The sequence below is a fragment of the Nelumbo lutea genome, chromosome 1 (assembly GCF_056320005.1).
Source record: "Nelumbo lutea isolate HS-2025 chromosome 1, American lotus-T2T, whole genome shotgun sequence".
Classification (NCBI taxonomy): domain Eukaryota; kingdom Viridiplantae; phylum Streptophyta; class Magnoliopsida; order Proteales; family Nelumbonaceae; genus Nelumbo; species Nelumbo lutea.
Window position 1 is genome coordinate 103,989,246 of NC_142684.1, and position 72,089 is coordinate 104,061,334.

General features: G+C 38.6%; 1 protein-coding gene and 5 long non-coding RNA genes across 6 annotated transcripts; 3 read left to right on the forward strand and 3 right to left on the reverse strand.

Moving 5' to 3' along the window:
- Nucleotides 1–11,809: 11,809 nt before the first annotated feature.
- Nucleotides 11,810–22,076, forward strand: LOC148876530 (oligopeptide transporter 4-like). The gene is made up of 6 exons (XM_088972447.1): nucleotides 11,810–12,689; nucleotides 15,044–15,141; nucleotides 16,983–17,546; nucleotides 17,781–18,030; nucleotides 19,861–20,043; nucleotides 21,325–22,076. The coding sequence occupies exons 1-6, from the start codon at nucleotides 12,171–12,173 to the stop codon at nucleotides 21,937–21,939; spliced, it is 2,229 nt and encodes a 742-aa protein (XP_088828573.1). The 5' UTR covers nucleotides 11,810–12,170; the 3' UTR covers nucleotides 21,940–22,076.
- A 1,832-nt stretch (nucleotides 22,077–23,908) lies between these two features.
- Nucleotides 23,909–26,100, reverse strand: LOC148876531 (uncharacterized). The gene is made up of 3 exons (XR_016112328.1): nucleotides 25,226–26,100; nucleotides 24,357–25,145; nucleotides 23,909–24,266 (listed from the first exon to the last, which is right to left on the reverse strand). It is a non-coding gene; the product is annotated as an uncharacterized LOC148876531 (long non-coding RNA).
- On the forward strand, nucleotides 25,375–27,856 carry LOC148876532 (uncharacterized). Its single transcript, XR_016112324.1, has 2 exons — nucleotides 25,375–26,192; nucleotides 27,626–27,856. It is a non-coding gene; the product is annotated as an uncharacterized LOC148876532 (long non-coding RNA).
- An 8,461-nt stretch (nucleotides 27,857–36,317) lies between these two features.
- Nucleotides 36,318–37,689, forward strand: LOC148876533 (uncharacterized). The gene is made up of 2 exons (XR_016101155.1): nucleotides 36,318–37,198; nucleotides 37,309–37,689. It is a non-coding gene; the product is annotated as an uncharacterized LOC148876533 (long non-coding RNA).
- A 524-nt stretch (nucleotides 37,690–38,213) lies between these two features.
- On the reverse strand, nucleotides 38,214–39,360 carry LOC148876534 (uncharacterized). Its single transcript, XR_016101153.1, has 2 exons — nucleotides 38,887–39,360; nucleotides 38,214–38,776 (listed from the first exon to the last, which is right to left on the reverse strand). It is a non-coding gene; the product is annotated as an uncharacterized LOC148876534 (long non-coding RNA).
- Nucleotides 39,361–70,339: 30,979 nt separating this feature from the next.
- Nucleotides 70,340–71,607, reverse strand: LOC148876535 (uncharacterized). Its single transcript, XR_016099608.1, has 2 exons — nucleotides 71,341–71,607; nucleotides 70,340–70,672 (listed from the first exon to the last, which is right to left on the reverse strand). It is a non-coding gene; the product is annotated as an uncharacterized LOC148876535 (long non-coding RNA).
- Nucleotides 71,608–72,089: the final 482 nt, after the last annotated feature.

Below are 72,089 nucleotides of genomic sequence, written 5' to 3' on the forward strand. Positions count from 1 at the left end.
CTAGCTCCACCATGGAGTTCTCAATTGTTTCCACATTCAAGTGGATTTCTTCTACATGGTCACACATCTCCCCAACAATCACTTCATAGCGAAGGATGCGTGTGTCGAAGGCAGCAAGCATATCAGCTGACTTGTCAGGCTTGCTTGTCTTGGATGTGCGACCCTTTGGGGCCTTCTCTGCAGTGGCTTCATCGCCTAGAGACTCATCAATCTCCCTTGCATGGGCAAGGCCATGCCTAATCTCATCGGTGAGTTCCTTGTTGTGCTTCATTGCGCCACCACTAGTGTTGCTATGCAAGGGTCACGAGCATTGAGGAGCAACCTGCTCTGATACCAACTGTCACGGGGTTAATCAGCAAGGCCCCGTGTGGCGCTCGATGGGGTCGAGAAAGCCTATGAAAGCAAGCAACAACACACACCAGGCAGCAACAAAAATGCACACAGATTAGACAAAAGGTAACTTGTATTGCATTAATCAATGGTAAGCACAAGCACACAGTACAGTGTCGAGGGGATCTCGTGCTTAACCTTTACATGCTCATGAACTCACTCGACCTTGGTTAATGACTAGCATGGCTACCATGGTTCCTCATGGGCGTACACATGCTCATGGGGACAATGCATGGATCGACACTACGCCACCAAAACTGAGGGTAGGCTTGGCATGTGGGTCTGGTCTAAGAATGTCCCTTCACTACGCCAGCCCCATGTCTAAGCTAAATGAGTTACCCCGTTGCCTATAGAGCATGGGTGTGTTCCGGTCTAGTGGTTGCCTATCATCATCGGTACAACATGTGACTAGCATCATCGGCATACAGGAGTCTCTTCTCATCGGCGCCAAGTCACCTCTCATCATAACCATCCTCCTTTGGCACGTAAGTGGCACTTGCCATGGACTGACAAGAGCTAGCATAGAGCCCCAGCCATGAGCCTTGAGGTCATGATCCAGTGCCGTTGACCTTGGTTGAGTCCTCTCATTAGGTAACTCCTAGCCTTAAGCACACATCAGACTTGTCTTGGCCTCCCTTGGCTTGGACACAGTACGGGTTTCTTCCACTATAGAAATACCCCCATAACATATTGTATTAGAGCGAATTAGCCAACTGTTGCCGTAGTTGGTATCAGAGCGAGTTAGCCAACTACTGTCGTAGTTGGTATCAGAGTGAGTTAGCCAACTGCTGCCACAGTTGGTATCAAAGCAGATTAGCACACAAAGCCAATTGAAGCGGTTATCTCGACAAGCAGCACATCATGGGGTGTAGTCCCTCGGCACTTCTACTTGGGTACAAGCAAGAACTCACATCAGGCTTGGCACGAGGCTATTAATCATGTCCCCATTCCAATGACCCTAAAGTAGCACTCATGTGGGGGCAGATGCATGGGCCATTTCACGAAAGGCATATTGTGGTAATTTGAGTGGGGGAGTGCCATGCTTCCTCACATATATTAGTCTCTATTCATTTTAGTGAGGTGTTGGTGGTGCACCTACATCTTGGTTTCATGACGGATGAGCGATTGTTACGTAGCTTGTTTGAGGCACCACTAAGGTAGGGACAACAGTGCACCTAAATGGGTCCTCGGTTGAAGCCACAATATTGGAATGTTAGGAATGTGGGTACACTGGCTGTTGCAGCATGGTGGCCCTACATCGGTAATGCTAGGACATGCTCAACTCATCACAAGGTTCTTCTGCTGCTCCCGAACCTGCTGTCGTCCAAGGTCGAGGTGTATAATCTTGTAGCAAGATTGGGTTGGCCTACTCTGTTGGGGTTTCCTAGGGCTAAGTCCTTTCCTGGCAGCCTCAAAGTATGTTAATGGCTGATTCGTCTTGGTTATTGGGTAGGTTTGGGCCAGGTAAGGGTCAAAATGATGGTTTGGATTGTTGGGGTGTTGGTTCCCATGAATATTTCCCCAAGGGTGATTCACAAGGCTCCTACATGATTCAGTCTGAGGGATGGTGCGAAAGTGGTCCCTAGGCAGCTTGGGTGGCACTCGCTTTCCCCTGTGGTTGTGGTGATAGGCGATGTTGAACTTGGACATGGCCTTGGGTCTTCTACTTTGCTTGATGGTTGTTGACACGCACGAACTCTGTTGCTGGAGAGGTGTAGACGGCTAGATGGCCTGCTGTTTCCTATTGCTGCTGTAGTTGTTGGTTCGAGGTGCAGCTTCTTCAGCTTGTAGAGTGGGGAACTTCTTTGCTTCCTTCATGTTGGCGTTGAACAAGACTTCTCCATGAAAAAGTTGTAGTGCAAAAACTTGCTTCCCATGAACTCGGGTAGAAGTCACAACTGGTACTATGCAAGGGGAGTGCTAGTCCAAGATGCACAGAGAGTTGATGTGAGGCAGGAGCGCGGCTTCTGCTTGTTTCATGAAGTCCATTCCCAAGACAACTCGGAAGTCATCCAGGGGTACAACTGAAAGATTAATCTTGTCTGTCCATGGCCCAACTTGGAGGTCAACACCACGAGCCGTGCCTTTAATCGTCTTTGCCCCGGAGTTCACGGCCTTGATCCACCCTATCTCTTTCACGGTGTTCAGCTTGAGTCGCTTGGCCTCGGCAACTGAAATGAAGTTGTGGGAGGCCACTGTATCAACAAGGGCTTGAGTCAGCTTCCCGCCGAGGAGGATGTCTACATACTTCAGCCCCCTTTGGGCTCTCTTTGGCCTTCCATGATTGGCCTCTTTCTTCACCATGGCATTGAAGAGTTGAAGGGTGCCCACTCTTGGCACCTACATAGACTTTTCCTCATCACTTTGCTCATCATCATTGAGCTTGGCAACAAGGGCATTGATCTTCTTCTTGGTTGGGCAGTTGCGAACCAAGTGATTTCCCCCACAAAGGAAGCAAGAAATTGGGGACCCAGTGGTTCTGGGCTTGTAATGGTGCTGAGGGCCTTGCTCTCCTTGTGGCTTCTTCCCGTAGTCTTGTGTTGCTGGCTTGTTGAAGCTAGAGTTGTCGTACGGAGGGCGTGAGCGACTTGCTCCCCCACTCAAATTAGGGGAACGCGGGCTTTCTGGCTTAGGAGCTTCTTCGTCTGACAAGCTGGTCTCATTGAGTTGCTCTGCCACTGCCATTGCTGTGGCGAGGTCCTGTACGTTTCGGCGTTGGAGTTCTAGCTCGGCCCATGGCTTCAATCCATCCATGAAGTTGAACAGTAGATCCTTGTCGGACATGTCTGTGATCTCCAAGGTAAGGGCTGAAAACTCTTTAACGTAATCGTGGAGTGAGTCCCCATGTCAGAGTGCTTTCAACTTCTTCCGCACCAAGTACTCCACGTTCTCTGGGTAGAATTGCCACTTTAGTTCTCGTTTGAAATCAGCCCAAGTCTCAATGGTGCACGTACCCCATTCAATGTCTTGGCATTGCCTGCGCCACCATAGCATAGCAATGTCAGTCAAATACATGATCACTGTACGAATTTGTGTTAAGTCATCATCAATGCCAGCGGCATGGAAATATTGTTCCATCTGCCACAAGAAGTTGTCAAGTTCCCTAGCATCTCGGGAGTCGGCATAAGGTGTGGGCTCCCGAATCTTCACACGAGCAGGGGCCAACGTTGTGGAGGGGCTTGGAGTGCTGGCCACCAGTCTCTTGAGGAGCGACATGTCTCCTCTTAGTTCATCCACTTGAGACTGGATGTCGGAAGGAGAGGCCATGGCTACTTTCATGGCCATCCATTCAGCTTTCATCTCATCCACCTGGTCTTGGATGTCGGATCGAGATGAGCTCCCTTCTTGTCGAGATTTTGTTCCAAGGACTTCCTTAAGGGTTCTATTCAGGATGTCTTGGACCTCATTCATAATGCCATTTAAACAGGCTTCTAGCTCCACCATGGAGTTCTCAATTGTTTCCACATTCAAGTGGATTTCTTCTACATGGTCACACATCTCCCCAACAATCACTTCATAGCGAAGGATGCGTGTGTCGAAGGCAGCAAGCGTATCAATTGACTTGTCAGGCTTGCTTGTCTTGGATGTGCGACCCTTTGGGGCCTTCTCTGCAGTGGCTTCATCGCCTAGAGACTCATCAATCTCCCTTGCATGGGCAAGGCCATGCCTAATCTCATCGGTGAGTTCCTTGTTGTGCTTCATTGCGCCACCACTAGTGTTGCTATGCAAGGGTCACGAGCATTGAGGAGCAACCTGCTCTGATACCAACTGTCACGGGGTTAATCAGCGAGGCCCCGTGTGGCGCTCGATGGGGTCGAGAAAGCCTATGAAAGCAAGCAACAACACACACCAGGCAACAAAAATGCACACAGATTAGACAAAAGGTAACTTGTATTGCATTAATCAATGGTAAGCACAAGCACACAGTACAGTGTCGAGGGGATCTCGTGCTTAACCTTTACACGCTCATGAACTCACTCGACTACCTACCTCCCCTCAAAGAGTACGTTACGCTTTTGGGGGAGTGACAGTAAAAAACATCAAAAGAATGAAAATTCATACTATGTGTTTACAATAACGCCATTGGCGGTCCCCCCTTACAAAATACATGCGTAGCCCACCCATGACACACATGCTGACACCTTGAAGGCATGCGGTTGGCACTCTGATGGCTCATGGTAGGTGCTTGATGGCGCGGCAAAGGAGTCACTCGTGACACAGGGGCACCACGCTGTCATGGTTTGACACAGGCTTAGCCTTGCCTACTTTTGGTGGGCTTACATTGAGTGGCCCTATCATAAATTTTTCCAGTATGAATATTGGGAGAAGTTATGTTTCATTATGGTAGACCACCAAAAGCTTAACGTACTCTTTGGGGAGGGGTGGTCGACCTCCTTGGGTGCCTAACCTTAGCACTCTTAGACCAACTTCCCTTGTAGAGCGACCTTGGTTAATGACTAGCATGGCTACCATGGTTCCTCATGGGCGTACACATGCTCATGGGGACAATGCATGGATCGACACTACGCCACCAAAACTGAGGGTAGGCTTGGCATGTGGGTCTGGCCTAAGAATGTCCCTTCACTACGCCAGCCCCATGTCTAAGCTAAATGAGTTACCCCGTTGCCTATAGAGCATGGGTGTGTTCCGGTCTAGTGGTTGCCTATCATCATCGGTACAACATGTGACTAGCATCATCGGCATACAGGAGTCCCTTCTCAGCGGTGCCAAGTCACCTCTCATCATAACCATCCTCCTTTGGCACGTAAGTGGCACTTGCCATGGACTGACAAGAGCTAGCATAGAGCCCCAGCCATGAGCCTTGAGGTCATGATCCAGTGCCGTTGACCTTGGTTGAGTCATCTCATTAGGTAACTCCTAGCCTTAAGCACACATCAGGCTTGTCTTGGCCTCCCTTGGCTTGGACACAGTACGGGTTTCTTCCACTATAGAAATACCCCCATAACATATTGTATTAGAGCGAATTAGCCAACTATTGCCGTAGTTGGTATCAGAGCGAGTTAGCCAACTACTGTCGTAGTTGGTATCAGAGTGAGTTAGCCAACTGCTACCACAGTTGGTATCAAAGCAGATTAGCACACAAAGCCAATTGAAGCGGTTATCTCGACATGCAGCACATCATGGGGTGTAGTCCCTCGGCACTTCTACTTGGGTACAAGCAAGAACTCACATCAGGCTTGGCACGAGGCTATTAATCATGTCCCCATTCCAATGACCCTAAAGTAGCACTCATGTGGGGGCAGATGCATGGGCCATTTCACGAAAGGCATATTGTGGTAATTTGAGTGGGGGAGTGCCATGCTTCCTCACATATATTAGTCTCTATTCATTTTAGTGAGGTGTGGGTGGTGCACCTACATCTTGGTTTCATGACGGATGAGCGATTGTTACGTAGCTTGTTTGAGGCACCACTAAGGTAGGGACAACAGTGCACCTAAATGGGTCCTCGGTTGAAGCCACAATATTGGAATGTTAGGAATGTGGGTACACTGGCTGTTGCAGCATGGTGGCCCTACACCGGTAATGCTAGGACATGCTCAACTCATCACAAGGTGGAACATTCGCAGCAACAATCACACATCACAAAGGCAAGTGCATGTTTAGCAACATCATGTGTAAAAGTTTCCATCACTCGCACACATTGCGGTTGGATTCTTGAGGCAGCACACATTGGGGCCCCTTCAGAGTGAAGAGGTAGCTTGAGTTGACAAGGTGAAGTGTAGTTTCAAGGGCTAAGAGAGCATAAGCCATGGCTAGGTTTGAGTAACCTGAACACAGTGAGGTGTAGTCTACAGGCCAGCATGGTGAAAGGGTTCCCAACACACTACGCCAACAGCAGGAGAAGACCTATCACATCGTGTTTGGTAGTACTACTAAAAAGCTACCAAGAAGGCAGTTAAGCTATGAGGTAAAGAATACATGGGGCAGAACTCCGTGAAAAATCACACATCTCAATTTCTTCGAGGGCCCTTCTCACACACATTTCAATGGCATATAGCTATTGTGCGGTTTGAGTAACCTCAACATAGTGGGTAAAGTCTAGGCAAGCCATCATGGTGAAATGATTCCATCCCCATCATGGACACCAACATAGGCAAGACCCGGGTTGACTAGGCAGCACTTAATTGGAGAACATGTGGATGGAGTGGGACACAAACACCCATTCACAAAGTAATCATTGTCGATGACGACAATGGATTGAGTGGGGGAGCCTGTCATGGTCTAACATACGCTTAGCCTTGCCTATGCTTGGCGGGCTTACATTGAGTGGCACTATCATAAATTTTGCTAGTATGAATAATGGGAGAAATCATGTTTCCTATTGGCAGACCACTAAAAGCTTAACATACTCTTTGAGGAAGGGTGGTCGACCTCCTTGGGTGCTTGACCTTGACACACTTAGACCATTTCCCTTGCGGGGCGGCCCTAGTTAATGGCTAGCATGGCTACCAGGGTTCCTCATGGGCGCACACATGCTCATTGGGACAATGCATGGACTGGCACTATGCCACCAACACTGAGGGGAGCTTGGCATGTGGATCTAGCCTAAGTATGTCCCTTCACCACGCCAACCCCATGTCTAAGCTGAATGAGCTACCCCATTGCCCATAGTGCATGAGTGTGTTCCAGTCTAGCGGTTGCCTATCATCATCGATACAACATGTGCCTAGCATCATTGGCATACAGGAGTCCGTTTTCATCGGTGCCAAGTCGCCTCTCATCATGGCCATGCCTCTTTGGCAAATGAGTGGCACCTCCCAGGACTGGCAAGAGCCAGTAGAGAGCTTTGGCCATGAGCCTTGAAGTCATGATCCAGTGTCAATGACCTTGGTGGAGCCATCTCATCGAGCAATTCCTACCCCTAAGCACACAACGGGCTTGTCCTGGCCTCCCTTGTCCTAGATGCTGCACGGGTTTCTTTCGTTGTAGAACTACCCTCGTGACAATGTGGCAAATTTATTGGTGACCCTATTCAAACCACGTTAGCATCGTCACCCAAAACCACGTGACGGAATAGCATGACCAAGGAGTGACCCACATGGACAAGATAGTGGAATCCGCCAGGGTAAAGAGAACTCCTCGAAGACCTCGGCAGATAACCTCATCCCGACAATCCTGGAAGCCCAATCCAATCAGAACATAGATGTTTAGCTATAAATAGGTGTTCCCCACTTGAGGTAAAGGACTTTTGGCTCTACTCGTTCAGCACCCCTTTCATCTCTTTGGCTCAGAACTAGCATCATTGATCTGCTCATCCTGGCCAGCCTAGATTCCTTACTAACTTGAGCGTCGGAGTGCTTACCCGAGAAATAACTCCTCGAGTCTCTAACTTCTTGTGGTTGCAAATCTCAGTGTGCAACTTCATCCTTTCACCTTTCACCTCGGCTTCGTCTAGTTGGCAAGACTACCTGAATGTGTCCTCAGTTTGAAACACTTTGGATTAGACAACACCAAAATCCTTCCTTTTCTTGCATCTAGGAGGCATGCATGTGCCAACCACACCTCTTCTTACAAATTGTTGTAGCATTTTCTTTGTTATTCTTCAACTAATTGAATTGGACACAACTAACAAATGAGATCAAAACTTCCTTAAATGTTGAGGGATTGGGGAATGTCAATCCCGTTAACAACTTTGGTGCATTCATTTGCTTTTCTAGTGCAAAAGACTCAAAGTATGATGCATGCTCATCATCTAAAGAATGTGCACTATGAAAATCATTCGGTTGCTCACAGTTATCCAATAAATATGGTCCAACTACATTCAGTTCATCTGGTGGACCACCAACCCCATGATGCGCTTCATTGTCAACATGATGTGATTCATTGTGTAGGGCATAAGTTTATGTTTGCCCTTCACATTTACTACGTCCCTCTTCATCACATCAAGTAGGTTCAACACCCATGTCCTCTAGTGATGTGGATTGTTCATCTTGTTCATCATCACCACTCATTACATAGTTGATATTATCACTGTCATCCTGACTACTTCCATGTCCTTCAACAAAGCAATAATCATCTTGATCCTTATCACCCACCATTTTTTGTGATGAACTGGCCTCTTGGGTGCCAAGGTCTGTATTCTCCATTTTGATCACTTTGCACAAGTACCAAGCCATCTTCAAAATCATATCTGGACTTTCAATAGAACACTTTCCATTGACTTACATACCCCAACACCCTCATTATTGCCTATATTTCAATAAATGATAACAAGTCCCCATCCACATTATTTCTGAAACCTCACCACTACAGTATATTAATGGTGGTAAATCAATGAGGGTGCCCCTATGGTGGATGAAAATAGTAAGCATTTGCAACAAGAAACATTAATTCAATAAGAAGGATTGGCTCGTGAGCCTAATCAAGCTTCTACATACATACATACACACAACATACATACATACATACACACATACATACATACATACATACACACATACATACATACATACATAGGTACATACATACATACATACATACATACACGCATACATACATACATACATACATACATACATACATACTATTTTTATTTTTATATATAACAATAACTAATTATTAGAACTATTAATTTTTTAAATATCAAATAAAAAATAAATTTTTTATATATAATACTTTTACTTTTATAAAGCATTTGACTCAAGTCAAACTCGAGCTCAAGTCTCTAGCTTGAACTGAGCTTGAGGGCTCGAGCCTCATACTGTCTTGGCAAGCCGATTTCAAATAGCTAACTATTCGGCTCAGCTCGATTCCACCCCTAGATGTGAGTAGTCATCATATGGGAAAATCGAACACACTATCGAATGTATTTTGTGCTATAATGCTATAGGAAATAAAAACAGGAAAAAATGAGATGGTCCCCTTTTTATCTTCCATTTAAATGAACAAATCGGGTAGGGGTCTTGCTTTAGAAAGGGCAATTACTTTCTGTTCCTCCCCCCTCCCCCCTCACTGCCACATGTAAAGAGATAATCTGCTATGCACATGGTGGGGAAAAAAGGTAGGGGACAACCATAGACAATGATAGCATGACCCTGGGTAAACAAAAACTGTTGGTGGTGATGTTAGTTGTTGCTAGGGGTGCAAGTTGGGCGAGTTGGGCTGGGTTTATGGTCAACCTAGGCCCGATCCTAAAGTTTGAGCTTAAGGCCCGAGCCTAAGGTCAACCTCGATTTTCCCAACCCGAGCACAACCTGCCCTGTAATTTGATGTACCTGGAGTTGGACTCGGGCCCAGCCCAGGCTTGGGTGTGTCAATGAACCCACTCTAGAATTATACATATATAAATGTATTTATGTAAATATATATACATATATTTTATATATGTATATAAATATATATGCAAATATCTATACAATTGTTATATATACAAATATGTATATATATATATATATATATATATATATATATATATATATATATATATATATTGTGTGTGTGTGTAAATATGTATGTGACATTTATATATATACACATATATGTATAAATGTATCCGGGCTCGGGTTGGGTTCGGGCTACCTTAGGCCTGGGCCCGAGCCAGGCCCAAAAAATAAAAAACCCGACTTCTTGGGCCCAAGCCCAACTCGTGTAAAATTCCAAGTTGGGCCGGTTCAGGATCGGGTTGGGCCCGCCCAAGTTGCACCCGTAGTTGTTGCAACAATCTCATGGCAACGATTTCCCATGTAAATGTACCGACAACAACCATTGGAACTTCGACGGAATACCAAGGGCATGGAATTAATATTGGTGCCCAATCGAAGCATAAAGGGGTTTTAACTAAGGGTATTTTTTTCCATTTGAAAAAAACCACTCACTTTCTTATTTAAAATACAAAGGGTATTTCTATCATTTCACATGCCATCTAATGTTGTTTAAGGGTTTTGAACTATATTGATGATTTTGTACTATCCCTAAAGTACAAGGTATTAATTTAGAATTTATCCCATCCTTGCCCCATCCCCATTTAAGATCAAGGAAAACCTATCCATTCAGGGTAGGGTGGGGGCCCAATTTTATGGGGAACATTGCCATCCCTAACTAAGTTGTAACCAAATAGAATGACATGAGTAAGAGGATGACATTGTATGTATAAATTTGTATTTCATCCTCACAAGATCTGTGCATCCTCACAACCCTTACATTGCATTGGGAATATCTCCCCATAAATAAAAAATACAATTAGGGGGATGTTCCTAATGCAAGGTTGAATATTACTTGTAATATATTTCTTTGTAAGGAGATGACAGGGCCCCAATTTTTTGGTTAACACTAGTATATTAATTATAATATATTTCTTTATATATATCATTAAAATATACATTTTCTATGTATTTATATACCACTTGTGACTATTTTTATCTTAAATTTAGTGTTATTAAAGTATTTATGGAATTTGTATGTATTTCCCTAGCATAACCACGTGTTTCCATATTTTTTGTCCATATGTATTTGCAAAGTGTATTCGCATCTATCTATATTTGAGTTGTCCAATAAGATACCCGATATTGATACTTTAATCCTTTTAATTAATGTTGAAAAGGATTCATACATTTTCAGAGGCAATGAGTGCATCTAGTACCATTTTTACACTTCAGCCTTAAATGCTTCATTATCCTTTGTTTTCCATTAACTACACTTTTTTTTGTCCAAAAATTACTCCCAAAAGCTTCTTCCTTTTACATATGCTACAATTTGAAAATCCTATATAATCATAATAATAATAATAATAATAATAATAACGTAATATTTAGAAATTAATATTATTATTTCATTAATTATCCATGTCTTATTTAATTACCTATTTAATTCTTGTCTAGTAATATTTATTTATTTCTCATTAAATTATTTAATAATTTATTATAGTAATTAATTAAAAATTACTTAATTATGAAATACATAATTTTTAAATGTTAATTAATTATTTATACATATTAAGTTATGGAATTAACCATTTTAATTATATTAATTAATTAATGGTCAATATCTTAAGAAATATGTAATTAATTATAAAAGTAATTATTAATAATTATATTAAAGTCATAATAAATTTAATTAATAAAATAGTTACTTAATTTTTAAAAATATTTAATTATTTATAAATTTGGGTTTGACTATGATATGGGAAATATATGATATTGGAAAAGCGTCTAACCAATAAATTGGAATCATAAACATGATAGCCAATCATGTGTTATTTATCAAAATTCATGGATGGGTTTTAATTGATCAAAACTCTTTGAAACCATGTCCTTCCTTCATCATTTTGCCTCAAAATTTTTATCAATTCCATTATTTATAAATTGTTTTTATATTCATTTTATTAATTCTTAGTTAATTTATTAAATAATTAATTAAACTTTCTCATATACAAGGTTAAAATGGACAATTGTCATTAAAAGAATTCATAACTCAGCATTCAAATTTCATAAGAACTTTCTATATATACATTCAAACTTCATAACCAGAAAAGTTTGATCAACTCGATTACACCTCTAAAATAATTATTACTATTCAGAATTCGGCGTGCAAACTAACATGCCATTAATTGAATTATCTCGCAATTTATTTCTTCAAAAAATCACTCAATCGTTACCTCAAAATAAATTATATATCAGGCTCCACCCACTCACACAGTGTCACACTTCCTCTCCACATCTCTACTCTCTATATGCAGTTGCAAAAAGCTACTTGATATCTTCTCTGTTTTTTTCTTTTTTTTTTTTTTTGATAAAAATATCTTCTCTCTTTCACCAATCGCCATGGCGACATCAGAAATAGAACTCTTGACAACGAGGAAGAAAGCGGAGATTGAATATGAGATAGATGAAGAGGAACTGTCCCCGATTGAAGAAGTGCGACTGACGGTGATGAACACCGACGATCCATCGCTGCCCATATGGACTTTCCGAATGTGGTTTATGGGATTGATATCATGTGCACTGCTGTCGTTCCTCAACCAGTTTTTCTCCTACCAGACGGAGCCCATCATCATAACCCAGATCACCGTTCAGGTCGCTACGCTCCCCATCGGCCGCTTCATGGCCTCCGTTCTCCCACGGACGAAGTTCCGTCTGCCGTGTTTTGGGTCCACGGAATTCTCCTTGAATCCTGGACCTTTTAACATGAAGGAGCACGTACTCGTCTCTATGTTCGCCAATGCCGGCAGTGCTTTCGGTGGCGGATCGCCATACGCGGTAGAAATCATCAACATCATTAAGGTTTTTTATCACCGGAATATCTCCTTCTTTGCTGGTTGGATGCTTGTCATCACAACCCAGGTTCTCTCTCTCTCTCGCTCTACTGTGTGTATATGTGGGGACCGGATCCAGTAGCTATTATAGTTAAAGTACTTTCAATGAACCCTAATAAATATTCTGACAATAACCGCCAAGTGCCAAAATGGTTTTTAACCTCTTTCAAAAGTAGGTTGGTTATATTTTGACAATTTTCCAAGTGATCGGTGAAGTTGCTTACAACGTTTGGCCTACCTGATTCGGACTAGTACGTGAAGCTAAGGCAATAACACGTTGTTTTGGCTGCCTGCTACAACTACTAACTAGGGCCAGGGTGGGCCGTGCTAATGATGCTGAGGCAATAGCACGTTGTTGGGCTGCGGGCTATAACTACTAACTAGGGCCAGGGTGGGCCGTTCTAATGATGCTGAGGCAATAGCACGTTGTTTGGGCTGCGGGCTATAACTACTAACTAGGGCCAGGGTGGGCCGTCTGAGGCATCGTTTCTTGTTGTTATGAAACCTCTCCTGAATTTTGATAAATGCAATCAAGTTTGGATTGAGGCGTCAGATAGCTCAACCCTAACTCGAGCTTGCCCAACATTTTATGATTATATACACTTTTACATATTTATATATTGTGTTATGTATTTATACTATATATATTTATATGTATAATATGTATTTTTACTATTACAGACACCATAAACTATATTTAGTTATTTACAGTATGTATATGATTATTTTAAACTCACACCCATGCACATGCATATACAAAAACACACATGTTATGTATTTTATTTATGTAAAAACATTTTTTGCTTATATATCTATACGTATAAGTTATGCATATATACATTTATTAATGGCATTTGTTCATATTTTTCAACCTATTCTATTGGTATTTGAGCTACAAATCCCAATAAAAATTTTTATTAAAAACATGTTCAAACTGGGCCCACCCGTTCAAGCCTAGCTTGAGCCCAAGCCCAACTCAAGATGCATTGGATTGAAATCAGGTTGGACTTGGGTTGGTAAACTCGGACTTGAGCTTGGGATGGACTAGACTTGAGCTTGATGTTTGAGACTTAGGTTTGGGGCTAGGTTGAGCTTGACCATAAACCTGACCCTACCCCCAACCCACCCAAGTTGCACTTACACCTATCTCTTTCCACCTTCTTAATACATTAATTTAATTTTCTATCAAACATATTAAAATATTAATATTTAAGTTCAACATTTTTTTTGGTAAACAAGTTAAACTGTGATACCAGAAAAAACTTCTAACCAATCACACGGAATTAGAAAAGTTGAAACCACTTAGGTGGCATTCCTCGAAATTTATGGAGGAGGTTGGTCAAAGCACTTCTAGTTTCGGTAAAATACTTTTTTGACATCATAGATTTTTGCTGATATTTAAGTTAATTTAAATATTAAAATAAGATAAGTAATTATGGTAAAATTATAATAATTAAAAAATATTATTATAGTTATAATTAATATATTATCTTAAAACAATTATTAATTGTTATTGCTAATAAAAATTATAATTTTAAATCCATTTAAATTAATTACATTAATCAAGTTATAAAACTATACTAACTTTTATTAATAAAAAATCATAAAAACAAAATTATTAATAAAGTTAATAATTAATAAAATTAATAATAATGTATTAGTTTTAAATTTAATTTTTTAATGTCCACTTAAATTTCATTTAACAGCAATAAAAAATTAATATAAAATTTGCCCACTCTCACCAATTAAGATTGCAATTACACTGTCATAAGAATGTTATAAGGCTACTTCTAGTTGTTAACAAATTAAGTCGTGCATACAATATTGGTCGTAACTAGTTATTATATAAAGCAATAAACTCATTGTTAGGGCTGCAAGGATATTATACATGCCTAGACCCAAACATGATTTATAAAGATTCCAATTGGAATAGCTAGAATCTTATTCACCCAATTTATCAAGATGCAGCTACCATGGTCACATCAAATGTTGACTCTATTTAACAAAATGATTTCAATTAAGTATAAAAGGGTTAAATGATCTTTTACTTTTGCAAATTAGTTGGGTGGTGTGAAACCATGATTTTTAAAACTAATTGGGAGACTAAATCGGTCAGGGGTCCGGTTATTAGGTCGAACGGTCCAATCATTCGAATCGAACGATTGGCCTGTTCTAACAAAAAATAAAAAATGGTCAAAATGATTTGAATAGTTAATCACCCGGGTTAATGGTTTATTGACTAAAAATCAACAACTTAAAAAAAATTCGATTTTGAAAAAAAACAGAATCGATCACCTGATCGATTTCCAGTTTTTTTGATTCCAACCATCAGGTCCAGTTTTGAAAACCACGTGTACTAAAGTATATATGCCTATGGATCAGGTATTAGGCTATGGTTGGGCGGGACTACTGAGGAAGTACGTGGTGGAACCTGCACATATGTGGTGGCCTTATACACTTGCTCAAGTCTCTATGTTCCGGTGAGTACATTAGAAAATGTTTGTACAATATGATATTATTGTTATTACTGGCTTAGTAGTACTAAATGATTGTGTTAATAATGAAATTGGTTGAACAAGGCAACTTTGCCTTTCCGTTCTATACTTCTCTATGTATGGAAAGGAAATATATTCAACATGCAACCCCTCTCCCGTAAGGCCATGATCATTACTTTGCCTTCCCCATTCAACAATTAAGAGGGTATTGGCCAAGGTGAATGATTTTGTTTTCTTAAATCAAAGCAACTGTTATTATGGCTTCATTTTGAAGGAATATAAATATAAATATATAGAGTGCAAAATCTTGTATTTTGCATTATTTTGTATGTATTTGTATAATATATATTTTTATTTGTATTTTTTTTTTAAATTCAACCTATTGAAGGAATATAAATATAAATATAAGTATTTTTTTCTTTTTCTTTTGTTTTTTTGAAATGCTTCTCATTGTTTTCTCAAGGTGGTTGAAGTCGTTGATAGATTGTTCTTGATCCTTTCATTTTGTGGTTTATTGTTTCAACCTAGCAACGAGTTATGATTTTTCTTTTTTCCTCCGTCTCTATCTCTATTTTGGGTTTGAAATTAATGTTTTTATGTAGAGAAATGAGATTGTTTTTTTTTTTTTTTTAATGGTGAATAATGACTTTATTTTTTTTAAAATATTAGCTTAATACCTGTATTTGTAAGGCCATTACTCATGATGACTCTTGCTATCTAAGATTAAACGTAGACGCAACTGGCCTGAGAGAAAAGGCGAGATTATTCTATTAGTAAGGCCATTGTCCTAAGTCTGCACACTCCTAGCTTCCATTATTATAATGATGTTTTGTTCTCTAAACTAGCGGGGGCCGTGCGATAATTAACCTTTATGTATAACCAATTCTATCTATTTTACTTTATTAATGATTAAATCTTACAACTTTTGTAAATGCTGCTTAAATATTTAAAATATTTAAATATTAGTAAATATATAAAGTTAGATTGTAGTCATAATTAATTTAATCTATAAATTAACTATTTTAGTCATAATTAAATTAGTCTAAGCCCGAGCTCAAAGTTTAAGACTTCGGGTTGGGCTTGGGTTGATCATCAACCTGACCCAACCCTTAAGTTGCACTTTTAAGAAAAATGTGACATTTGTCATGAGACTGAACCAAACTGAGCACAACCCATGCATGCATTATCTTTTGATTTTTAACTATTTTTGGATGAAAATTATTAATATTGAAACGAAAGGAGCTATGGGGGATCGACTACCCCCGTTGTATAGCCTAATGAGCAAAAATAAATAAATAAAAGATCACAAGCCTGATTTTGATAGTCTATTAACAGTTTTTAAAGTTGCTTGGCTTAACATGGCCCACACCCTAAGCGCAATAATATTTATCTGCGCTTGGGATAGGGACAAACTTGCCTATATTAATTATAAAACTATGATTTTTTTATAAATTAAATTTTTATTGAATTTTAGTTGATTACAAAAAATATATAAAGATTTATATATATACTCTCGTAACTAATTATGATATTTTTATTAACAAAAATTTAAAATTTTATTTGGTAATGGGTTGGGTTGGCCCTATTCTAAATCCTAATAGAGCATCTTCCTGATTTCTTGGGGCCGAAAAGGGGAGATTGTGATATTGGTGACAAATCAAAAGGCTTAAAAAGTGAATAATCAAGACCCTCTTACAATTGCTTGATTGGGATAGTGGAGCAAGGAGAGACAAGTTGACGTGACCATCCTTGTTTTAATATAATTTTAATTATGATTATGTAATAGTAGCTGTGGTAATAACTGATTCAAGGTTTGAACTTTGTAGGGCACTACATGAAAAAGATGATCAAGGCATGTCAAGAGGGAAGTTCTTCTTGATTGCACTCATTTGCAGTTTCTGCTGGTGTATTGTTCCAGGCTACCTCTTCCCTACTCTGTCAAGCATTTCATGGATTTGTTGGGCATTCTCCAAGTCAGTCACAGCCCACCAGATCGGCTCAGGAATGCAGGGTCTGGGGATCGGAGCATTTTCACTAGATTGGACTGTTGTATCTTCCTTTCTGTACAGCCCCCTCCTGAGCCCTTTCTTTGCCACAGTTAACGTCTATATCGGCTATGTCGTATTCATCTACATTATCATCCCTATATCATACTGGGGATTAAACCTGTACAATGCCAAAACATTTCCCATCTTCTCCTCTCACTTGTTCACATCCCATGGTCAAATGTATAATGTTTCAGCCATCGTGAATGATAAGTTTGAGATAGATATCGCAAATTATGAGAAACAAGGGCGGGTCCATGTGAGCATGTTATTCGCTCTGTCGTATGGCTTTGCCTTTGCCACTGTTGCAGCCACCCTAACGCATGTTGCCTTGTTTCATGGAAGGTACGTGATGTATTCCTCAGGCCTCAAGTTGTACCGATCATTTTTCTTTGAGTATATGCATTAATTCTTCTAAAGCTTAATTTGGAAGGAGTATAAGTATAAATATATACAGTACAAATTCATATAAAATAATACAAAATATAAGGTTTTGTACTCTACATATTTATATATTGTATTTGTACTCCTTCCAAATGGAGCCTAAATTCCTTTTCATGTACTGGAATTGATGCACAGGGAAATCTATGAACGATATTGTTCATACAATGGCAAGGAGGACATTCACACAAGATTGATGAAGAAGTACAGTGACATACCTGGATGGTGGTTCTACCTATTGCTTGTAGTGACTCTCGTAGTCTCTCTTTTGCTTTGCATCTTCCTGAAAAGTCAGGTCCAGATGCCCTGGTGGGGATTCCTCTTCGCGTCTGTCATTGCCTTCGTCTTTACTCTTCCCATCACCGTCATTGTTGCTACAACAAATCAGGTAATAGAGTTGAGCTTTTCCCTCCAACCCCCAACTCTTTTTGGCATGGGGCAATGGAGTTCAAATCATTCCCCCACAAAATTGCCTTCCACGACATCCCACAACATATCTCCGCCGTGTATTGAAAACATCTCCGGATGATAATATCAGGAATGATGATGTCATCATCAGGGGATGATTCTAACACACAGTGGAGATGTGCTGTGGGACGTTGTGGGGGGCACTCTTGTGGGGAGCTGATTCAGTCTCTAGGGTAATGGCCTTTTTTAAGTTTCATATTCAGTTAACGGCATTATTCTGGCCTTATCTATGAAATTAGAAGTTGATTGTGGTAGAAGAGATTATAGTTAAAGTACTTTAGTCTTTCTTCTCTTTTGATAGCAGTGATAAAAACAGTTTCCTACTTTTATAAACTTTTATCACTTAAATTTTTTACAGTTGTTTTATGATTCAACTTCAATACCGTCTTTTAGCTAGGTTTATGCCTGACAGCCTAATTAAGTAAAAGCTTGGGGGGGGGGGTGAAAAAGGAGAAAGTTTTGTCAATACTTCAGAGTAATATTGTAAACTGAATATCTATATTATTAGTGAAAATATGAATAAGAGTGTGCAGTTTTTGATTGACTTAAGTATTCATATTTTTGAATTTGGTCCTTACTAATTTTAAGGACAGAAATATAATTTGAACCACTTTTCTCCTCACTCAAATCCCTGTCATTAAGTCTTATCTTTAAGTTATTAACTCCCAATAACATTCATTGAATGATATTCTTGATTAAAATACCCTTAATTTTAAATTTAGTTTCTCTGATTACGAAGGCACAAAATGTAATTTGAATTATTACATTTATGCTCGCTCAATTCCCTGTCATTAAGCTTAATATTTAGGGTATTAACTCTCGTTATTTCATTAAATCCTATATTAATTAACCATATTAAAGAAAAATAAGTACGACAAAGAATAATTGTTTTTATTCAAGATAGAAATAAAATATAGATTTAAAAAGAACCTAAAATGGAATTGTTTTCCTTTTAGGTGTCAAATCAATAATTCTAACCTTTGGGTCAAATATATCAAACCTGATGTCATAATTAAATAATGGTAAAAATTAAAAAATGAATACACAAAATGGTATACAAATACAAATAAAATTATAAAAAATAAATTGTGCATATCTCTAATATGTATATTCATCATATTAAATAAAAATAAGAGTAAAAGATAAAAATAATTTTTATAGACAAAAATATAAAAATAAAAAATTTTGAAAATATATTATTTATTATCATCATCATCATCATAAAAAATTACCACTGCACATGCACACTATATATTGATACAAAAATTCCATTACCCAATATGCTGGTCCCTGCCTGAGATTTTATCATGTCTTAGCAAAAATTACGGGATATAACCTATCATTAGTTAACAACCAGGGTTGCTTGTACAAGCTTGATTTCGGCCCCTTTTAGCTCGTCTTTTGCGCAGATCTTTTGGGCTTCTTAAAGACTCAAAGTTCAAAAATCAAGTCTTTTTCCATTTGGTTGCCTGTAGCTCGGTAGCTCAAAAGATCCCCTTTGAAAAACCTCAATTTTAGGAGCTTCAAATGTAGCTTCCGGACTTTAGAAAATAGATAAGTTGGAATCACAAAACAAAAATGTTTTCACTACTTCCACCCAAATTAGATATTTATAGCTATGAATATGTGCTATTTTGCATTTTAAAGATATCAAAAGCAAATTTTTCGTTTTCTCTTTACTCTTGCTTGTCAGGAATTGTTTAATATCTTTCAAAGTTTTTAAGCAGACCATCTTTTAATTTGTTTACAGGTACCACCGCTAAACAAGCTCACAGAGTATATCATGGGTATCATATTACCAGGAAAACCTATAGCTAATGCGTGCCTCAAAACCTATGGGTCTATCAGCGCGATGCAGGCTGTTGCTTTTCTCGGTGATTTCAAGCTAGGCCATTATATGAAGATTCCACCAAAATCAATGTTCTTAGTTCAGGTATGCTTCTCTTTTAGCATTCTAAACTTTATTAACTATGCTTGTTGTAAAGGTAAATATATAATTATACTATTATGCTTTCGTTGGTTGCACATGAAAGAGAAAGAAATTGAACATTTGGGCTTCAAGTGTAAATAAGTACAGGCTCATTCATACCTTGTGTTTTGAGACTACTTGATCAGAGTGGCTTTAATACCATCTCAAAGAACCATTCAAGAAAAAAACTTAAGCTGATAGGTGAGATTAACACTAGACCACTTGGTCAAAATGGCTTTTATGCCATCTTAAAGCAGGGGCGGAGCCAGGGGGGACCTAGGGGAGTCATGCGCCCCCCCCCCCCCCCGCTATGGTCCCAAAAATCCTCACTTGGGATATATTGTTTCATGTACATTGCCCCCTCTCCCACTCTCCACCAAGGGGTTGCAGTTTTCCCCATTCCCGAGGGGTACCCGGGCTCCTTGACCCGATGGGGTCGGGGATGGGAGGTACCCATGAATCCCCGATTGTGGATGTCCCCACTTAATATTATATTATATTATAGATAATATACTATATATGATATAATATTATATATTATATAAGTATAATAATTATTAATTTATTTATAAAACAGTAAAAACTAAAAGTCAAAAACATAATTCGAAGAAATCAAGAAAACTTGAAAAGTTGGAAAACCCTTAACCCTCGGCTAAACCAGTTACTAGTCTTCATTCTCCTGTCTTCGACAGAGAAGACTCAAGAGAGGCGACTAAACCACAAAACCAGTAAACCCTATCTTTATCTTCGTCGCCAATTCGTTGACTGCCAACCGCCGTCGCTGACTGTTGCCACTAGCCACTCGCCCGTCGGACATCGAACAGAGGAGAGGCCAGAGAACTGAGGAAGAGACTTCGTCTTCGTCGTCGATTCGCAGACTGCCGGCCTTCATCATCATCGCTGACCGTCGTCGCCGTCGCTGTCACCCTTTAGATTCTCTCTCATCAGTCATCATTGACATAAACTCTTCCAAGTCCCAATGGTCCTCTCTCTCTCTCTTAGTTTCGGGGATTCGGGTCTCCGACGATGAATTCATCCCCGTCGAAGTCGGGGATGGAGGGGGATTCCTTTCCCCGTTGGGGATCGGGAACGGGGACGGTGTTAACACGATGACGCATCATTAATTAATTTCTATCTTAATTGTGCTGGTTGTTTACTACATTCTACTTTGTATTGATTCAATTTGCTTATCATGTTCTTATTGTTTTTTCTGTTGGAATTTACATATTTGGGCCACCAAACTAGTTCATCGGAACCATCCTGGCTGGAACGGTCAACGTTGCTGTGGCCATGTGGATGCTGAAATCTATTCCAAATATCTGTGAAGATCAGATACTCCCTCCGGGCAGTCCTTGGACTTGCCCAAATGATCGTGTCTTCTTCGATGCATCTGTGATCTGGGGCCTTGTGGGACCCAAACGAATCGTTGGAAGTCTTGGAAACTACGGGGCACTGAACTGGTTCTTCGTTGGCGGTGCCTTGGCGCCACTTCTGGTCTGGCTTTTACACAAGACGTTTCCCAAGAAAACTTGGATTTCACTGATTAACTTCCCCGTCCTCTTAGGAGCAACAGTTACGATGCCAGCAGCAACAACAGTGAACTTCAATTCTTGGGCTTTGGTGGGCACGATTTTCAATTTCTTCATCTTCCGGTACCGAAAGAGCTGGTGGCAGAGGTATAACTATGTGCTTTCGGGAGCTCTGGATGCTGGGGTTGCTGTCATGGGGGTTTTTCTCTACTTCTCACTCCACATGGAAGGTAAACACTTGGACTGGTGGGGTACAGGTGGCGAGCATTGTGATTTAGCTTCTTGTCCTACGGCTAAGGGTATAGTGGTTGATGGGTGTCCCATCTATTGATTCTCTTCTTTTACAACATTTACTGTCCATATGCATTGGGCTTCTCAACCTCGAATTAGTTAACTGTTTATTTTACATGAAATGCCAAGTTGTAATTCATGGGCAAATTTTAAAACGTTATATAAAGCTTTTCTATACCCGTTGTGTGCTTATACAAGGGGTAAAAAATATTCCTATTAACAGGAGCTAATGGTAAAAGAAGTATTAATCAGTTGTCAGAAACGGTAAAAATAGTGTTAGTCAATTTTTAAACAGTAAAGAAACACTTAATCAAATAATTAAATCATAAGTATAGTTTAAGGAATTTATCCATGGAAGAATGATTCTCAAGCGATAGAATTAATTTAGTAATTATATATTTTTGAGACTTGGGTAAAAAATTTCTTATCATCTGAAAATTTGTTATAACTTTATTTTGGACATAAAATAGCACTGTTAAATGCAATCATCCGGCCTTTAGGGTGTAAACCGGATAGGTTGGGATGGGTTTGTGGTTAATCCAAGCTCGATCCTAAAATTTGGGTTTAAAAAATCTTGGTACACTCAGGATGCGTTGTCAAAACCCGATACATCAGTTTAATGATTTATATTTTTCCAATCCTCAAAACTAAATAAAGAAGGTAGTTTAGTGGTGAGGAAGGGGTTGAATCCTCAGGGAAATATGGTTAAAAATTAGTATTTTGTTTCAAACAAATAAGAAAAAGAAAACAAATTTGGGATTTGCATAAAATAAGAAAACAAAATTTATTAAAATTGAGATTAAATATTTAGAATTATATATTTATATATATGAATGTATATAATTGAATCAGATTGGTCCAGCCCAAAAATATAAAATTCTAATTTTTTTAATCCAAACCCAATCCAATGACCGAAAATCCAAATCTAATCCATATAAAATTTGAGGTCGAGCCCGCCCACCTCTGCCGGCCACAAAACAATTCGCCGGATAAGTGAATTTAACAAGGTAAATGAATGCATGCAACCTCGGTATTTTCAAAACCAAACTAGGAATGGTGTGAAGAAGCTATCCGAGTGGCAGGTTTGATGATGGTTCAACCTGACGGTGAGCTCAGCGAGGCAATCGAAGCAATCAAAACCCAGCAGGCCGGCGCCCAATCATCAGTTGCTTAGTAAAATAGTTTCCCAAACCGCCTAGGTCAAGGACGATCGAGTTGATATCATTGGCAACGCTTTAAGGTTTAAAGCAAAATGAGTTAAGCGAATCATACGTAACGTTCAAAGTTGGAACACTTTGGCCCGGCCGGTTAAAGCAAATCATACGACGTAATGTTCGAAGTTGGAAACTTGGAACACTTTGGGTGTGTACGATTTAACGGGTTTGGTTCAAGGCAAATTATACGATTTAACTGGACAATTCATGAACTGCTGGCAGTGGGTGTGTGATATGTAGGTACTGGATGGAAAGTTTCTCTTCCCTGGTCTTTGATCCAGTAATGATAGCACCAATCCGTAAGGAAGCCAAATATGCTGTGTGTAAAGGATAATGTTAGTAAGCTCTTTCTGAAAAGAAAGGGAATGATGCATGTGAGCTATTGTTTTGTGTATTCCAAATCCATAGAAATAGTAGTAAAAACAGTGGAATTCCATTACCATCGACAAATCATTCAAAGTTCATGCATGGGGTGGTGAGCTGCACTTCGGGAGCTGCCAGTGCTGGAACATCCGCTAACTGTTTACAGAAATGCTTGAACATCCAAATGTGAATGAGGTGGTGGTGATGGCGGCCCCACTTCCGGAAGCGACATAATAATAATAAAAAAAAGGAGCCTCACCACATCGGCTTTTCTGGGCTACATAATTGTGGATAGTGAAGAACATTTCTGAACCACATGAGTTGGAAACAGGAAAATGCAGAACATAGACATGATTACATCTATACTATCAAGAACGCAAGCAATCAAAGGCAGTATAACAAGAAAATAAACAAACACGTGAAGAGAGAGGATTGATCGGAAGAATACTACAGGGAGAGAGTCAAGTCTGTTGAGCCACTCCGCTCGTCATCTATATATATGATCGTTACAGTAACAATAACAGCTTTTAAAGAAGCTAGCATACTTGTGATAAATTGTATATATATCCAATTTCTCTATATAGACTACAAATCAGATAGTTGGTATTAATTAACAGTACACGAACCAACATCTCCAACTCCAATTCCAAGCCCACCCACCTAACCTGATGCTCTGGGTCTGGGCGTTCATCAACTCCATGAAAGACCATCTTATGAAACCATGGAGTTCAAGATACAAATAGCTCTTCACTGATGTCCAAGCCCCTTAGACGCAGGGGCAGCAGCAAACCTAGAGGAAAACGCACGATGGAATGAATCCTCATCATCTTCATCCCAGCAACCTTCATCGAAGTTCTGGGCGTAGCTCAAAGGATCATACCTGAAACCACCACCTCGATTCGGTTGCCTGGTTCTGAAAACCGCTCTGAAGCTGCAACCCTCACTTCGATGGAGCCCAACTCTTTTTGGCCATGAGAGCTTATGCTTGAGACGACCCCAGCATGAAAGCAACCCAACTTCGTCATGATTCTCCTCCTTGAAAGATGAAGAAGACTTCTCCATTGTTTTAGCTTTTGGAGAAGACCTTAGACCTCCCTCTTTTGGGGAAAAGGAGAAATTATTCCCTGCTCTTTGCAGTCTCCTTTCCTTTTATTTCCCATCATTTATTTATTTCTTTTAAGGTAAATTTCTTAAACTACCTTACTGTTCAACTAATTGATTAAGTGTACTTTTACTGTCTATAAATTAACTAATACAACCTCTACTATTTCTATTTTTGACAATTGATTAATCATTCTTAGTCATTAACATAAAATATAAAAAAAGCTATTTTACCCTCCTATTTGGTTCTCTTCATCTTCCTCTCATTCCCTTCGCCAGAATTGTCAAGATCGGGGTGAGGACATTTGCTTACTTGCTCCAACAGACACTGGTGGATGTAAGTATCTCCTGCTGCAAGAAACTTGACGCTACCTCGTCACTACGAGCTCTGGAACCTATCTGGGACAGGATCCTACAACTGCATATTGATTGTGTGTGGGACAGCCTCCACCAGGTCACTGGCGACAGGCCATCTGCCAACATGGTTTTGAACCCAACAAATCCAGGGATGATGCAAGCACATCAGATTGGCCTACTGAATTCATGATCTTCTTGGGTGATGATATTCCTGTGAAGTGGATTACTCGTGTTCAAATAGGCATTAATTGCAGCAGGTTCTAGAGGAAAACTTGGGACCGACTACGATACCTCTCCCTCTGGATTGCCGTTGGTGAGCTGTTGAACCCTCTAGCTTCATCTGGATTGGACAATTGCTCTGTTCTAGAGGAGATCAGGATTAGGGTGGAAGGCGACTGCAGGATGGGGCCAAAACCAACAGAACAACCATTTGGATTGAGCTCCCTTGCACGGTATCACAGGCTTTCAAAGATGCAGTTAGACTGTGGAGATACAATAGGTTATGCATTAACAGCTCCAACCGGACACATGGATCTGAGCTTGTGGGAGAGGGTTTACCAGATTGGAATTGAGAATCTGAAGTTAACTGAGCTCGACTACTGGCTACCAAAGGACAGGGATGTTAACCAGAGGAGCTTGTCATTCTCTCCCTATCTGTCATTCTTTCTTCCCGCTCTTTCTCTCTCTCCTCCTCTTTCACTTCCGTGTTTCACCACCGCCGTTGCAGCGGCGAATTTGGTACTTCTCTCTCTCGCCACTTCTCCTCTCCTTATCTCTCTCACTCTCTCTCTTCTTGCGATTTCTCTCTTTCTCTCTTTCTCTCCTCTTTCACTTCCTCTATTTCACCATCCCTGCTGCAAGTTGCAGAGACAGATCTGGTATTCTCTCGCCACCTTTTTGTCTCCCTATATCTCATTCTCTCTCTCTCTCCATTCTCAACCTCTCATCTCTCTCTCCCCTCCGCCCCTCTGTTTTCATTCAAAGAGGCTCATCGCCGCCGCCAAAGCGAGAAGGGGGTGCCGCTGGTTCGCCGCCGTGTGCAGCTGCGTCTTCACCTCCGCCTGTCTCTCTTTGGTCTCTCTCTCTATTCTCAACCTATCGTCTCTCTCTCCCCTCTGCCCCTCTGATTTCACTCAAAGAGGGCTCATCACTGCCGCCAGAGCGAGAAGGGGGTTCCGCCACCGCCGTTGCATCTTCTAGCGGCAGATTTGGTATAGGTTTCTCATCTGCGTTTTGAAGATGGACACCTAGAAAGCAGGTTGACGGCATGTAACGTAAAACGTTACATTTGCATCAATTAATAACATTATTATAGTGCAACAGTCAAAACGTTACATAATCGTGGCGCAAATGATAATGCAAAATAATGGGAATAATATAAAATTAAGTTTCAGTTTCTTATTTTTAAACCTGTTTTGATGGTAGATGGTAATATAAGCCCATTATTTTGGTCCTCTCACTACTCTCTTCTGTTCACTTACATCACCTAAAATGAGAGAAAAGTTATCTTGCTAAGTTGGGACATCAAGGTGATGGGAGTGGGTTCAGCTTTGAGACAAAAATTATCTTGCCAAGCAACAAAGACAATGGCCGGAGGGAAGTCAAATTTGTGTTTTGCATGCTTAGAAACATGTTTTGGGTTTATCGTATCAACTAACATTTGGTATGAGAGCCTTGCTTTTGCCTCTACCTTGTCATGTTAGATTGGCTCATAAATAAAATTATTACATTTCGGTGCCTATGTATTTTGAATATGAGTTCTTTGATTTTGAATTTTTTGTGCAAAATATACTGGGATTTCTGTGAATTTTATGATTGATTTCATAGATAATTGATCAAAAAATGACCCGGCTAAAGGTAGGAAACGATACTAAATGATGTGGATCCATATTTTAGGTGCTGATCGTTTTTAACTCCCTGAAGAGCTAAACTAAAGACACGTTGCTTGCTTTGGGCATTAAGAAAAAAAAAAAGTTTGTAGTATGCACCTTGTTTATATGCTAACAACTATATTTTGTGCATGTATAATTTTAATTTGTCATTATGCATGCTATTTTTAGTGCATAAATAATTTTACTTTTGGGCTACAATATGTTGGTAGTTGCCTGAAAATAACACTTTTAGTGTTTAGTTTTATATATGTGCCTAAATTTTGTGAATATGCATGTATAATTTTATTTTATGCACACAATTTTAGTTTAAATTATTTCAACACATAAACAATTATTTTTGGGCACTTTTTTTATTATATTGCTCAAATTAAGTTTATGCATGAATTATGTGATTATTCTTGGTAAATGCTTATCACTTGAGGATGAATAGTTCTTATGCATTAAGTAGAGCCTGAAACACTAAAAGAAATTTAGTTATATCTATATAATTGGAGAGTAGCCACAACATCTTCAGTTAATCAAAAATTATATATTAAGTTAATATCACATAAATTGTGATTAATTATACTTGATATAATAAAATTTATCCCACAGGAAATTTTGTTATATCTATATAATTAATTAGGATAAAATACCAAATTATTTTCATAATTTACCCACAAGGATTATGAACTGGAATATAGTTTGGTGGTTTTATCATTGAGAATAGAAAATAATTTTCCATTCTTCAATTTCTAGTTTTTATTTTATTTCTGCAATTTATTTTTATCAAATTTAATTTTTGTCTTCCTTTTTGTAGATTTGAAATTCGGTTAGGTAAGACGGAAGGCCCAACTTAAGGAGTTTGAGGGTCAAAGGATAGATCTAGAGACTGTTACCTTTGACCGAGTTGTAGATTTTTCATTTAGTTTTTTTTTCTATTTCTGTTATTTATTTATTTTTCTGCAATTTTTGCTTTCAGCATTGTTAGAATTTTATTTTAATGTATTCCAGTTCAGTTAATTAAATTTTGTGTTTTTGCAATATCAAATCTTGTTATTTGTCTGGATTGAAGTATGTAACAATTTTTCCCCCGCTTCCCTGTGGATACGGCCCCTTTCTCACCACTAACTGCATTTTGTAGTTATTTTGAGAATCAAAAAATTTATAAATATTGAAATTGGTGTTTCAAAGTGGTTAACAACATGCTTCCGGACACACCACCTCGCCAGACCTGAATGGCTAGGCACCTCAGGACCATATAGAGAATGGTTAGCCCCCAACATGAGCACACTAGTTGGTGGCCGAGCTAAGCCCAAAGGACTAACACCTTAATTATGTGACCCGACTGACTTGAAACGGCCAAGGCTCTAAGCCAAATCGGCCCAATAGGGCATGACAAGAATGACACCCCTATCCAACTGTGAAAGAGGGTGGTAGCCGAACTCCGAAAAATCACCTTGCCTCAAGCCAGAGAAGAGATGGCTGAGTACCACGGTGAACCCCCTCAAGGAGTGCGAGCTCTATGAGAACGAGCACCACCAAGCTCCCCAACAACGTTGAGGACACAGAGGAACTCCAGCCAATCAAGACCCTAAGTAGATCAGTTCGAGCAAAGAGCCTCTAAGGCCCGATCGGTGTTGTGCCCCAATGGACGTGTAGTCTGAGAAGCACACCTACCAGTCGAACTCCCAAGTGGGGTAACTTAAAAAGAGAAAGAAATAGTTTATGGAAAAAAGTGTGCTGAACAAAAGTAGATTTTCATTAACAAAAATGTAGTACATTGATTATGAGCCCAACATACCTAGTCATGTACAATAAAAAAGGACAGGACAAAACCATCTAGACCGGCCATGCTATATAGGGGTTTTGTGTTAGATAGTTTTTGTATGCCCTTAGCTTCAATCATAATGATGTATTTTATGAGTTTATTGTAAATGAATAAAAGTGCATATTTGATTCATGTTCCTTTGGTATGTTTCTGTGTAATACCCTTAAACTGGACACTTAATGAGACTCGTGTTAGTTTAGAATGTTCACAGCCAGTGGGGCGGTCTGGGGAGACCTATCCTGACAAGGCTGACACTATGGTGCCACCAAGTCGGATGGGGTGGCTTGTCTCAGCTACCAGGGTGAGACCCTAGGCACATACAATGTGGGATTAATTGAATCTTTGAACTAGATCAGATTTTCAGTATTGCCCTGGACCTTGGAGATTGATGGCCAAAACTAGAAAGTTACACCCGACCCCTAGACTCGATTATGATACTGCACTAGGTGTCGGATTGGGCTGTCTTTGATGTACCAATCAGTGAGATCCTTAGCGGGGGTCAAAACTTGGGTATGTTGGGACAGTCTGAGAATTCATCTGAGTGGGTGATCATAGTGACAGGATCAGCCCCTTTGTCGGACAAAGGTAATGATCGGGGATGCACTCTCACTAATGAAAACCAAGACTACCGGCAGCCGATTTCAATCGTTGAAATTTGTTTTGAAAAATATATTTTATATGAGATATAAAAGTATATAAATTATGGTTTCAAAATGACTTGCAAAAGGTTTTAATTCCCGGGATCCATATATGAGAGAGTGCAACATTGTTCCTTGCAGCCGAGGGAGAGGTCCTCTCTTGTCGGGCAGTGTATGATCATTATGGGCTGAGAGGTTAAGTGTAAGGCCTTTGATGATAATACCTGATGGGATAATCTTGCATCTACCCACAGTCCCTGGGTGTTATAAGGTGGTTTGGCCCGGGGACCACTTAGGGTAAGTGTTGGGCCCATAGAGCCCATCTGATGGGTTTCAGGGGGTGCACTGTCCATAACAGTGTATTCGGCCAGGCCTTGTAACAAAGGCTGGGCTGAACCCATGTGGCTGATGTGTAGATCAATGTTTGGGTCCCACGTCGTACAAGGAAACCCAACTGGGCAGCAGTTTCGAAGGCTTAATGAATACATAACCCTAAATGGGCCTTAAGCCCATTTTGAACTGGGCTGATTTGATTAGTCTTTAAGGGGTGAATTTTGAGATAAGATCAGCTGATAGGATCGGGCCCACACCCTATCCACTCAGAGAGTCCAAGATCCAAATGAGATTTAGATTTGGAAACTTCCTAATCTGCAGATAAGATAAGGATTATCCATTATCTTAAAGGGACTTCTAATCCATATATGATTTGGATTAGCAACTCCTAATGGGATTAGGAGCTGATCCCTTTAAGTCTATAAAAGGAAGAGGAGGCGGCAGCCTTTAGACATCCAACAATCACTAGCAACAGTCTTGTCTTCAGAGCTGAGATCACAGAAAAGATAATTCTGCACCCTGCAAATACTCTCTAGCCGCCTCCTTCCTGCAGCCACCGCCTACAACAGTTCGATCTCCATTGCTTGGGAGAAATCAAGATTGGATCTTGATTCCAATCTTTTGGAGAAAAGACTGGTAGGAGTTGTATTCACAAGCCGTCCAGGTGATTCTTGGAAAGAATCAAGTTCTTAGGAAGAACACTGTTGATTCTGCTCCACCCTGCACTGCGCCATCTTCAGTGGGAGCAGATTCTGGATCCTACCTTGGGCGTGAACACCTCCATTGAGAGATACTATTTCTCTATATCAGGTATTATCTCTCCCTACTCCTTTTGGTTCAGATCTGGTTCAGTTTGTGGTTCAAGAATGATCCTTGAAAATATGATTTTCTAAATAGGGAATTCAATTCCCAGTTGAAGGGAAAGAAAAAAAAATTTGAAATTCGCCTCCTTTATTCCACAATCTTGTGCGTCCATATGATGGATTTCCTATCCCTTCAGTTTGCCTCCTTGGGCGTGTTTGCATTGTCACCCAGAGCAGGTTTTATTGCTGGGGGCACCTCTATGTCAGAGGGATTGTACTCCTCCACGACCGCAACTATCTTAGGATGCCCGCGCATGACCCTTCTATCTCAACAAGTGAAGCCGATTTTCCAAGAGTCCGTAGCATAGTCATTAAGAGCATTCAAGAACTCCTCAGACTCCTTGTACTTGGCCACCGCCTCATCCTCGGCGCGAAGCAGCTTTGCCTCAACACCCTCGACTGCCTTTCACGCCTTGTCACGACCCTACTTAAGCTTGTGTATCTGGGTCCTCGACCTTCACAGGTCCTCGTCCTATGTCACCATTGTATTCTTCAGCTCAGCCATCTCTACCTGCAAATGGGAGAATCTATAATTTTGAGCCTCAGGCATCTGACAAAGGGTGTGCATCCTATCAAATGGGAGAATCGGGCCTTTTGAGCCTCGGCCACCTATAAGACATGAAGTTAAAGAGCATGGCAAACCAAACCGAAGAACAACAAAGACAGTACAGATGCCTTATCATGATGGACTCTTAGATGAACACACTCTCCAGCACACCCACTCATGCAGTTTCTAGTTTCCCTATGAATCCCAAGAAACAGGATACCCTTGGCTAGATACTCAGGGACGCCCTCAGTTTCCAAAGTATCCTTTGGCCAAACACTCCAGCTCGGCATATATACCTCGACCCCTTGGCTAGATACTCAGGGACGCCCTCGGTAGCAATCATCAGGGTGTGGTCCATGATAGGACATGCTATGGTGGAGACCCGTTAAAGCCAACGTCAACTACGTTACCCTCGATAGGTCTTAACCTCTTATGTGGTTGAGGAGTCACAACCTCAGGATGACATTGCTACTGAGTCGCCCCTGCTTGGGGCACCACCTTCCTTTGTGTGATGGCGGCATGTTCCTCGTCCTCTCCTCATCACCAACCATAACCATATATACCAGAAAAAAAGAACAATGGTCAGTCAAAGTGGAAGAAAAGAATCATGAAAAACATAAACCAAGTAAGGACAAACCAGCTGGGGGCTCCATCAGCCCGACACGGATCAACATCGCAAACAAGGTGTATTCCTATACATCCACACTATTTTCCTGATGGCCGTCAACTCTTCAATAGACAACTCAGCCTCATTCTACACCTTCACCTTAGTCTTCAGGACTGAAAAGTTAATGGGGAACAACCAACCCCCCTAACAACGCACAAAGAAGAACCCCTCTTTATAGTGCTTCACTGAAGAGGGGGCTCCCACGAACACCTTATTGTTCCGCTGAGCCAAGAAGTATTAGTAGCCCTGCTGGTGCTTCTTCAGGTGCAGGAAGTATGTGAACATTGATAGGGTAATGTCCATGTCATGAATGGTATAGTAATAGAGGAGGCCAACCAGGTACCTAAAGGAGTTGGGCATAATTTAGATTGGTTGGACACAATACCACCTCAACAGCATGATCGCAATGCCCACATTTAAAGGAAATTTTAGCCCAACTATTATGCTATGCTCATAAATATAGAGTTCGCCCAGCCGAGTTGGACCCTTTTGCCTATTCTGGGTCACCTCAACTCATACTCCTCGGGAATACAATGAAGTGCTCTAATGCAGGCTAGGTCTTGGGGTGTTAACCTATAGGGAGAAGAAGCGAAGCAGCTATTGAACCATGCAAAGGCATTGGGCCCCTCTTCGAACACCACCTCTACATCCATGTTGGCCTCATCGATTTCCCCGACCTCAGCCTCCCCCGCATAGGCATCGGTCTTTTTGTCCCTCGACCTTGGCCGTATGGGCATTGGTCTCATGGACTATGAGTGTGGTGGCCTTGAGATGAAATCCCAGCTCATACTCACTAGTCGATGTACAAGAACTAGACGATGAAGTGGAAGAGCAAGAAGACAAGGAGGAAGAGGAAGACATCTTCCTGAAGTGTAGCACTACGGAGCACTTGAAGCACCAATAGAAGACTAAGCACCTGTTGAACTCCTAAGCATGCTTCTACTTAGAATGACAAAGCAAAATGGCTCACCACCTCCCTTTATATAAAGGCAGCCATTGGTTCAAATCAAATAAGATCAACGACATAAGATTGCTGCCGCACTTTGCATGCGCGTGACCTCGAGAAGACAAAACAATGCATCTACTGACCCATAACGGAAATGGTACAAGCGTTGAACCACCCAATCTGCCCACTAAGCCGGTCTAACTGAAGAATATGTCACATCTCTATAGATAGAATTAAGAGATTAGTAAATGACGGAGTACTTAGTACTCTTGATTATGCTGATTTCGAGAATTGTGTAGATTGCATCAAGGGTAAGCAAACAAACAAGTCTAAGAAGAGTGCCAAAAGGAGTTCAAACGTATTAGAAATCATACATGCTGACATATGCTGTCCAAACATGGATATGTCCGGTCAAAAATATTTCATCACCTTTATCGACGATTACTCACGATACATGTATGTGTATTTCCTTCATAACAAGCATGAAGCAATAGATGCCTTCAAAGTCTTTAAGGCTAAAGTAGAGAACCAATCTGGGAAGAAAATACAAATAGTGAGATCTGATAGAGGTGGTGAATATTATAGTAAATACACTGAGAGTGGACAAGCACCTAGTCCTTTTGCCAAGTTTCTTCAAGAACATGGGATTGTTGCCCAACACACTATGCCTGGATTTCCGGACCAAAATGGTGTTGCAGAAAAAAGGAACCGAACATTGATGGACATGGTGAGAAGTATGCTTAATAACTCCAATCTTCCTAAATTTTTGTGGGTTGAAGCACTAAAGACGGCTACATATATATTAAACCATGTTCTAACCAAGGCTGTCCCAAAAACACCTTTTGAATTATGGAAATGTTAGAAGCCGAGTTTGCAACATATGTGTGTTTGGGGATGTCCGTTTGAGGTAAGAATATATAACCCTCAAGAGAAAAAACTAGACCCAAGGACGATTAGTGGTTTTTTCATTGACTATGCTGAAACGTCTAAGGGTTACAGATTTTACTGTCCATCTCACACTACTAGGATTGTGGAATCAAGAAATGCCAAGTTTCTCGAAAATGACATGATCAGTGGGAGGGATCGGTTCAGGGACTTAATTCCTGATCATGATCATACAGAAACTCAACCTTCCATGTTTTCAGATAGATTGGTAATAGTTCATAGTACTCCTCAAGTTCAAATAAGCGTTGAACAACCAATCGCTGAAATTCCACAAGTTGCTAAGAATCTTCCAATGGATCAACCAGTTTAGGAATTACCTCAAGTTCCTAAACAAACAGTTGAACCACAAGCTTCTTAGGGAGAAGATGGTCCAACATTAAGATGATTTACTCGTGAAAGGAAATCAGTAGTTCCTAGAATTGCAAAGAGTCGAAAATGATCCTGAAATGTTTTCACAAGCCATGAATTGCAAAGAGTCTGATTCGTGGGATGATGCTATGAAGGAAGAAATGAATTCCATGAACAGCAATGGAGTTTGGAATCTTTTAGAGTTGCCTAATGAAGCGAAGGCCATTGGCTATAATTGGGTCTTTAAGACCAAAAGAGATTCATCAGGCAACATTTAGAGATACAAAGCGAGACTCATTGCTAAGGAGTTCACTCAGAAAGAAGGAATCGATTATACGGAAACTTTTCTCCTGTATCTAAGAAGGATTCTCTTCATATTATTTTGGTAGTAGTTGCACATTTTGACCTTGAGCTGCATCAAATGGATGTGAAAACATCATTTCTTAATGGTGACCTAGAAGATGAGGTTTACATGAAACAACCTGAAGGTTTCTCTTCTAGTGATGGTGAGCATTTGGTTTGTAAGCTTAAGAAATCCATATACGGTTTAAAACAAGCTTCTTGTTAGTGGTATTTCAAATTCCAGGAAGTCATTTGGTTTTGTTGAAAACCCCATGGATCAATGTATATACTAGAAGGTCAGTGGGAGTAAAATTTGTTTTCTCGTTTTATATGTGGATGATATTTTGCTTGCAACTAATGACAAGGGCATGCTGCATGAGATGAAACAATTCCTCTCTAAAAACTTTGATATGAAAGATTTGGGTGAGGCATCTTATGTCATTGGCATCAAGATCCATAGAGATAGATCTCATGGTGTTCTAGGTCTATCACAGGAAACCTATATCAATAAGGTTTTGGAGAAATTTCAGATGAAGGATTGTACACCAAGTGTTGCTCCCATAGTGAAGGGCAATAAGTTGAGTTTGAATCAATGGCTGAAGAATGACTTTGAGAGAGAATCTATGAAAAATATTCCATATGCTTCTGCAGTTGGGAGCCTTATGTATGCTCAAGTCTATACAAGACCTGACATTGCATATGCAGTTGAGATGCTAGGACGATATCAAAGTAATCCAGGTATGGACCACTGGAGAGCTGCAAAGAAAGTCATGAGATATCTCCAAGGAACTAAAAATTGCATGCTTATGTATAGGCAGATGGATAGCTTGGATGTGGTTGGCTATTCTGATGCAGACTTTGCTGGCTGTGCTGATTCTCGTAAATCAACGCCTGGGTATATTTTTATTATGGCCGGTGGAGCTGTCTCATGGAGAAGTGTTAAGCAAACTTTGACAGTCACTTCTACAATGGAAGCTGAGTTCATCTCCTGTTTTGATGCTACTTTGCATAGTGTATGGCTTAAGAGTTTCATTTCTGGGCTTAAAGTAGTGGATTCTATTTCTAGGCCTTTAAGAATTTTCTGCGACAACTCAACTGTAGTGTTTTCGGCTAAGAATAATAAGAGTGGGAGTCGAAGCAAACATATCGACATTAAGTACTTAGCCATTAGAGAACATGTTAAAGAAAAGAAAGTGGTCATTGAGCATATCAGCAGTGAGTTAATGATTGCTAATCCTTTGACTAAGGGCATGCCACCATTGAAATTCAAGGATCATGTAGAAAGAATGGGACTTATTTCTACTTTGTAATTGTATATATACATTTAGATTATTGATGAAACTCTTATATATGTTCAGATGTTTTCTCATATTTGTGTGCACTTTAAATTATTTGAGAAAATATACTTTATTTTGGACCTATAATAAACATAAAGTTTATTCATTAAGTGTTGTTACCACTTGAAACTTGGGAAGTAAAATGCATTGTAATACATAGTTGATATTACTCCCATCTAGAGGACCTATCACTATGATTCATGTATTTTGTTTTCACATGAAGGTTATTAGTTAACATTTGCACCAAGTGGGAAAACGTAACGTTTTTACGTTACATTTGGACCAATTAATAACATTATTGTAGTGCAACATGTAATGTGAAAATGTTACATAATTGTGGCGCAAATGATGGCAGGTAATGGAAGTAATGCAAAATAATGGGAGTAATACGAAATTAAGTTTCAGCTTCTTCTTTCTAAAGCTGTTTTGATGGTAGACGGCTATATAAGCCCATTATTTTGGTCCTCTCACTACTCTCTTCTGCTCACTTACACCACCTAAAATAGAGAGAAAAAGTGAGAAAAATTATCTTGCTGAGTTGGGACATCAAGGTGGTCGGACATGGGTTCAGCTTTGAGACAAAAATTATCTTGCCAAGCAACAAAGACAATGGCTGGAGGTTAGTCAAATTTTTGTTTTGCATGTTTAGAAACATGTCTTGGATTTATCATATCAACTAACAGGCCATTGCAAATTCGTGGTTGCAGGTGTCTAGCAGACTCAGCTGTAATCTACAGAACTCCTTGGTTTCTGATCCTAGGCCTAACCGCCGGTGATGGATTTGTGTGTGGGCTTCTAATGGAGTCCAATCAGGTAGAGAGGGTGTTTTTGGAATGGAGGTGGGAAGGGTGTTTTCGGAATTTTATATCATTACATTAGTCACATGATATTATATGTAACAGAAAGTTAATGGTAAGGGTAAACTTATTCAATTGTCAGAAATAATAGGGATAGTGTTAGTCAATTTTCAAACAGTAAGGGTACACTTAGTCAATTAGTTAAACCATAAGGGAAATTTAAGAAATTTACCCTTTTTTTAGTGTTTCTAGGAGATAAGGGCAACCTTTTGCCCTGAATATCAATAAAAGATAATATTTTTGTAAAATAACAAAACTACGATAACTTTTTATGAAAAATATCAAGAAAGGGCAATAATATTGTTCATCGTCTTCCTCCACCTATGACCAGTAAAAGAGTGGGTGGGTTGGTCCACATCAATGTAGTTAAAAGGATTTGGTCAGTGGGGTTTTCTGGGCCGCACTAGGCACCAGGCTGGAGGGAGCTCACCAACTCCCAAACTACAGTCTCCCATTCAGCTAGTGGGCGGGTGGGCAGTCGATTAGTGGAACCATCCTCCACCAACTCCGACGACAACGCTTCTTAATAAATACTACTCCCTTCCTCTCCTCTTGTGATCAGTTGAGGGAGGGTTACATAGGCTAAAGAAATCTAAGAGAAAGAAACAAAGGAAGAGCCCCAGAGAGACACTATCAAATATCAATGGCAACCAAGTAGAAAGAGCAACAAAACAACCAAGCCGGAAGGCATCAGGAGGTCGGCCACAAGAGTCTCGTCCAAAGTGATGCTCTCTACCAAGTAAGCAGCTTCTCTTCTCATCTAAATTTATTCACTCTTCTCTCTCCATACTCATTCTCCTTTTAATTTGAGTTGCTCTTTTTCCTGATAAATCTGCCTCTGTTCTGCAGTACATACTTGAAACCAGCGTGTACCCCAAAGAACCAAAGGCCATGAAGGAGCTCTGAGAGTTGACAATGAAACATCCATGGTGGGTGTCAATCCCCTCATCTCATATAGTTTTTGGTCCATATTAAACAGAAGTTTTCATGGGACTGCAGAGGCAGGCAGCCATGGAGCTTAGACTCTTTGCCAAGAACAAGCAGAACTCACTTTGTCTCACTCTAGTGTATTCGGTTGTTCTTTTTTAGAACAAGCAGGAGTCGCCATTAGTGTCTTTGTCTCAATCAGGCACTACTCGCTTTGTCTCAGTCCAGTGTATTCGGATGAATATGACAGAGGAAGAGGAAGACGAACAACATCATTACCCTTCCTTGATATTTTTCATAAAATGTTACCCTATTTTTGTTATTTTATAAAAATATTATCTTTTATTGATATTCATGGAAAAAAGTTGCCCCCATCGGCTAATACCCCTTCAGTAGTTTAATCTTGGCGCATTGCCATTGAAAATATAACGAAAAGTTTGGAAAATCTTATATGGCATATTTACAAATATAAAATTATTAAAAAAATTAAAGGACATATATTTTTATCCTATATTTTAAAAATCTAGATTATCTTCGAGTTCGACTATGATACCAGAAGAGCTTATGACCAATCAACGGCATTTATGGTGGGATGAAAACCTCTTATTTTCATATCCGATCCCTTAAGCCCCTAAACTCTAACCTTAAACCCTAGAATTAACGTTTAAGGGGGTATTCTTTTTCTGAATTTTGAGAGGGGGAAAGTTGGTAAATGGGATTTTGGTTCCCATTGACCAAGAAATCCATATTATTTTTTCAGATTTATCTAAAGATCATAGAAGGTTTATTTTCCTAGATATCATTTTCTAGGTGGGTAAATAAATGAGTTTCTAGCAGATAAGGGCTACTTTTTGCCCTGAATATCAATAAAAGATAATATTTTTATAAAATAACAAAAATAGGGTAACTTTTATGAAAAATATCAAGGAAGGGTAATGATACTGTTCATCATCTTCCTCTTCTTCTCCATCTGTATTCATCCGAATACACTGGGCTGAGACAAAGCAAGTTGTTCCGGATTGAGACAGCCACTAACGGCGGTATTGCCCCTTCATGGCTTAGCATGGTTTGATAAACCAAGTTATCCTCGCAGATCTGCAAAATAACAGGCGTTGTGACTCCTGCTTGTTCTTGGCGAGTCCTACTTGTTCTACAAAAGAACAACCGAATACACTAGAGTGAGACAAAGTGAGTCCTACTTGTTCTTAGCAAAGAGTCTAAGCTCCATGGCCGCCTACCTTTGTAGTCCCACGAAAACCTCTGTTTAATATGGACCAAAAACTATATGAGATGAGGGGATTGATACCCACCATGGATGTTTCGCTGTCAACTCTCGGAGCTCCTTCATGGCCTTTGGTTCTCTGGGGTACATGATGGTTTCAAGTATGTACTATAGAACAGAGGCAGATTTATCAGGAAAAAGAGCAACTCGAATTAAAAGGAGAACGAGTATGGAGAGAGAAGAGTGAATAAATTTAGATGAGAAGAGAAGCTGCTTACTTGGTAGAGAGCATCACTTTGGAGGAGACTCTTGTGGCCAATCTCCTGATGCCTTCTGGCCTGGTTGTTTTGTTGCTCTTTTTGCTTGGTTGCCATTGATATTTGATAGTGTCTCTCTGGGTCTCTCTGGGGTTCTTCCTCTGTTTCTTTCTCTCAGATTTCTTTAGCCTGCGTAACCCTTCCTCAATTGATCACAAGAGGAGAGGAAGGGAGTAGTATTTATTAAGCAGCGTCGTCACCGGAGTTGGTGGAGGATAGTTTCACTAATTGAATGGTAGACTGTAGTTTGGGAGTTGGTGAGCTCCCTCCAGCCTGTGCCTAGTGCTGCCCAGAAAACCCCACTGACCAAATCCTTTTAACTACATTGATGTGGACCAGCCTACACACTCTTTTACTGGTCGCAGGTGGAGGAAGACGATGAACAATATCATTGCCCTTCCTTGATATTTTTCATAAAAAGCTATCCTATTTTTGTTATTTTATAAAAATATTATCTTTTATTGATACTGAGGGCAAAAAGTTCCCTTATCTGCTAGAAACCCTAAATAAATTTCCCCCATGGGGGAAAGTCATTATCACTTGAATGGGATAAAAATGCTCATTTTAATAATGAATTTTTATGGATAAAATGGTTATTGCCTTATTTATCTGGGACATAAAAGAACATGGGTAAATGTACTTACCTGGATAAATCTTTCCTTGGAATTACCGAGGTAAGTCTGGGTAAGCAACTTACTAAAATGCAAATAGGGGCCTAAATGCAGTTGGTTGGATGCATGTCCTCCAATGGGTTTGATTGGTCAAAGCTCCTCACATCATATAGCAGTGGCATTTGGGTAGGTTTGAGTTGAACTTCAACCCAAACCCTCTAAATCCATTAAGATTTAAATTAATGGGTTGAGTTTATCCCAAATTTGCCTTAACCCAATCCAACCCACTTGGCCTGTTAGTAGAAATTATAAAATAGAGAAAGAAAAACAACAGAAATTATATAAAAATATTAAAAATTTGAAAAATATTAGAATTTTTAAAAATGTTGGAAACTAAAAAAATTACAAAAATCAAAGAAAAACCAGAAATTACACAAAAATAAAAAATTGTAAAATAATATAACAAAAATCATAGAAATTTTCAAAAATGAAAAAAGCAGAAATTGGAGAAAAAATAACAAAAACAAAAAAATGAAACTACAAAAACCAGATTTAGACGAGGTGAAGCCATGAAGGGGCCCAGTAATTGAATACTTCATCTCAATTGTGAATGATTTTCTAGTGGGAGCTCATGTACCTCATCAGTCCCAACACAAACAATGACAGCACCCTGCCCAAACCTTTGTGTTCATCTCTGCCCTTTGATTTTTTTCGGTTTGTCGAGCATCAAAAAGCAAATGATGAAACGGATGAATTATAGAAAAAGGGCGTTGCTACCGCTTTAAAGAGAGAAATTGATATCGTTACTTTGATCAATTTGATCACCACTTACAAATCATAGGAAAGAAGAAATCATTTATACTCTTGGAATCTCAGAAATAGAGAAATTTGAAGTAGCAAAGAGGAATAGCTAGAAACAAATGACGAGTTTCTTTTCCTTTTCTTTCACTCTTACAAAGCATAGGAGAAGTTTGAAGTATTCAATTAGTGAGAGCCCCTTCTCTTTGTGACGTCCTTCGATCTCCTTTGTTGCCAATTCATTTTCTTCACTTTCTTTTACCAAGGATTTAGTCATTTCCACGAACATTAATGACAATACAAGCCTCATTGGCTGGTTTTGATTCATTGCTTCTTGAGATTATAGATGAGAAAGTGGTGTCTATAAAGAAAAACCCTAAAAAGTATCTATTACAAATGGAAAGAGAGAGACGAAATATGAAGAGACTAATGGATTATCTGTTGGATAAGCATGATTCAACCCGCGCAGACCATTTAGTCTCTTGGATTACCCAACCCGCCAATGACCCGAGACTAAATGAATACAACTGAACCCATTAATTAATAGTTAGGTTGGGCGAGTTAATGGGTTGGGTTGAAAAGTTGCCACCCCTTATCATACCTTTCCGGCAATCAACATAGATTTATTCATTTCTTTCAAGGATTAAAATTTCAATATTTAGTTCTCGATACACCTATAAATTTGGGAGCCCATGGATGTACTGATACTTTGAACCATGATTGCTATATATATTTTGGAGTCTAGATTTCTTACAAATTTTTCCTACCCACTCTATCTGCCATGAATTGGAACCACACATCTCTTAATCTACATATTGTCCCATGTGTATATTGTCTTGTAAAAAAAGTTCTTATTGTATTTTCTGAATCTTTGACAATTCAGCATCTACGTATATTTTCTCATAAAAAGTTGTCATATTTTGTAAAATGTTCCCCTTGATATGTACAGAGAAGGAGAAGATGAGAATGAATCCACATGGATACCTGCATCACCTCTCTTTCTTTGTGAGTAGAGATCCGGAGCGAACGTAGCCCTTAGGCCTGATGGTAGAAGAGTCATTTTCTTTTTCTCTTTTTCTCAGTTATGCATGTTGTAAAAGATTGTGGATGCAAGATATCAGGAACTGAGAATACAAAACCCCGATATATTACATATTTACATGTCCAATTGTCCATGCTTTCATCGTGACCTACTAAACTTTCACAATCTTAGGGCAAGTTTGGGAGAATTTTATAATAAATGTTTATTCAACTAATTACTTATTCTGAGTCGGGGCTACATCAATAAGCATTTATTAGAATTTGAAAAATATGTCTGAAATAAGTGATTAATTGATTATTCTGAGAATAAGCATGCATTCGAGAAGTCCAAAACTGTGACTTATTTTTAAGTGCTTACTTCCTTTCTGGCCTGTCGGTCCGTTACATCATTTTATTTGAAATAAATACTTTTCCACCATTAGAATAAACACTTATTTTTAAACATTTATTCAATATATAAACACTTATTTTTTGAAATGATCACTCCCAAACTTAACCTTAGACTAATACCTGCTTCAAGTATACTAATTGGGCCCATCCAACATCTGGCCTTATCTGAAGCGCGCCGAAAAAACAACAGATGGTCTTACAATCGTATCGATTCAGAGCTCTTGCGCAGCCTTACACTTAAAGCCGGCTGATGCGGACGCAAGTATTCTTCTAATGTCGTGGGTTTGAACGCCCGTAGCAGTGTAGGCAGTGATGGTTGATAATGATAGTAACAGCAAATACTGTAAAAAAATAAGATAGAAAAAAAAAATAGAGTAGAACTTAGTTGAACAAGAGAAAGGTTTTGTAGTATTCTGATTTTTCTCTTTTATGTATCGAACCAATACAGAGGTCTATTAATACTAGATGAAGTCGGTTGAAGGTGAACCGACTTACATTGAACTTGGGCTGACATTAATTACCTTGGGAGAAGAATCGACAGACCTTGGGAATTAACTAGATTTGGAAGATGCAACGAGTTACATTGGAATGAAACAAAAGCATTGAAAATAGATTATCTTTACTGATATTCAAGAGAGTTCATTTAACGACTTCTGAAAATGTGTACCAACATTTAATAATCCTCCTTGGTGCACATTTCAGCAACTCCAATCATGTCTCGTAACAATTCGAACTTGCCTTTTGGTAGAGCCTTTGTGAATATGTCAGCTAACTGTTCTTCAGTTTTGCAATGTTTGAGCTCTATTTCTTTGTTTTCTTCTGCTTCTCTGATAAAGTGATACTTGATGCCAATATGTTTGGTTCTGCTGTGAAATATGAGATTCTTTGCCATTGCAATAGCAGATTTGCTATCGCAGTAGATTTCAGTAGCACCATCTTGTGGTTCTCCCATGTCATCAAATATTCTTTTGAGCCATATAGCTTGGCTCGTTGTTATTGTTGCTGCAATATATTTTGTTTCAGCTGATGATTGGGCAACAGTTGCTTGCTTCTTTGAAGCCCAAGAAAATATCCCTGATCCAAGTGTGAAAGCATAACCAGATGTGCTTTTCATGTCATCAACCGAACCTGCCCAGTCACTATCGGTGTAGCCAATGAGCTTAGAGTCATGTGTGACTCTGTACCAAATTCCATAGCTCTTTGTACCTTGCAAATACCTTAGTATTCTTTTAGCTGCTCCATGGTGGACTTGACTTGGATTCTGCATGAATCTTGATAGTAGACTAACTACATACATGATGTCTGGTCTTGTAGTAGTTAAATAGAGAAGACTTCCAATCATACTTCGAAATTGTGATTCATTTGCCTTAGGTGAGCCATCTTCCTTTTTGTATGCTTTAGTGTTGTCTAATAGAGTGGAGACTGTTTTGCACCCCTCCATTTTGAATTTCTTCAAAAGAGTTTCTTGAGTCTTGATGTAGAGTGTTGGTTCATTATAACTCCTCCTGAATCCTTGCTCCAAGAAGTAATTGTCGATTCTGCTGTACCAAGCTCGCGGAGCTTGTTTTAAGCCATATAATGCCTTCTTTAATCTGAGAACTTTGTCTTCTTGTCCTTGCACCATGAACCCTTGAGGTTGTTCCACATAGATTTCCTCCTTAAGATAGCCATTGAGGAATGCAGATTTTACATCAAGTTGAAAAGTTTTCCATTTCTTCTATGCAGCAAGTGCTATCAATGCCCTGATTGTGTCAAGGCGAGCAACTGGAGCAAATGTCTCATTGTAGTCGATACCGTATTGTTGTGAGTATCCTTTGACAACTAGCCTTGCTTTAAGCTTCTGGATTGAGCTATCTAAGTTAAGCTTTGTCTTGTAGACCCACTTAACTCCAATAGTGTCTTTGTCTTGTGGACGATCCACAAGTTCCCAAGTCTCATTTTTTTCAATCATTTTTATCTCTTCATTCATAGCTTTTATCCATTTTTCTTCCTTAAAAGCTTATTCAAAGCTTTCTAGTTCTATGATCATCAAGTTGCATGTCTCATATATTTCTGTTAAGGATTTAGTGCGCCTTGGTGGTGAGTCCGGAGTAGACTGTGAAGCTTGTTCTGGTTCTGATTATGTTGGCGAACTAATTTGATCGCGATCTTCTTCAATTCTTTGACTTGGTAATAGAGGCAAGTTGATAGTCTTTCTTTCAATTTCTTTTGTCTCCCAATTGTATGCAGCATCTTCGTCAAAGCTTATGTCTCGATTGATTATGAGTTTTTCTTTCCTTAAGCTATAGACCCGATAGCCTTTTGATTGAGTGCTATAGCCTAAGAAAATTCCTTTCTCAGTCTTCTCATCCAGTTTGCCTCTTTTCTCTTGTGGGACATGTGTGTAGCATATGCATCCGAAAACTCTGAGATGCTTTGCTAATGGTTTTTGCCCACTCCAAGCTTCAATTGGTGTCCTATCTTGCATAGCTTTAGTAGGACATCTGTTGAGCAGATAGACAGCAGTGCTTAGTGCCTCTGCCCAGAAAATTTTGGGAAGACCTTTTTCCATGAGCATGGCTCTTGCAGTCTCCATAACAGTTCTATTTTTTCTTTCGGATACTCCATTCTATTCTGGAGTGTACCCGACTATAAGTTGATGCTCCATGCCTTCATCTTCACAGAACTTGTTGAATTCATTAGAGGTATATTCTTTGCCTCTGTCACTTCTTATGGTCTTGATGTTGTGACTACTTTGCTTCTCAACATGGGCTTTGAATTTTTTAAAAATATCGAAAACCTGCGATTTTTCTCGCAAGAAATAAACTCATGTCATTCTAGTATAATCATCAATGAAGAGGATGAAATACCTATTTTGATTATTTGATGGAGTACGCATTGGACCACAAACATCTGTATGAATTAACTCCAATGGTGCTTTGGCTCTCCAAGCTTTGCCGGATGGGAAGGGTTGTCGATGTTGTTTTCCGAGCATACACCATTCACAGACATTGTTGAACTCCTTGATGGCTGGTAGGTCACGCATCATGTTCTTCTGTTGAAGAATCCTTAATCCATGGAAATTATAGTGTCTGAATCTTCTATACCATAGCCACGACTCGTCCACTTGTGCTTGCATTGCAATATAACTTGCATATTTCCATTGAATGGGAAAGCACCTGTTTTCTGTCATTTTTGTTTTTGCAATTTCAAGGGATTTGTCTTGCTTATCATAGATTATGCAAGAGTTTCCCTCAAAACGTAGACAGTAGCCTCTTTCTATCATTTGGCCCACACTAAGTAGATTTTGATCAATGTTAGGGACAAAAAGTACATCATTTATGTATTTCTTGCCTTGTTTGGTGTCAACAACAATGGTGCCTTTGCCTGTTGCTTCCATGAATTCGCCATTACCAATTTTGACTTTTGTCTTGATTTTATCAAGGCTATGGAATATGCTTTCATTTTTAGTCATGTGATTACTACACCCACTGTCAAGATACCAAGTATCCTTTTTTTCTTCTATTGCAGAATGACAAGCATAAAAGAGATTATTTTCCTCATCTTTCTTTTCTGAAAAAATAGCTTGATGGGTTTTCTTGAATCTACAAACTTTTTCAACATGGCCAAATTTTTTACAGTTTTGGGACTGTGGTTTTCCTTTAAACCAGCAATCTTTCTCCAAGTGATTTCTCTTCTTACAAATACCACATGAAGAAAACTTGTCATTATTTTCTTTTGGTTTTCCTTGTGACTTTCTTCCATCAACTTTTGGTTTATGAGACCGCAGATTAACTTTAGACTGAAAGGCAGATTCAACCGAATTTTCATTTTGCCTGTCACGCCTATTTTCATATGTCTCGAGAGAGCCCACCAATTATGTTGGTGATTGTGTTTCTAAATCCTTTGTTTCTTCTATCACCGAAATTATTTGATCATATCTCTCTGTGCAAGATATTAGAATTTTTTCGACTATTTTCTTGTCAGAAATAGTCTCCCCATAGGCTCTCATTTGATTTACTATTCCTTTTATTCTAGAATAGTAATCTTTTGTAGTCTCATTATCCTTCATCTTAAGATTTTCAAAATCCCTTCTAAACTTCTGCAATTTAACAGTGCGTACCTTGACAGATCCTTGGAACTCCTCTTGCAGTGTATCCCATGCTTCTTTTGCAGTTGATGCGTCCATGATTCGAGGAAATATCTCCTCAGCCATTGCTTGCTGTAAGCAGAATAGTGCTTGACAATCCTTTTGTTGATTTTCTTCATAGATCTTCTTTTGACTTGCTGAAAGAGTAGAGGTGTCTTCAGCAATGCATAATCTTTCCTCAACGATTCTCCATAAACTTTGTGACCGAAAATAGGTCTTCATTTTGATAGACCAGAAGTCATAGTTTTCTCCATTGAAGATTTGAAGAGAAAGGGTGAAACGATTGGCTTCTACACACATTGTTTAGAAGAACTCACGCCTAAGAGATTTGATCGAACGTGCTCTGATACCACTAATGGTTGATAATGATAGTAACAGCAAATACTGTAAAAAAATAAGATAGAAAAAAAAAACAGAGTAGAACTTGGTTGAACGAGAGAAAGGTTTTGTAGTATTCTGATTTTTCTCTCTTATGTATCGAACCAGTACAGAGGTCTATTTATACTAGATGAAGTCGGTTGAAGGTGAACCGACTTACATTGGACTTGGGCTGACATTAATTACCTTGGGAGAAGAATCAACAGACCTTGGGAATTAACTAGATTTGAAAGATGCAACGAATTACATTGAAATGAAACAAAAACATTGAAGAGAATTCATTTAACGACTTCTGAAAATGTGTACTAACATTTAATAGGCAGCTTGCAAACTTTTCTCTGTAAAAAGGACATTGAAAGCAAAAGGGAAGCTAGTTGGATAGGCTTCGACGATGATCTAAATACGGCTGCCAATAACGTCCATCTCAATAAAATGTGAACAGAAGAAGACCGGACCTAAAGCTCATTAATATTCATTGTAGTCTTGCAGCAAAGGCCACCACACAATCCTGTTTGGAATCTGACTTAAACAAATAAACAAACAGATGGCTCCAATTATAATCCATTATCAACTCTGGATCTGCCGGTTTCTTACGAGTGGCTAGGGTTGCAACTTGGGCCTGAGTTTTTAGGCCATTGAGCATGAATCAGAAATTAGGACCAGGCGTAAACTTGGGTTGGGCTTCGATTGAAATATAGACAGCCCAAGCCCCATTTGATTACAAAGTTTGCTACTTTTTCATACGGGCCTTCCTCATTTCCTTTCTAGACAAAGTTCAACGCTATCATAGTGAGGACAAACTTGATAATAACATAAATACACTTGATAATAGGTAGGCTGTGAATAGTTCAGATTTGAATTGGATTCATTAAAATTTGAATTTGATACGATTGTTGAAAATTTGTATCTGAATATTTCATCTTAAATCAGATCGGATCTGAAGACTTTGAATTAGAATTTTAATTCAAATACTAGGGGACTCTGATTGGATTTGGATTTAATTTGACTCCGTTTTAATATTTTTAATATACAAAAAAATTAAAAAGTTAGTTACTTTCAACTTTTATATATAAAATAAATTAATGTAATCATGTAAATATAACATACTGAATTTATTTTATATATATATATAGAGAGAGAGATAAATTTATATACAGGTATAATATATAAAAATATATTTTTTTATAGTTTTAAATATAATTATATAAAATTTATATATTAAAATCAATAATTATTATAATATAATCAGATTCAGATTTTAATCAGATAGGATGGAGTCAAATCTGAATCTGAGCTAATCAGATTGGATGTCAGATCGAGTCATGGATTTCAGGGTATCATTAACAGACATAGTGATAGGCGTAGACATTTGGTGTGTTTCTACCATTAGTTGATCAGAACTATAAACTTTTGATCGTGGAGTTCGTTAGTGTGATATTTTCAATTAAAAAGTTGTAGAATGAAAATTGAAACCCACCAAAGATATAATGGGGGCAATGAGGATCGAACACCATACCATTTGGTCAAACAAGCTTTGATACCATCTCAAGAAATCATTCAACCTAATAGCTTGAGATAATTGTTAAACCTAACAACTTAAGTTTTTAGGTTGAATGGTTATTTGACGTAGTATTAAAGGCTATTTAACCAAATGGTCTAGTGTTCAATTCTCGTCAACCCTAGGGCCTGTGCTTGTCCATACTTAAAAACCAATTGGCTTTTGTGTGAGGAAACGTGTTAAAGAATAAATATTTATTTAGAGACCTTATTTAAACAATTTAAGCTTTTAGGTTGAATGATTATTTGAAGGAATGTAGAGAGTGGAGGGATTGTATTCAACTAGATAATATGGTGAGATTAACTTTGTATATGGATACAGGCACACTCCATAGTCCAGACCCATCCGTGTTAGATAGTAGTGTTGCCTGCCTGTCATTATTGTCTTATTCTTTGTGATTTATTCGTTTCACTTATATTGGTGCTATATCGAGATTCTGTCCTACTTCAATGGAAATCAAATTAGGATATAAAGATTAGCCTCGTCAATGGGCATGACAACACGGACTACCAATGGCAACAATAAGATGATAATGACAATGAAGATGACGATCTAGGGTTCTATTGCAATGTTCCTCCTCTTCCATCATCTCTCTCCAATGGTAGTGTTATATATCTGCAGATTCATCTTTCAGGCCAGCTAGATCTCCCATTTCTGATAATTTTAACCAAACAAACTAATAGTGGTTTTTAGGGTTTCACGTGTTTTTAATTTGCTTTTTTTTTCTTTTTTGAAATTTCTAAAATTATATTAGATCAGAGTCGGTGTGTCTTCAAAGCTGAAGTATGCTTATATGGGTTTTGTAGTTAAGACCCAAGGAGCTGGCCAGTTTGACTGGTGACAAATATTTCCTTTGAGTCCAGTGGAACTGAACCCAGAGAGGAAAACCAAGCGTGATAACCATGCCTAGCTGCCCCAGCAAGAATTCAAGAAATTTTAGCTTCACACTTTGGAGGGAAATTTTAGTAATCATATGCCTATGGAGGGAAAAAATTTGACTGTATCCATTCAACAGCCTGTGCTGTCTTTATGAAATTCAGATTAGCTGAACATGATAACCGTGTAACGGGCTGTGAAAACAATGATAAATAACGAGTCAGAAACCCTGATGACAGCCGTATGTTTGTTATGACTGATGTGGGATGGTATCATCACATTTGTGGGTCTGGACTTGTTCCTGAATCCCTTCCACCTAGTTATATAATTTGTACAGAAAATAAGATTAGGCACTGCTCAAGTTATGGCCCATGCATGTGCTGCCTAATTATGGGGCCAGCCGGGGCCAGATTTTGACCCAAATTATAGGCTGCCAATGTACTAATTGTCGCAGTAGAGGTGCCCATAAGAAACTGAGAAATCAAGAAACTGAACTAAAACCAAATAACTGAATTAATATTAAAAACCAATAAGATCGGTTCAGTTTCCAAAATATTCATGAATCAATTTCCAGTTAAGTGAACAGTGCGTGACAGCGCTGCAAATATCGGCCCCATACCCCAAAGCATGGTTTCTGAACTGTTATTGATTCGGATGGTCACACTGTTTGGACCAGAAATAGTTTTATCCTTGTAATCGTTTTTTGTAAAAAACTGTTGATTTGATTAATGATCCACTCATCCTAACGATTAAATTATTGATCCATTCAATTTAGACAACGGTTTTTGACTATTTTTTGTTTAATTATTTAATTATTTTATTTTTTATATTACGATGAATCATCTGTTTAGAATGAAAGGTCAAACCACTAACCTAAAAGCCGATGGTCAAAATGGTTTTTGTTCTAGTTGGTTTTTGAAATATTACTTCGAAAAAATAAAAAATTAAAGAATCTGGCTTGATTAAGGCAAAACCCGTTATAACAAGCTTTACAGTCTTACATTAAAAACTAAGGAAGCCGAACTCAAAACTAAGGAAGCCACACAATGTCAGGCATAAGCATAAGATATGTGCGAAAAGGCCGTAGGTCGGTTGGTCGAAGTGTATACATTCGATTTCTCCAACTAGTGGATGTCTTATCTCCAGCAGTCCAACCTTATAATTATGTGGTCTTGGTTGTGATTTTTGCCCTCGGTCCTAAGCCCATTACCCCATACCATGAACAAAACGTACGTCCAATTACCAACCAACGTGTAACCTAAGGTGTTTGGGGGACAACGGAGAAGATGAACTTGGTCCACCGTTCTCTTGAGTACTTGACTGACTGATGATCCCTCAAGTCTCAACCCAAAGTTTAATAAAAAAGAAAAAGAAGAAGGTAACGATGATTTGAATGTCGTGGATTGATTTTAGTGCCGTATCTAGTAGTGTTCTTATCCCAGTATGGTCACTTTGGAGAGAAGGAATCCATAGCAATAAGAAGACGATAATGGAGAGGTAAGTGTGAGACAGCTTTTGGTTGAACCATATGCATTGTCTACACGACAGAGTACGTCTGTCTCATTTCTTGGCATAGAAGAAGGAAAGACGACAAAGGGATGGCGTCCCCACGAAAGGGAGATATGGCTTTTACTGTAGAGATCACCATCAAATGAAGCTCCTACACATGAATCGGTTAGGGGCCTTGGATTTTATTTAACATTATTTTTATTTAGACGTTGAGCATATCACCTTCACAAATTTTCTGGTTTTTGTTATGCAATAAATATATGATAAATATATTTTTAAAGTGCTATAGAATGATAGAATGATAGAATAGAATCGTGGGTAAGGCCTACAACCAGAGCTGTCAGGGAGGGTCTATGCCATAGAATCGAATTATTGTTGGTTCTAGTTATGTGATTTGAGATTGGTTTTTGTTGTTTCGAACCGATTAAGACTTGAGTCAATTATATAATTAATAATTTATTAATATTTCTTTTCTTTTAATTTTTATTCTATTTTATGCCCTCAAGGATAAATTTCATAGAGGTCACTGGTGTAATGCCGGGCCAAAATGAAAACGACCTTAGGGTCCATTTGGTTTATAGTTGGAATCAGAACCAGAATGGTCCATTCCTATAATATGTTTGGTTTAGACAAAAATGGGATGGAAATTGGAATTGACAGGAATAGGATTTTATTCCCAAGAAAATGGCAGGGAATGGCCATTCCCTCAAATGGGGGAATGCCATTCCAACAGGAATGGGAATGGGATTCCAATTCCATCCAACCAAACAGTTGAAATCGGAATAGCTCATTCCAATTCCGATTCCAAACCCTTATTCCCGGAACCAAATCAGGCCTTAGGTTTTTTGTTGTGCCCCACCAAGAGGTCATTTCAACTAATTCAATGTGGGGCCACATCAATACATCAAAGGCTTTGATTTTGTTGTTTCAGTTATGTTTGGCTGCAATGCAAATAAATTTGTACTGCTGTAAAACTATGGCAGTGCAATAATGAGTGCAAATTTTGACCTATTTTTGTTTTAAATTTTAATTTGTTTGATTACAGTACAAATGAAGTAAATTAAGACATGGAACAAAATAAAGTAAAACCCAAAATAAAATTAAATGAAAATTTGCATTGTTTTTTCATTTGCACTCATGCATTTATACTAGTGCAAATAAATTTGCACTGTAATCAAACACAGCCTTCAGGACAATGTTATAACATTATCTTAGAAAAAAACAGTTTGAATTTCATAGACATTATATAAGATAATTATGGCTAAAACATATTTTTTATTAACATATAAACACGTTTAGTATTTATAGAAATACCTGGTTCCTACCATGTTGGAGGACATGCATCTTACAATAACCATTTTGCACATTAATTATAGGTTTTATGTTAGGGTTTACGGGTTTATGACTTGGGATTTAAAGATTTGAGTTTAGATTTTAGGATTTAGGGTTTAAGATTTAGGTTTAGGTTTTTAAGGGCTTAGAGTCTAGAGTTTACAGATCGAACCGAAAGCGAATCTAATAGATACTTTAGGGTTTCAGGATTTAAGATGCAAGGTTAGGGCTTAGGATTTAGAATTTGAATTTTAGGAATTTAAGGTTTAAGATTTAAATTTAGAGCTTAGGAAAAGGGTTTAGAGTTTGAATTTTAGGAATTTAGGGTTTAAGATTTAAAATTAGGGTTTAAGCTTAGGGTTTAAAGTTTAAATTTTAGGGTTTAGCCTTTAGCAATTTTGTGTTTAGATCTAGAAATCAGGTGGTAGGACGCATGCCCTCTAATGTAGTACGTACCAGTATTGCCGTAGTATTAATTGGTTTTGTTCGGGCTCAATTTTATGGAACCGATTAATTTTTGGTTTGAGACTGATCTGGTTCACCCTCTCCTGAACCAGACCCGACCCTTTGAGAGCTATACCCACATGACATGGCACATGGGCATTCCTCTGCTTCCAGGTTGTTCTTCAATAAAAAGCCATACTTCTCTCCCTCATATGATATTGTTGCGAACGAAACCTCCTGCATAGGTTCTGTGGCAACGCACTGGCCGGATAGCCGGAGAATTTTCATACCGGTATACGGATGGAGATCAGTCTGACCTATTTCCGGCGGTTGTTCTACTTCTCCAGTTGTGTGGCACCTCCGTCATGTCTCCATTCCCACAAGGAATACTCTCGTGTTCCTGCGTTCAGTAGTACCAGCAGAAGCCAAAAGTGGCGAAATCTTCTCAGAAAACTAGTGAGAGAAAGCAAGAGCATCTATGGATCCAAGCCCTTAACGTTTCATTACGACGCTGAGAGCTACTATCAGAACTTCGACGATGGTTTTCACAACGAAGACTCCAGAAGCAGGTAGTACGAATAAACAGGGTCTGCAGTTTTTTACATTTTACAATTGAGAATTTGAGATCCATATTCTGTTGCTATTTAGCTACTAATTTGAGCATTTTCGATCAATGAATCCTTTTCAGGGTCTTGCTTGGATCTACCAGTTCAGAATTCAAGTGTATTTCGTAGAGGAAAAAGATCAAGGAGAATAAAGACGAGACGAATTTATCATTATTGTCCAACACTGGAATTGCTTACTTCACCATGCGGATGCAACCATGGATTAATCGATCAGCTTTGACATCAACATTAATCATTCTGCTATAGTTAGATGCGAGAGATAAGGCAATGAGCATTACTTTTTCCAGGTCTATCCTGGCACCAACAGAAGTGCTATCTGGTGATGTCTGTAGCAAGTTTTCTGCATCAGATATTAAACATTATAGTACTGTGAACTGTAACTCTAACGTCATAGCTTGGACTTTGACGTGAGGGGCATGTTAAAGAATTAAAACAGGAACCTCACCAATTTAAGCTTTTACGTTGAACGGTTTCTTGAAATCCACCCATGATCACATTAAATTTTAAATGAAATCTTATTTGAATAGTCTCTCGTTAAGACACCGGAAGTCTGGAATTGGTTAGTATTTTCGAATCGAGAGGAAGCTTTGATCCATTAAGAAGAAAAAAATGCATAATTATCTGAGACTAAATTGGTCTAGTTTTCATTTCGGTGCTAACTGAAGTTGCTTACTAGTATCTTCTGATTGAGAATTGAGAAGAAATATTTCTTCGATCCATTTGAATTAAAAAAGGCATGAACGGTAAAGAGCACTGAAAGTCTGAAACACGATCTCTGAAATTTCATTTTTTTGGGAAGAATAGGTTGAACACGGCAGGACCCGCACGGTTATCACCCTCTCGTTAATTGATAGAAATGAATGGGTCACGCTGATCACTTTGGACGGTGAGAAAATTTTGGCCGTCCACATCCGACAGCCTGTGTTGTCTATAGGTGGGTCTCCGCATACACATACCAGTCTACACAGGCCATGCCTCCAGGCTCCCTCTCTGTTAATATTCGATTAGGCTGTGTTTGGTTCGAAGGAAAAAGTAGGGAAAGGTAGGTCTCCACATACACATATCAGAATCACTGTGACTGAATTATGTTTAGGTAAAATTCATAGTGTATCTGCTGCACTACACCCTGCACCAAATGATGTGATTGGTTGAATCAATTTAATGAATGCACTATAGTTGAACTCTTGCATTGTGTTTGGTTTGAAGGAAAAATTAGGGAAAGGTAGGAAAATCTTTACAAATCTTATATAGATTTTTTTACCTTTTCCTTCAAACCAAACATATATAGCCTTATTTTTCATTCTCCCAAGGGAATGAGAATTTCTTTATAAAAATTTTAACATATTTATAAATAATTATGTGTATAATTAAGGGTGTCAATAGACCGATTTGGATTGGACCCCATCCAGTCCAAACTCAATTTGAATGGATTGGACAAGCCAACAAGACATTGGATTGGACCAATGCAGTGCAAAATATTCATTAGATTGGATTAGACCTGGTCTGTCCATAATAAATTTATATTGGATTAGATTGGATTAAGCCAATATCTGGTCCATTGATATAAGATAAGAGTATAGGTGTCAATTGACTAGGCATTGAAACCGATCTGAATCAAAATGAATTTGAACAAATTGGACAGTCAAGACATTGAACTGGACCGATTCAAAATGGTCCAAAATATTCATTAGATTGGACTAGACCTAGCCCATTTATGATGGACTCGCATTGGACTGGATCGGATTGGATCAAATCCAGTCCAATTGACACCCCTATGTAGAATATATTAAATATAGTAACATCACAAAGCCAAATTAGATGAAATTTTAGCCAAAACTTCTCACTAACAACTACCATAAATTTTATGCAATTTTTATGAAAATTTGCAGATAGGTGCCTTGTATTTTGGGATAGTGCCATTTAATTAAGGGCCTCAACTTTCAACTCTTTGTATGTAAAGGGTAGGGCTGTGTACATCTATCCCTCTTCAGACCCATAAAATCCCTCTTCAGACCCATAAAGGTGGGAGCCTAGTGTACTGAGCAATTTTCAAGTACCACAATCAAATACCTTGAACCTTCAAAAATCAACATTCAAGTCCAGCCATTAATTATTTGTGACACATGATGTCATATGCACATTTGAAACATTTCAAAATCCTAAAACTATCATTCACATACTTTATGAGATTGTTTCACGAGGAGCCATCTCAAATTCATTATTAGGGCTGCATAAAACGGAGTCTAAAATGGGCAGTTTGGTAATTCTACTACTCACTGTAATGTTGATTAATGATGTTAGATTTAAGTGTTGCCTTTTGAAAGTTAAGAGTAGTTGGTTGCCAAGCTTGAAAGTTTTCATTACCTAAGTATGATTTCCCAAAAAATTTTATGACTTGTACAATTTAAAAAATCTATTACCTACACCAAAATAAAGCAAGTATACAATCAATAGATGAATATGATAGAATCTAACTCAATGACAACATTCTTATAACCGAGATACCATTTAATCTTGATCTTGTAATTGAATCATAAATTCATAGTTTAATGAAGGATTGGCAGTAAATACCAAGGGAATAACGCGTTCATATAGCCAACCATAGAATTGGAACAAGGCTTAGATGATGATGATTATGACAGTTCTTGTAATTCAAGCCAACCGTTTCTATTAAAATAAACTCTCTTGAATAGACAGTTAGCCTTAGAATTAAAATTTAAAGGGTAAATTGTTGACACCTCCCCTAAACTTTCTAATCATTGCTGAAACATTTCCTGAAGTTTAGTAATTGTAATCATCTCCCTTCAACTTTTTAGTACAGTTGCAAATAGACCCCCTCTGTTAGAATCTTTTAACAAGAGCCATGAAAATGTCCAAAATACCCATAAAATTATTATTGAGACTGGTTTCTATGAAATAAAAAATACAAACTTTATGAACAATATAAAAAGAGAATTTAAAGTTGTAGTTTTACTTTTGAGTGATTGACATGAAGGGAAAATTTAGAAAATAAATCAATTTCATAGAAGAGATTGAAAGGGTTTGAGATAGTGATTCATATGAAGAGAAAATTTGGAAAATAAACATTTTTGTCAAAAGCAACTACATGGGCATTTTAGACATTTTTATCCCTAGACATGGCAAAACAGGTTAGTCGTGTAAGGAAACTCCCTATTATGACCCCTTTATTAGGAAACCTTTCTCAGGCAAGAAAAGGAAAATTGCAGATTAGTACTTTATACTTTGAGTCTAGTCTCACTTTAGTTCCTGAACTTCAAAACATGTCAATCCAATACTTGAACTTCCAAAATGTCCCAATTTAGTGCCTACCGTTAGCCAGTCGTTAGTTATGTGTATTATGTGACATCATCTGCAACTTAACTATTTCCAAAATGGCAAAACTACCCTTTGTAATATTTTTGAGACCATTTTACCCTTTTCTTTTAAACATTAAAAGGTAGGGTTCTTTCCTCTTCAACGAAAAGAAGTGGGTTGAACGAACGAAGAAGGGTTCTTCATCGCTAAATGAGTGAAGAAGGGCTCTATTGTTGAATGAACAACTGTAACCAATTCTTGAAAGCATTAGGCTTGAAGGTTATGTCACATTCCCTTCATATCTTTCATACTCTTTCCCTCTTCGTTTATGGCTGTCTACTTGTTGTTTCTCTTCTTACATTAATGTGGCTTTTAAACTGTTTTCATTCATTTGTATCATCTATTATTTAGTTAGTTTTTTTACTTCGATTAGAATGGTTTGCAATGAATATTCACATGGTGTGCAGAATGTCTTCTTCTCACTTTCTCAGTCCACATGTGATAGTCAACATGTTAGGTACCTTAAATACAAGCTAAATTTGGAAAGAAAGTTACGACTCGGGTGTTGAAAACATGTTTGAATCCAAATAGGGATATTTTACAGCTACCTAATTAGTCTTGCAAGCAATTCAGTTAATTCACATTGTATGATCTTTAATTATTACAATGATGGGTTGCTGACCTACAATGTATTTGAATGTATTCATGGAATTGAAACGTACTTGGGCCATGCGATATTTTTCAATGGGCAGTTCCCACAAACTATTCTAATGAAGCTAGCTCAACAATGATTCATCTAGATAACCGTGTTGGAGACTTCAAAAATTGGTAGCTGATCTAGACTATCATTTGAAGGCTGTGGAATCCTCCCAACAAGTAGTTAGTAAAGGGTTGAAGACCATGACGCTCTTAACCATTGTGTTCATTGTTGTGTTCTTTGGCATATACATGTACAAGAACTAGAGTTTAGGATTATGTATTTACATGTTGTTTTTTTATCATATCAAGAGTTTGGTTGTTAATGATCCTATAATCTGGGACTTGCGCCTTCAAATCCTATGTTGATAATATTAGAAGTTTAAATGTTTGTATACATTAGGGTTTTAGTAGATGTATCATGGATTTTTTTTATTATGATAAGACTTCAAATCATATATTCATAGTGTTTCTTTAAGTCATTATCAAGTAATGGAATTAAGTGCAAAGAAATGCCAAATCTGATTGGGCCGACTCATCTAAGACCCATGCAAAAATTCTTCCTATTTTTCTAGGGAAAATGTTACAAAGTCCAAATTATCCTTCTTTTGATTGATAACTACAAAATTATTAAGTGTATCAAAACTATGTTAGACAGCCTTTGCCCTTAGCTCCAATCAGAATGATGTACATTATGACATTTAATATAAATGAATAAAGTACATATTTGATTCATGTTATTATGGTGTGTTTCTATATAATACCCTTAAATTGAACACATATGAGATTCGTGTTAGTTTAGAATCTTCACAACCGTTGGATAGATCTGGGGAAATTTATCTTGCCAAGGCTGACACTAATGTGCCGCCAAGTTGGTTGGGGTGGTCTATCTCAGCTGCTAGGGTGAGACCTGAGGTACATACAGTGTGGGTTTTCTTGAGACCCTGAACCGAACCAGAATTCCAGTATTGCCCTGGACCTTGGAGATAGATGGGGAAAACTAGAATGTTACACCTAACCCCTATACTCGATTATGATACTACACTAGGTATCGGATTAAAAAGTCTTTGATATGCCAATCAGTGAGATCCTTAGAGGGGGTCAAAACTTGGGTATGTTGGGACAATCCGAGAATTTATCTGAGTGGATGATCATAGTGACAGGATCAGCCCCTTTGTCGGACAAAGGGAATGATCGGGGATGCACTCTCTCTGATGGAAACCAAAACTGCCGATAGTCGATTTCAACCGTTGAAATTTGTTTTGCAAAATATATTTATATAGTGATATACATATATATATATATATATATATATATATATATATATATATATGTATGTATACATATATACATGTGAGTGGAGAGTGCAGCATTATACCTTGCAGCCGAGGGAGAGGTCCTCTCTTGTTCGGTAGTGTTTGATCATTATGGGCTGAGAGGTTAATTGTAAAACCATTGAGAGTAATACCTAATGGGCTAATCTTGCATCTACCCACAGTCCTTGCTTTTTTATAAGGCGGCTTGACCCAGGGACCATTTAGTGTAAATGTTGGGCCTATTAAGAGTCCATGGTGATGGACTCAGGGGTTCACTGTCTCCTACAATGAATTCGGCCAGGCCTTGTAACAAAGGTTAGGCTAAACCCATGTAGCTGATGTGTAGATCAATGTTTGAGTCCCACGCCATATAAGGATATCCAACTGGGCAGTAGTTTGGAGGGTAAGTGAGCAGATAGACTTAATGGGCCTAAAGCCCAATTCGAACTAGCTTAATGAGATTATTTAAAAATGGATGGTTCTGTGATTTAGATCAACAGATAGGATAAGGGATTATCCCTATCCACTCAGAGAGTCCAGATCCAAATAAAGATTTGGATCAAGAAACCCCTAATTAGATTAGGAGGGCTGATCTTTATCTACAGATAAGATAAGGGATTATCCTTATCTCTTAAAGAGAGTCAAGATCCAAATACAAGATTTGGATTAGGAAACTCCTAATGGGAGGAGAACCTCTCTTTAAGGCTATAAATAGGAGAGCAGGGCGAACCCTCAGTAGACAACATAAATCATCTAATTGACTGGTGATTTCTAGAGAGAGACAACACAGTTTGACTGCAGTGTCTCCTTCTCTCCTGCTCTTGCCGCCATACCAGTTCGATCTCCACCTGTGGGAGTAATCAAGAAGGGTTCTTGATATTACCTTTTGGTAGAAAAGGTAATCTGAAGTCATGCTCACTAGCCCTCCATCAGATTCTTACTAAACAATTCGGTTCTTGCTGAAGAATCATCTTGTTGATTCTATTTCATCCTGCACCATGTCATCTTCGGTGGAATACCTTCATTGGAGGTTATTACTACTTTGTATCAAGTATATCCCTCCACTCCCTTTCGATTTCAGATCTAGTCTGGTTTAGGTTCAAGATTGATCCTTGAAAATGCAGTTTTCTAAAATAGGGAATGTGATTCCCACATGGGAGAGAGAGAAATTTTTGAAATTTCGCCCAACCTACCTGCAGGGTTCGACCATCCATATGATGGATCTCTCATCCCTTCAGTGGTATCAAAGTCAGGTTCAAGATAAAATTAACCAGATCTGGAACTGTGCAAATGGGTAGAAGGCGTTCTACTCAATTTGCGCAAATTAGCGATTTTCTAGGAAATCGGTTCACAAATTTTGGGAAATTGATCTGAAATTAAATATTTATAAATTTGAATTATATTTAGAATTGTTCTGCATATTTTTCTTGACTTTTGGGTTGTTCGTACGGTGGAGATCGAAATCTTTAATGGCGCGAGAAATCTATGCATTGGCTGTTCTTTTTCATTCTTGGTCTGTAATTAATTATTTTTAATTTTTAGACGGAATGTATAGGAATTCAATTTTGATGTAATATTAATATAAATTAGGTTTTCTATTTTATTCCATTCAAAGTTGAAGCAGAAAGTGCAAGGAGGAGATTTTCGCAGATTAGGATTCGGCTATCTGCGATTTCCAGTTTTGGAAACTGCATGCTGCGATCTAACTTTTGTTTTGCAGGGTAGAAGTCCTACCAACAACCTTCCTACTAATTCTTGAATGTCTTGTTTCCGTAATTTAATTTGATATCATGATTCTTGAATTAAAAATCAAACCCTAGACCCATTCGAACTAGATTGGACCAAACTGGTTGGACCAAATCTGTGGTTCGATGGAAGCTGTTTTTAGCCCTAATTTTTCACTCATGGGTCCAGGATTTGATGGTTAATTGCAATATGCATTTCATCCCACACCTATAAAACCCAGTTTTAATATGTTAAAATTGCTTTAGCCTATTTCAGCATAAAAGCTATATGGGCCAAACTGCTCTTTGCAATTCAACCCATATACCTAAATGATATTAATCAATAATATTATGAATTTTTATGGGCTCTAATTATGGGTTTTACAGTTATTTAATTGATTGGATCAATTATGGTTTTCATGCATGTGATGTATGGATGTGTGATGTGCAACATTCATGGGCCATAAGTACTTGGCCCATGCTGATAAGATAGTGGTTCTTGTGCACATCATTGCCATGGTGTCCTTAAGATCATTGGATGATCTCCCTTCATTATAGGCCCCACACCAACTTGGAGGAATCATGCGGAACCCTAGCCATTTAGGGCCCATCTAAATCTGGCTTTATAAAAGTCAATGAGAGCCACTTTGGTTTGACCTAAATTAAAGTAGGGCGTAATATTTCGTTCCCCCCACTAAAATATGAGTGCATGTGATAGGGAGTTTCATATGATGAACTCTCTAAAGGCCTTTCATCATTGACATGAAAATGGGTCCTTCAGTAATGAGAAAACACATCATAAAATTGGGCTATCCATTTGCTGTTGGATCTATTGGAATGTTTCATAAGATGATAGGGGCGTCATAGACCGATGTGGGAGGGGCCTTGAAAGAATGGTAGGATCCAAATAATGGACGCCATAAAGATTGCGGAATGGGTGGGCGAATTTCAAAAATTTCCTACCTTCTCTCAACTGGGAATCATATTCCCTAAATTTAGAATACAATATTCAATGATCCTACTTGAACCATAATCAAACCAGATCTGTACCAAAAGATAAATGGGAGGAATATACCTGATCCGGAGAAGTAGTATCTCCCAAAGTTGGTGTTCACGCCCAAAGAATGCTCCAAGATCCGTTCCTGCTGAAGATGACACAGCTGTGAATGGAACAGAACCAGCAGGGTGCGTCCTACACACTGGATCCTTCACAAGAATCCTCTGGAAGTACTAAACACTGAATCCTTTTCAGTCTTTCTTGCAAGACTGATGTCAAGAACAGATTTCTTGACTTTCTTCTCTGCAAAGATCTAATCTTGCAATGGCAGATGGCGGCGGCAGGAGGAGATTTCCAAAACAAAAAGGCTGAACTGTTTTTCTGTTTTTCTGGAGAGTATGAATCAGATCATATCTAAATTCGCAGGAGGTATCCTATACCTCTTCAAGGTGGTTCGAAATCTCCTCCTTTCTTCTTGATTAAGAAACCTCCTTTTTAGGAGTTATCCCAATCCAAATCAGTATTTGGATAGGGGATAATCTTAATCCTTTCTGCAGATAGAGTTAGCTTACTCCTGATCTTATCAGGAGGTTACCAGATTCAAATCTAATTTGAATTTGGTCTCTTAGAGTGGATAAGGCTAAAAGGCCCAATCCTTTTACTAACTTTAATCTCAAATTCGCCCCATGGATGGGTGATCATATCAGCCCACCTCGAAATGGGCTTTTGGCCCATTAAGTGTTCAGTGTCTAATTACTTTCCAATCTGCTGCCCAGTTGGGCTTCTTTGTATGGCGTGGGACCCAAGCATTGATCTACACACCAGCCACATGGGTTCGGCCCAGCCTTTAATACAAGGCCCAGCCGAATTCACTGAAAAACTCAATGAACCCCTTGAGTCCATCATATGGACCCTATGGGCCCAACACTTACATTAAGTGGTCCCTGGGCCAAGCCATCTTATAAAAACCCAGGGACTGTGGGCAGGTGCAAGATTAGCCCATCAGGTATTATCCTCAATGGTCTTACACTTAACCTCTCAGCCCTTAATGATCAAGCACTGCCCGACAAGAGAGGACCTCTCCCTCGGCTGCAAGGAACAGTGCCGCACTCTCCTCTCACATGGATCCCGGGAATTAAAACCATTTGCAAACAATTCGAAACCGTACATATATATATATAAATATATTAATTTTGCAAAACAAAATTCCAACGATTGAAATCAACTGCCGGCAGTTTGGTTTCCATCAGAGAGAGTGCATTCCCAATCATTACCCTTTGTCCGACAAAGTGGCTGATTCTGTCACTATGATCACCCACTCAGATGAATTCTCAAACTGCCCCAACATACCCAGGTTTTGATCCCCGCTAAGGATCTCACTGAATGGCATATCAAAGGCAGCCTGATCCAACACCTAGTGAAATGTCATAATCGAGTCTAGGGGTCAGGTGTAACTTTCCAGTTTTGCCCATCTATCTCCAAGGTCCAGGGCAATACTAGAAATCTGGTCCGGTTCAAGGATTCAAGTAATCCCATACTGCATGTGCCTCGGGTCTTACCCTGATGGATGAGACAGGCCATCCCAACACTTGGTGGCACACCAGTATCAGCCTTGGCAGGATAAATCTCCCTAGACTTATCCAACGACTGTGAACATTTAAAACTAACATGAGTCTCTATAAATGTCCAGTTTTAGGGTTTTACATAGAATTAAACCAAACAACATGAATCAAACATGCACTTTATTTATTTCCACTAAATAACAAAAGTACATCAAATCAGATTGAAGCTAAGGGCATACAAAACTGTCTAACAGGCCTATCATAAAATGGAAGACTCTCTCACAGTACCTTGGCATTCATGAATATGATGGGTGAGCACTCACTGGACAGAAATGTTTAACCTAAAATGGCAATGAACCTTGTCTGACAGAGGCCAAAGGAAAAGCTCATAAGATGAGTTGATATGATCCTTCGCAGAAAGGTGGTGGGGTTATGCAGCTGAAATAGTTGGCTTCATGCACCCTATATGATTTCCCACATTTTCAGACATAATTTACAGTCTTCGTCACTGAGATAGGAGGGAAATCTTAGAGGTGAATAAATGGAAATAGAACATAGATTAAAAGTCATATCTATGTAGATAACATGAATCAAATAAGGTTGTGGACTGATATTTGTTTTGCCCTTTATCAGAAATGGCAAACGGACAATTCATCAAATTGTTGGACAACAACAAACTTAAGGGCCCAAATTACATTGACTGGAACCATAACCTTATGTTGGTTCTAACATCCGAGAAATTGGGCAAGGTAGCTAAAAACCCTATCCCGGAACGTCCAGGTGATAGGGCTTCTAAGGTCCGTAGGAGAGACTATCAAGAATGGGAAGAGAAAAATTCCCTTGCTCGGTGCTACATCATAGCCTCCTTAGATAATCTGATACAGCGATAATTTGATCATATCTTGGACAGACTGAGGATAATGTATGAGGAGCATAATCATTCTACTCGTCAGAAAGTCTTGAATCAGTTCATGACCGCATAAATGTCCAAGAACCAACAATTTCATGACCATTGTCTTAAGATGATGGGATACATCAATGAACTTGAGGCTCTTGGATCCGGGCTTGATCATGTCACCAAGGTTGATGCCATCCTAAATTCTTTGCCTCCTTCCTTCAATCAATTCATCATGAACTATAACATGAACAAACTAAATGTTAGCATCCAGGAACTCAGCAACATGTTGTAGAGGGTCGAAGAACTGATAAAGAAGGATGAGCCCATTGCCATGCTTGTTGAAGCTGACAAATTGGGCAAGAAGAAGAGGAAGACAAAGAAGAAGCCTCAGAAGAGAGTTAGCAAGATCAAAAGGCAGGGGAATGACAAAGCATCAGATTCTTGTCACTTCTGCAATCAAGCCGACCACTGGAAAAGGAGTTGTCCTCAGTACCTAGAGACCGAGAGACAAGGTAATCTTGAATCCTTTGTCATAGAAACCAATTTATTGGTAACTTCTGCTTCCCGGTGTATTGACTCCGGGGCTTCTACTCATGCATGTAATGCGTTGTAAGGTTTAGGACAAGTAGAAGACTGAGTGACGGAGATGTGATCCTTTACTTAGGGACTTCTACAAGTGTTGCATCTACAACCATAGGGACTGTAGAATTGTATTTCAGAGAATGATTAATTACATTAAAAGATTGTCTTTATGTACCAAATTTGAGAAGAAATTTGATTAATGTTTCAAAACTATGTTCAGATGGATATTCTGTTCTCTTTAGTAATATGATTACAATTAAAAGAAATAACAAATTCCTCACATACAGAGAACTTGAGAATAGTCTCTATGTTCTCCATCCTTCTCTGGAAACAAACATAACCGAAACTACATTGGATGATATCCCCAAGAAAAGAACCCGTGATACAGTCAATCCCACGTGCCAGTGGCATTACCGACTTAGCCACATTAACATAGATCATATCATAAGGTTGGTAAATGATGGTCCTTTGAATTTTTTGACTATAGAAGATTTTTCAACCTGTGAACCTTGCCTTTAGGGTAAGATGACGAAACAACCATTTAACAGTAAGCTTGAAAGATCGACAAGCACACTTGACCTTATACGTACTGATGTGGTTCCATGAATGTTAGGACACGTAACTAGCACGTTTACTTCATAACATTTACTAATGATTATTCACGGTATAGTTACGTGTACCTAATGAAATATAAGTCTAAATCTTTTGAAAAGTTCAAAGAATTCAGACAATAGGTCAAAAAACAGTTAGGGAGAGAAATTAAGACCCTTCGATCAGATCGAGGTGGCGAGTATCTCTTTGATGAATTCAAGGACTACTTAAAAGACAATGAGATAGTATCAGAACTAACTCATCCTGCTACACCACAACTAAACGGTGTGCCAGAGAGGAGGAACCGGACTTTATTGGATATGGTCCAATCACTAATCGTACACTCAGAATTACCAACATTTTTTGGGGTTACGCATTAGAGACTGTGATATACATGCTGAACCGGGTTCCAACCAAATCAGTTTCAAAGACTCCCTATGAGCTTTGGACTGGTAAGAAACCAAGTGTGAGACACTTAAAGATTTGGGTTATCTGGTACATGTTAAAAGAATGAGTGCTGACAAATTGGAATCCAAGACCTGCCGTTGTCTATTCATAGGCTACCCCAAAGTGTCTGTGGGTTACTTATTCTATGACCTAGGAGAACATAAGGTGTTTTGTAGTTGAAATGCCCATTTCTTGGATGATGATTACATCCTGAACAATCATCTTCAAGAAGTTGTTCTTGATGAGGAGAGCTTAGGGGTAGTAAGAGATATCCCACAAGCTCCAATTAATGACCAACCTAGGAAATCTACCCAAGTTTCTAGGCCTCCAGTTCTTTTCAGCTATGACCAAGAAAGTTACTTGGTGGAAGCCACGGCAAGTGAGGAGGATCCTGTGACTTATACGGAAGCTATGTTGGACATAGATTCCTTGAAGTAGGTAGATGCCATGAGAGTGGAGATGGACTCAATGGAGACCAATGAAGTCTGGACTCTAGTAGATCCGCCCCATGGGGTAAAAGAAATTGGTTGCAAATGAATTTATAAGAGGAAGAAGGGCCCCGATGGTAAGGTTGAGACCCACAAGGCTCATCTTGTGGCGAAAGGGTACACTCAGAAAGAATGAATCGATTATGAGGAAACCTTTTCACCGGTGGCCATGCTTAAATCCATTATGATCCTGTTAGCTGTAGCAGCACACCATAATTACGAGATTTGGCAAATGGATGTCAGAATGGAGATCTTAGTGAAGATATCTATATGCAGCAAGTGCAAGGTTTCATAGCTGCGGGTCAGGAACACATGGTATGTAAACTAAATCGATCCATATAAACTTAAGCAAGCTTCTAGGAGTTGAAACATCCGGTTTGACTCTATCGTTAAACAGTTTGACTTTGAGCAAAATCCGGATAAGCCTTGTGTTTATAGGAAAACCAGTGGTGATAAAGTTATGTTCATGGTTCTGTATGTAGATGGCATTCTACTCATTGGGAATAATGTAGGAATGTTGACTACGGTGAAAGTATGGCTTTCACAACAATTCTCCATGAAAGATCTTGGAGAAACCTCCTACGTACTGGGTCTTTGACTCTATAGAGATAGATCAAAGAGGGTAATAAGATTATCCCAATCTGTTTACATTGACAAAATAATCAAGACATATAGCATGGAGAACTCCAATAAAGGAAATGTTCCTTTCAAGCATGGAGTCACTCTCTCTAAGGGTTTGTCTCCAAAGACTCCCGAAGAGATTGAAGGCATGAAGGACGTTCCCTATGCCTCAGCCATAGGGAGCATCATGTATGTCATGCTATGCATTCGTCCTAACATCTCTTAGGCAGTGAGTGTGGTAAGCAAATTTTAGTCAAACCCAGGGCAAGAACATTGGACTGTTGTGAAAAACATACTAAAATACCTCCGATGGTAGTTCACTACAGATCTAGGGATATACTGATGCCGACTTCCAGTCAGATCCAGATGATAGAAAGTCTACATCTAGTTATATCTTCACGATAGGATCATGTGCCGTTAATTGGAAGAGCAGAAAATAGGAATCCTAAGTAGTAAGAATAATAGTCCACAACCCAAGCTGAACACATTGTTGTAAGTGAGACTACCTAATGAATGAAGGTGTTCATTCTGGAATTTGGAATTCAGCGCATTACCCATTGCACTATTGTGTGACAACACTGGATCTATAAGAGATTGATGTTAAAAGGTAGCATCAACGGAGAATGTGGCTGACCCATTGACTAATCCACTAACACAGAAATTATTTGAGAAACACATGGAAAGTCTTGGACTCCGGCTTGTACCCGATTGGACCTAAGTGCAAGTGGGAGTTGTTAGACAGTGTATGCCCTTAGCTCCAATCAGAATGATGTACATTATGACATTTAATGTAAATGAATAAAGTACATATTTTATTCATGTTATTATGGTGTGTTTCTATGTAATACCCTTAAACTGGATACATATGAGACTCGTGTTAGTTTAGAATCTTCACAACCGTTGGATAGATCCGGGGAGATTTATCTTGCCAAGGCTAACACTGATGTGCCGCCAAGTTGGTTGGGGTGGCCTGTCTCAGCTGCTAGGGTGAGACCTGAGGTGCATGCAATGTGGGTTTTCTTGAGACCCTGAACTGGACCAGAATTCCAGTATTGCCCTGGACCTTGGATATAGATGGGAAAAACTAGAATATTACACCTAACCCCTAGACACAATTATGATATTGCACTAGGTGTCGGATTAGAAAGTCTTTGATATGCCAATCAGTGAGATCCTTAGAGGGGGTCAAAACCTGCAATTGTTGGGACAGTCTGAGAATTCATCTAAGTGAATGATCATAGTGACAGGATTAGCCCCTTTGTCGGACAAAGTTAATTATTAGGGATGCACTCTCTTTGATGGAAACCAAAATTGCTGACAGTTGATTTCAACCGTTGAAATTTGTTTTGCAAAATATATTTATATAGTGATATATATATATATATATATATATATATATATATATATATTTATGGTTTCAAAATGTTTGCAAAAGATTTTAATTCCCGGAATCCATGTGAGTAGAGAGTGCAACATTGTACCTTGCAGCCGAGGGAGAGGTCATTTCTTGTCCGACAGTGTTTGATCATTATGGGCTGAGAGGTTAAGTGTAAAACCATTGAGGGTAATACCTGATCGGCTAATCTTGCATCTACCCATAGTCCTTGCAATTTTGTGAGGTGGCTTGACCTAGGGACCATTTAGTGTAAATGTTGGGCCCATTAAGAGCCCATGGTGATGGACTCAGGGGTTCACTATCTCCTATAGTGAATTAGGCCAAGCCTTGTAACAAAGGCTAGGCTGAACCCATGTGGCTGATGCGTAGATCAATGTTTGGGTCCCATGCTATACAAGGATATCCAACTGGGCAGCAGTTTGGAGGGTAAGTGAGCAGATAGACTAAATGGGCCTAAAGCCCAATTCGAACTGGCTTAATGAGATTAATTAAAAATGGATGGTTCTGTGATTTAGATCAACAAATAGGATAAGGGATTATCCCTATCCACTCAGAGAGTCCAAATCCAAATAAAGATTTTGATCAAGAAACCCCTAATTAGATTAGGAGGGCTGATCTTTATCTACAGATAAGATAAGAGATTATCCTTATCTTTTAAAGAGAGTCTAGATCCAAATACAAGATTTGGATTAGGAAACTCCTAATGGGATTAGGAGAACCTCTTTTTAAGGCTATAAATAAGAGAGCAGGGTAAACCCTCAGTAGACAACAGAAATCATCTAATTGACTACTGATTTCTAGAGAGAGACAACACAGTTTGATAGCATTGTCTCCTTATCTCCTGCTCTTGTCGCCATACCAATTCGAGTTCCACCTGTGGGAGCGATCAAGAAGGGTTCTTGATATTACCTTTTGGCAGAAAAGGTAATTTGAAGTTGTGCTCACTAGCCCCCCATCAGATTCTTACTGAAGAATTCGATTCTTGCTAAAGAATCATCTTGTTGATTCTGCTTCATCCTGCACCATGTCATCTTCGGTGGAAGTAGTCTTTCAATTTTTTTTGGGCGTGAACACCTTCATTGGAGGTTATTACTACTTCGTATCAGGCATATCCCTCCACTCCCTTTTGGTTTCAGATCTGATTTGGTTTAGGTTCAAGATTGATCCTTGAAAATGCAGTTTTCTAAAATAGGGAATGTGATTCCCACGTGGGAGAGAGAGAAATTTTTGAAATTTTGCCCAACCTACCTATAGCGTTCAACCATCCATATGATGGATCTCTCATCCCTTCAAACTATACAATTTGTTTACACATTGTATGTTCTATATAAATGGAGCTAGTTTATTCTCTCCCCATAACACCACTTAGAGCCCCCTAAGGTTGTGTTTGGTTCTAATGCAATTTTATTTGACTAGTAGAAACGTATGGAAGTGCAAATGAAAAAAAAATGGCAAATTTTGGTTTGATTTTGTTTTGGATTTTACTTTACTCTATTTTAGGTATTATTCTACTTCATTTGTTACTTCAACCAAACAAATAAGGTAAATTTTGAAATAAAAATAAATTAAAATTTACACCCAAAACATTTGCACTGCCATTGTTTTGCATCAGTGGAAATAAATTTGCACTGCAACCAAACACGGCTTAAGACCCAAATCAAACTGTACTTAATGCCCATGATATTCTCCCCACACCTGTCATTCATGGGATTGTGAATCAGCAACTGTTTTAGCAAACTGAGGCACTCAAACCAGCCCCACTCATCCTATTCCCTTGATCTCCATGGCCCAACTACTTCACCTTCCAGCAAGATATAATGGCCTTAGGATTCCCTTCAACAATCAGATTACAAATAATGGAGTAATTAAGTTGCCAATTTCAGTCTTTTAAGTTCAGTTTGTAATTTTCCTTGTATGGAGTTCCCACTTTCTATTTTCTATTGGAAACTGTTGGGGCCTCACAACAACTACCCACAGTATAAAATCACGAAGTATTTAAAATAACAACCATGAGAAATCTAATAGCAGCAAAAGAGGCGAAATTCAAGCAAAGACAAATAAAACAAGCACCACAAAGAACACAAAGATTTACGTGGTTCGGCCTTACCACCTATTCTCCCTTTCCTTTCAACCCGGAGAATAAAACAAGAAAAAACAAGACTCACTCTCATACCAAGAGTACTCTATATTTTCTCTACCACCTTTTCTCCCAAAAAGCCTTAACCCTACATACAAAAGAAATGTTTTATATATAAAACCTCTTTAACTTAAAGAGGAACCACACCAACCGTTAAATTAAAATTAATCCAACATTTGTAAAATAAGACATAACCCCAACAGAAACAGAGGGTATTGGGAATATATAATGGTCTTAATGTCCAAGAGGACAACAACAAGAGAAGACTGGACCAAAACTAGATGGGATGACACCTATGGAATTACTGCACACTAAATGTCCTTACAGGAATTACCATTTATAGTCTACCACAAACATTGGTATAATCTTCCACAAACATGTTAAAGTGAAAGAGACTCAATCACTTCCGATCTGTTCGTGGCAAAATTTCAGGTATAAGTGAAGGGTATTCCTTCAACGAAAACCTAGTCAGATTCATTAACAAAATTTTGTTTGAACAAATTGATTCATTAACAAATCCATGAACTAATTCATGGACATATTCATTTTGAACAAATTTATTCATGGGTCATGAACGAATACATGAACAAATGAATAATTAAATCTGTTCAAGAATGAACAGATTAGTTCATGAATATGTTGAGAATTTACTTCAAGAATATGTTCAAGAATGAATATGTTCAAGAACCTGCTCAAGAATCTGTTCAATACAAGAAATAGAGTCAATTTGATCATGTATTTGTTCAAGAACTAAATCATGCTCACAAATTACAAATTCATCATAGCCCATGTTGCAGTTGTATCCTGCTTACAAAATGGATAAAATCATAATATTTCATCGCATTCAACAACACATCATGACAGCAATATGTTCAATATAAAAGAAATTGGTTTGTATTTTTCCTTTTCAACATCCCTTTATCATCACAATTTCCATGTACCATGTACAAAATGTTAATACCCGCACTAAGGTTCATATCCACAAAATATATGCCTTGTACAAAGTTTTCATTCATGCATCAAAGTTCCCATTCATTTCATAGAAAAACCATATTTCATGTGTTTCCAAACCATTAAAAACAAATGTTTAAATCCTCCCATTCACAACAAAAAACCTATGTCACAATTCCCCCATCATTCGTCCTATTTAAATGAAATTAAAATCCCCCATCATCCATCCTATCTAATGAAATTCAGAAAAGGAAATGTTCCAAGTGCAAAGTTCCATTCCACAAAAGCTTCATGCTCAGAAGTTCCTAGACACCAAGCTCCAACCATTAGACCCCTACATCATACAATTAAACACAACGATTTAGAACTGCATTCACCAAGTTTACATTCCAATAAGCCAAAATCTAATGATGACAAAATCAACCCACATGTTCAATAAGGCATCACATAACAAAAGAGTTGATTTTTGAATTAACCAAGCAAATGGTCTTGAATCCACATGAATTAACAAATGGTTAATTGGGTGGGGGTCTCACTTTACAAGGGCAGTACAGTTACTTCATGTCTCCCTCCTCTATGACAGACAAAGGGATATCTGCCATACAAGGTGGGGGACCATGGTAAACAATGGCAATCCATAAACAAACCATTGCCAATACATTAAAAACCAGTTGTTCAACTCATTTAAACACATATAAAATATATATATATATATATATATATAGAAACAAACACAAAATGCTAATAACTACATCTACCATTCAATTCTCATAATAAACCCTAATTGAAAACATCTATCATTCAATTATCACAATAAACCCTAATTGAAATACAAACCATAAGCCCTAAAATTGCATCAAAATCAACTAAAGATAAAAAGGGTTTATTGTGACATCAACTCATTCGAACGGAAAGGGACAACATACAACCAACAAAAAACATTCAATGGAACAATGTATAGAGTAAAAATGAGAGAAAAAATAGAAGAAAAAAAAAACAAACATTGATTGTCTCCACTGAGCCAGCAATACACAGTTGTCTTCTCCAACAACGATAGGGTTAAAATCGCGTATAGTTGCACCAAGGGCAATGTTTTCCGGAATAAAAGGAAAATAAACTGAGTATGATGACATTCTCTAGACAGTTTTCCCAATGATATCTCCTTTTTCTAGCGTTGTACTCTATGTATTAGCACCGATGGGAAGAACTGGTTCTTCATCAATCCATTAGGGCACAATGTAATGAACTGTGTTGCCCAGTCGAAGTGAAAAGGCATTATAACCAGGGTTATTCTCATCATTTCGAAATTTAATTTCTCTTTCTTATTGAAAACCCAAAGGACCAAGGTGAGACTAGGTTCGAAGTATAAGGTACTAATTTGCAATTTTCTCAAAAAATTTTGGTCATTTTACTATGAGAAAAAAATATTTAACACTCATAAATGGTTTCGGACTTCCTACTTACTGTACCATTTAGGCTCTGTTGTTTGTTTTGTCATTTGCACTGGTACAAATGCATGGAAGTGTAAATGTTTGCTTTTGTTTTATATCTTACCTTTGTCCAAGTTTTATTAATTGGACATGAACAAACAAAAATTAAAACCTTGAACAAAATAAACAAAAATTTGCCCTCCTTTACTTTCGCACTTATGCCAAAAAAAACAAACACACTCTAGACATGTAAGGGCTTGAAAAAGAATTAAGGATTCATTTGGTTTGTGCAACTAGGGATCTGGAATCAGATACCAAATG

What these genes read in the sequence shown, in the direction of transcription:
- LOC148876530 (XM_088972447.1), top strand. Translation starts at nt 12,171, where the DNA reads ATGGCGACATCAGAAATAGAACTCTTGACAACGAGGAAGAAAGCGGAG. An exon ending in TGCTTGTCATCACAACCCAG is followed by an intron (nt 12,690 to 15,043) that starts GTTCTCTCTCTC and finishes CCTATGGATCAG; the next exon opens with GTATTAGGCTATGGTTGGGC. An exon ending in TTGTTGCTACAACAAATCAG is followed by an intron (nt 18,031 to 19,860) that starts GTAATAGAGTTG and finishes ATTTGTTTACAG; the next exon opens with GTACCACCGCTAAACAAGCT.